Below are 70,703 nucleotides of genomic sequence, written 5' to 3'. Positions count from 1 at the left end.
TGAGATGGGTCTCCTCACCTATTAGTAATTTGTTTATTGATTTACAACGGAAAACTCATCTAGGGTCAAGGTGATTATTACATTAATTAATCTTGATTACGAAGATCATTACAGTACTTTTTAAGGATTGAGTGACTGGCATACTTGTCTCTATATTTAAAGGCTGAAACCCTAATGAAAATGAACGCAAGCCCTCCGCTCGAAGCTCGTTTCTTGTCCACTAAATGTCGGAAAAGAAAGTATTTCGTGTATCAAATTACCATCCCGATGTTGCCCGAGATGGGTCTCCTCACCTATTAGTAATTTGTTTATTGATTTACAACGGAAAACTCATCTAGGGTCAAGGTGATTATTACATTAATTAATCTTGATTACGAAGATCATTACTAGAGTACTTTTTAAGGATTGAGTGACTGGCATACTTGTCTCTATATTTAAAGGCTGAAACCCTAATGAAAATGAACGCAAGCCCTCCGCTCGAAGCTCGTTTCTTGTCCACTAAATGTCGGAAAAGAAAGTATTTCGTGTATCAAATTACCATCCTGATGTTGCCTGAGATGGGTCTCCTCACCTATTAGTAATTTGTTTATGGATTACAGGGTTTTCACATTTCATCAATTCGATATCTCACTTGGTTACAAGCTAATGTTATTGAGCTGGGCAAGTGTATAACAAAATTAATGTTATATTATTTAGCTAAACTTAGTTTGTTAAGGTGTGGCTTCTACCAGCTTGTATGTATAAATTTCCCACGTTTTTATAAATTGCTATCTAGCTAAATATCTGTTAATGACTTAGGTAAATTTTATCATGTATACATATATATGTATGTTTATTTGTATGTATATAAAGAAAATGTGCAAAACTTTATTAACTTGGCTTCATTTGGTTTTGGGACTTAGTTAATGTAATTTTGATTAATGTTCATTTGATTGACCAAAAACTTCATAATAAAGGAAATTTTTTTCTATAGAAATCATTTTTGAGAAAAATGGTTAATTTTCATTTGTTTGGTAATTTAAGAAAAATGATTTTTTTTTCTCGCTAAAAGAAAAAATCATTTTCCCCCAATCTAAGTTTTTTGCATCCAGTACAAGGAAAATATTTTTCATAAATTAATTTGTTTCTGTTATCCAAACACTAAAAAGTCAGAAAATAATTTTCCTTCAAATAAACGGACTCTAAATTTTAAATGTACACGAAAATGGAAAAGGGGAATGGAAATTAATTTTTTTTGTTTTTTTTTAATTGTCTCTGAACGGAAATAATGTAATCCGGTCAAAAAGACAATGGAATAAAGAATGCCACGCGTTGAACATCAATAAGCTATCCAGCCCACTAACGCGCACTAATCTTATAGTTAAGAGATGCATGTGAATACAAATGTTGACTTTGGTACCTCTGCTGTTTCCTTTTTCATCCAGTGAGCTTGTATGAATTTGAAGGACATTTATTGAATGTTATATCTACTCTGTCCCCTGTATTAAGTCTTATTTTGGCCCTGTTTCATTTTTTTTTTTGTTTTTTTTAGATTTGTTAATTACATCCAATGCTGAAGAAATACCATTTTATATGAGACTCATCAGGTCTCTTCTGCTATTTAGTGATCTTCAAGACGCATTGCAGCTTGAGTACTTATTTGGCGATATCGAATAATGGATATCCAATCATCTTTTAAAAGGAGAAAAGTGATGGCCAACTTGTATGCACAGAAAGGACTAGAGAACTACTGGTCAAAACTAAGGAATAGACAGTCACACCTTTTTGTCGAGAGTGATAAATGAACATAGTAAGACGTATACTCAAAAGAAGCAGACTTTAAGTAAGGATGATACCGTTCTTTCGTCGGCTTGTAATGTTCTTGTCTTATGTAGTGGCCATATGAATCTTCTGTTAGTTCTTAAATGAGTATTTCTTCAGGGGATAGTCTCATTTTTGTCGATCGTTTCATGAAATACTAATTTAATGTAACTGATAAGCATGCTTAGTTAATTACATCATCCCTTTGCTAATATGCAGGCATAGTTTAAAAGAGGTTTTGAATGCCCCAAATGTCATGAGTATGATAAAAGATACTAAAGCAGCTCAAGAGGTACGTAATACCGAGCAAAAAATTCCTTTATCGTTCATTTTCTATCTCAAAAATTTCTCTATTGAGTTCTTCATGAAAAAAAAGAAATGCATGGCCCTGATTACAAATTTTTCATTTTGTCCGTTTAATACAGGTCCAAGCTCTCAAGGATTTCTTCGACATGCTCTCAAATGTCAGGTTCTTTTCCTTTTAAAAAATTTCACATTCTCTCTTCATCTCTTTATTAATCGATGCCTTGTGATAAGCATTTGGAAAATGATAAAACAGGCATGCAAGATAATTAGTTGCTGACTGATTGGGCAAAAACCATAAAATAGTGTTTACTTGTCGGAACAGCTTAATCAAAGCCAGAATTGGATTAAGGTCAAAATAGGCAGTGCTAGCGTTTCTAAGGAGATGCTGAAACCGTGGTCTTCCATTTTGATGTATCATTATTGGAAATGATGTTTCAAAATTATCCCAATTTTGTGCAATAAGGCTTAGTTGAGTTTATTGTTAATCCTGTTGTCGCCTCTGTAGTTGCTGTTTTTTTTTTTTTTTTTTTTTTTGGTAATCCAGGGAACCCCGTCAGCCGTTCGTCACCTTACGGCGGTACATAGCCGCCAAGTAAACCCTGGAGTGATGCTAGCGGAGGACCCACCACCTCGACATCACGCAAGTAAACCCTGGAGTGATGCTAGCGGAGGACCCACCACCTCGACATCACGCTTAAGACGCCGATGCTTCCACTGGGTTTTGACCCTTGCACCTTTCCCCCAAGGTTCAAGGTCTTATCCAACTTCGCCACCAAGGCCGGTGGTATGTAGTTGCTGTTGTTGTAATTATAATTATCCATTATATAAAAAATATTTTTTAGGACGAGACCCGGGCATGCTATGGACCTAAGCATGTGGAGGTGGCCCATGATAGAATGGCTGTCCAGACACTCCTTATCACTGACGATCTCTTCAGGTCAGCCCCCAATATTTATGCCGACTGTAGCTGCTTGCCATGCGTCCAACATCCCATTGGAATTATGTGTTGTTGTCTTTTCCTCACTGACATTGTGTAGCAATTCACTCTTATGCGGATAGCTGTTTTCTTTCTCACAAGAGCTCGCTCAAAGCGTCTATGATAATATAATATAATACTAATAATAATAACAATACAATAGTAAATCATGCATGAAATATCTCTGGTTTTTCTTATATGGCTTTTGAATAAATCCAAACTGATAAATGTACACTGCAAATCCTTCATTTGGATCGTTTGCAATTACTTTAATATTTTCCATGCCCGTTTTCATAAAGTACAGAGAAATGAAAATTGCTTGCACCGGTTCTTGATCTCCCTATATCCGGTGAATGTGATTATGTTTTTAAGATGGATTAATTGCCCAGCTACTTTAGCTGCCTAGCGTGCAACTATAACTCCATTGTTAATTCGACTATTTATTCAAGTACTATTCAACAAGAACTTTTGGAACTTTTTGAGAGTGCACAGCCCTCTCTCCTGATTCCCTCCCAGTCCCATGTCCATTTCTATTTTGGTTTCCCTCTCTCTGATTTCTGTGTTCTAACAGTATGACTCATGCATATTTTTTTAAGCGATGCATTGGTCTATAACCCTAATCCTATATGCATGAAATCACTATACGTGATGTGATTAGTTTTTCCTGATGACATCTTGGGGTTGTCTCCAGAAATGCCGATGTAGCAACAAGGCGAAAGTATGTCAATTTGGTCAACTCAGTGAAGAATTCAGGAGGCACTGCTCATGTATTTTCATCCATGCATGTGTCGGGAGAACGTAAGCATCATTGATTTCCTTCTTTTGCACCATCTTTAATGCATGTTATCCATGCTTGGTTTTGTGAGTAATAATTGGAGCCTTTAAGCATTAGCTTATTGAGATAAAAGTACCTTTGGCACTAAATGGACAGATAAATGAGGATGATAAAGCTTTGGATTCTGCATATGTTATATTATGTTGGTATAGATAAAGCTTTTATAACTTTGAATAAACCGGCTTACAAACGTTTCTTCATGAACAGAACTGGCACAGTTGACTGGGATTGCCGCCATTCTTCGCTTCCCTCTACCTGACCTTGATGATATAGAGATGTGATCCTGTCGTTGCGATAAGCTCGGAGGAAGACACGACATAAGACAAGGAAGACGCAATTTGTGTACATATTCTCTGTGGTCAATTTCTGAGGGAAGACACAATAGAAGATGATTTTGTCAAATGTTCTAATTATGAACAGAATCATGTGTTTTATATCAAAGGATGTGGCTTATTGTGCCATTTGATGGTTGTGGCATTGGATGTCTGATTCTCTTGGATAAATCACGAGTTAATCGATAGTTTGCTGTAAATGTTTTACGATACGTTATCAGTCGAAATCCAAGGGCGATACATAAGATTGAGTCTTGGATGGTATTGTGCCATATGTAATGGCTGGGGCATTATATTTTTCCAAGAGTTCTTTGGGGGTTTTTTAAGTGCATATAGCTTTAGTGAAGAAATAGGCTCATGTGTAGCAGGCCCTCAAGTAAAACGGGAGGAGGATGGAATTCAAGTGAAAGGAAAAATGGAGCTAATTAAGAGCCATCACATTCCATTAAACATTCTCAAGATCCATCCTAAGAAACCAACTAGCGGAACTACCTATCATCAATCATTGTAGTCGCCATCAGTAGCGATCCGGTCCATGATCTTGGAGACCACCTCTGCAGACTCCCTCAACAGCTTGACGCTCCTGTTCAGCTTCTCACGCTTCGAAACCACCGCTGGCGCTTCCTCTAGCATTCTCTCTATACCGCCGCTGCCATTGGGCCCGATCAGCTCCCCCACTATCTCCAGCTCCATTTCCTTGTTAACCAAGTTCTGCACGCTAAACAGCAGATGCAGTGCCGTGGAGTCCACAAACCTCCTCAGCACTATCTTCCAGTATGCGGTCATTCTCATCTTCAGATCGAACGCCTGCTGAATCAGTTGCTTTCGATTCCGGAGATTGCCCACGTCAACCTCCCCAATCCCATGGAGGACAATGTTGCCAGGCTCAGACTCGTCGTTGATTGCCTCCATGAACATGTCTTGCTGGCTCATCAGCTTGTTCCACTCCAACATGTACTCCGGGCTACAAGTGTAGTCAGTGAGCTTCTCCGTGTCCAACATCTCCATCATCCTAATCATCGCCTTCTCCTTCATCTTGCTGATCAGATTGGACGCTGCTCTTCTCATCGAAAACTGAAGCTGAGGATAATTCTCCGAGTGTCGCATCAACACTCTGATCACAACGTCCTCGATGTAGTCCCATACAAGAACCACAAAACTCAGTGGCTTGCTCGATACCCGCTTCACCTTCTGCTGCAAGACGGTGATGAAGGCAGTGCGAGGGAGGAAGTTTGGGAGCCCGATCCCTTTGGCCTCTTCCAGGACCTCCATTTCCTCCAACAAGAAGTTAACCCTCGGGTCAATTTCATTGCAGTTTTGGAGCTCATCGGAGTAGTGGTTCAGCATCTCCACCAGCCTGGCAGCGCAGTGCATGTCCTTCTCCTCTGGGTACTCATCGAACTCGCCTCTCAGCAAGACTTTCCTCAACGACTCCTTCACCAACCCCATGATCTGCATGAAGGCCGTCATGGCCTCAGCGACCGAGGACAGATTCTTGGGCATCCTCTTAAGCTCGGCGACATTCGCGTTCAGCTTGTCATTGATCTTCCTGACGATCTCGGGCAAACATTTGGCCATAATGGTGGCTTGAATCTGCATCAGCTTTTGTGCCAAGACAGGCACACCAACGATGGACTTGTCAATCTTGCACAGCTGAGGGTGCACGTCGAACAGTTTCGCCTCTTCGAGCCTCGCTTCTTCGTAGGACTCGTCACCAATCCTATTCCTCACACAGACATAGCCGAGTCCTATATTGACATCATCGGCGGTCACCTTTTCGTGCAAGCCCTCCGGAGCTTTATCAGCCTTTGTGACGACGGCCAGAGTCCTCTTGCCGGTCTTGTCCACCATCTGCAACACAACAACAAATAATCTTATAGACTCGTTTGCTAGAGTTGTATAAATTAGTCGAGTTCTTAATCGATATGGAAGGAAAGCGTGGCTAGACAGTACTTACTTGTGACATCCTTATGGACTCGCAAGTGGAGAAGTCGACGGTCGCAGACAAGACATTGAGGATGATGCTTTCTTCAGGCCTAATGTATTCCATGATCATCTCCGAAACCTGCTCGTAAATGTTCTCGGGCTGACCGTGCACGGGCACTCTTGTGATTCCAGGCAAGTCGACCATGGTCAAGTCCGGGACGCCATACTTCTTGACGACCAGAGTCAGTGGGGTGTTCGATATGCCCTTCCCACGGCCCGCCATCTCCTCGGTGGCGGCATTAATAGCTTCCGAGATGTAGTCCTCGTCGGTGTGGACAACCTTGCTGTTGAACTCGAGGTAGAGCTCGGGCCGACCAGCGTAAGAGATGCCTTGGAGCCGCATAATGAGAGGGACGCGGGTGCAGATGCCCTGCCCCCGCGGCAAGCTGATGCCGGCGAGGGACTCCAGTACGCTCGACTTGCCAGAGGACTGGTCGCCGACAACAACGATGGTGGGGAGCTGGATGCCTTCCTTCATAACCATTAGGTTCCGCAGCCTGTCGACAGCGTCGAGAAGAGGGCGAATTCTGTCGTTGTAGGAGGCAGCAAGTGGCTGCGCGTGGGCGACTGACACGGTGAGGGCCAGGTCTGCGCCATCTTTGGCGGAGGGGTTGACGATGATCCTCGACTTAGAAGAAGTCTTCTTGCCGCCGCCAACCATTCTCTCTCTCTCTCTCTCTCTCTTTCTCTCTCTGTGGTGATGAGTGATGTGAGAATCGAATGCAAGACGTGCATGAGGGAGACGGGGAGCGGTGTGATTTATAGGGAGAATCGACGCAGGCATTTGAACGGACATCGTCGGCCAATTAGCTAATGGACAGAATACAATCATTAAAATTGCTGATAATGTATCAACTTTCTTCGATGGAGGCGTTTGGTCTTTCGATGCGAGGAAGACGAAAGAGCGACGACGGATTCGAAAAGAAGAGGAAGAAGAAGCGATGGCTATTCCTTCTTTGTCTTTAGTGTTTTCCGAGGACGAAATGATGACTGATGATCTCCATGATCGTCAGGCCTGGTTTTCTCTGGGCTCGATGCAGGGCCATCATGCAAGAAGACGAAGCGACCTACGCAAACTGCAAGCTTGCATGGACGGGAAGATAAGAGAAACTGCGTAGCATGTGTAAAACTACATGTGTGCGACAGGTTCATTTGCAACGGATGAAAATGGAAAACTCATCTAGGGTCAAAGTGATTATACACTAATTAATCTGGATTAAGAAGATTATTACTGGAATATGTCTTTAAGGATTGAGTGATTGACATACTTATTTCTACGATCAAATGTCGAAACCCTAACAAAAATGAGCGCAAGCATCTCGCCCTCGCTCGAAACTCATTCTTCGTCTGCTGAACATCGAAGGCTTAAAGTATTTCCTATGTTGATATACTGTCTTAATGTCGTCTGAGGTAAGATTTCCTCGCCTATTAGTAATTTGAGTGTGGATTAAAGGGCTTTAACTTTCCATCAATTTGATACCCAACTCAGTCATAAGTTAATGTTACTAGACTCAGCAAGTGTGTAACAAACTTAACTTTATGTTACATAGCTAAATTAGTTCGTTAGAAAAAGGTGTAGCTTCTACAGTTTTGTATGTATTATAAATGTCCTGCATTTATATAAAATGACACCTAGCTAAATATCATTGAATGATTTAGGTAAATTTTATCGTGTAGAGACACACACACATAAGGAAGTTGTGCAAAACTTTATTACCTTGGCTTCATTTGGTTTTGCCACCTAGCTAAATATCATTGAATGATTTAGGTAAATTTTATCGTGTATAGACACACACATATATAAGGAAACCGTGCAAAACTTTATTACCTTGGCTTCAGAAAATAATTTTCCTTCGAATAAACACACTTTAAATTTCAAATATATACAAAAATGGAAAAGGGGAATGGAAATTTAATTTTTTGTTTTGTTTTTTTATTGTCTCTGAACGGAAATAATGTAATCCGGTCAAAAAGACAATGGAATAAAGAGAGCCACGCGTTGAGCATCAATAAGCTATCCAGCCCACTAACGCGCACTAATCTTATATTTAAGGGGTGCTTGTAAATACAAATGTTGACTTTGGCACCTCTGCTGTCTCCTTTTTCTTTTCGTTCTTCATATATAAACTTATCTTTCCTTTTATTCCTGAAAGGAATTTACAAATCTTTTTCCTTTTTTTTTCTTATTTTTCATTACTTTTCAAATCTATTAATAGTAAATGCTTGTTGATTTTCGACTTATTATTTAAGCATAGAAGTGCACTTTTATTTTTTTTCTGTGAATTGATCATTAAATATACCGTTTACAAGTCTATTATATGAAATTCATATTTAGAATGAGAAATTGGGATATTGTGATATTATTGGCACATGGAACGATTGATCTTAACTTTGATGATACTTGATTAAATTTTAACAAAAAAGTTAATTTTTCAAAACAAAGATATTGATGTTGAAATAATGTGTTAACTGGAAAATGTGTTATACAGAAAATTTAGCTTTCATTAGGGAAAAAAAAGGGAGAGAGAGCCAGTATCAATCTCATATGGGCCTCTCGTACTTACAATTTATGTTTTTTTGATCATTTTCTTATATTTGTCCGATTCTTAACTTGTATGTTTTGTCTCGATGTCTTATATCCTTTTCCATATTTTATCAATTATATAATGATTTTTTGTCAGAATCAATTATATACTTGAACATGTACATATAATAATGTATATTTTTTTCCAAACTATTTGCATATTTTCTAAAGTAGATGAAACTTTATTTTCGTTCTATTTTGCATCTTTAGGTGATTTCATTTTTTTTTTAATCCTTCTCTAGAAATGTAAAGGCATTTTAATGTAAAGGCATTTTAATCTCTTTTTTTAAATAATTTTTTATTTCCTAAGATATATGCCCTTTTTCAAAAGAAATTTTGTCTCCTTCTTGTCTACGTAATCTTATAAATTTCTATACCCTTATCATGTCACCATCAATTTTGTGCCGTTGGAATATGCTTGTTGCTTATTCATCTTTCATCGGTTGGGCTAGACATGTGGACCCTATCTGACCTGCCAAATGACAACATTCATTTATAAATTTTGATACTTTCAGTTTATTAATTTCGTAAAATTTTTAAATGTTATGGGATATGATTGCACTCTCATGACTTCACAAGTATTAAAACTTGATTATACTTTTTGAAAGTTTTAAAACTTAATTATATTTTCATAACAAGTCTTAGAATTTTCAGCACATTTATCCCATATAAATATTAAATTAGTAAGGTAAAGTGATAACTAAGTTGATGAAACTTTCATCCATAAAAATCTCTTATTAATTGAATGAATCTATTCTTTCAACATTTTAAGGTCAAAATTATTAGAATTACACATTCTCTTCCGTTTCCACTTATTTTTCTTTTTATCGCACGCTTAATTGTGTGTTTTATTTGCTAGTAAGAATATTGGACATCTCTATTTTAATTTCATATGAATTACGAGTCTTTGATTAAATTCATCCACATCTCTCCAATAGGTTCCATTTAAAGAGCTAAAAAATAGAAGAAAATTCACAAAAGAGATACTTCCGTAATTGAAAAAACCCGATTTAATTGACAGATTTCGTCTACTAATCTCCAACTCTTCAACACTATATAAATCGAAAATTACTAGTAGAACTACCCAGTAACATGCAGTCATTCTCTAAACGATCTATAGTCCAAACAAAAAGAAAATTCATCTATTCATAGGAATTATGAAATTTTGACTTGAAATTAATGTTGTCATATGCAAAATGGCTCTGGCGTGTCCGCCGTTTGCCGGAGCAACCAACTGAGCTGAGCAACGGTGACCACCTTAAGACAGTGGAGCCACCTCCCGCGGCTCTTGCCCTTGCTTCTCCTTCCTCTCATCCGCTTCCTCTGTCACCTTTTGCCCTTACTCCAATGCCTGCTCGCTTCCCCTGCCTTTTTCCAATCCAGTTGTCGCTTTTCTTTTGCTCCATCGGACACCGACGATGGTGACTTCAACCTCCAGGGGTAACGGCGAGTTGATGGCGTTCGCTCATGACATCGCCCGCAGTGCGGGGATTGATGATGTGAACAAAGGGGCTGCGATGTCACTGGCTTGCCATGGTGCAATTACCCACTTAGGCTGTTAAAAATAGTTTCTTGATTCAGCTAAGCAGTGTGAACGTTTAAGGTCATCAAATTCGATCAAGAGAGAAACAAAAGGATTTTGAAATTGCGATATTTGCGTATTATGTCATCTTCCATAAGATCTCCAAGTTCATCTACGAATTTCATTAGTTCAATTTTACGATCTAGGACCCAAGGAGTATACTTTTATAACCAAGTTAAAACCCGGAATCATCTCGGCTTGCATTGATCGCTCTTTGCACCAGGTAAAATTTGAACTGTGTACTGGTGAAAGATTCGAATTTGACACCCAAAGATGAGATCAAAGCAATACTCTAAACACTCCTCAGCTGTCACATGGAGTATGAAAATTCAAGCCCAGGCTGAACTTCTAAACAAAGAACACCATAGCTGTCCATATTTGACTAAAGAAAACCAAGCAAACCATTCTTTTTTGGGATGAAGAAAAGGAGAAATTAAAACTTTAGCAATGGCAATGGCAATGGCGAAACGCAAAACCCAAAAACAAAGCAAAATGGAACGAGAAAGCCCGCAACCTTTCAACCATGAACATTGCCCATGAACTCAAAGCAAGCAGTACATCAAAACCTATCATCACCACCACCACCATCTCCTCCTCCTACTTCTTCTTAACTTTAGCTATGGACAACGAAAGCACGCAGACTACTCACTAATTTCGAAGTTGCACACTGTCATAGGCAAAAAGCCCTAGCCGCTGACCCAATTAGACCAGGTGTCGATGACGTCCCCATCGTCCATGACCAAATCCTCCGCCAACTGGTCCCCTGGGATCCGCGCGCCATCGTAGGTGAACCGCAGGGCACCGTACGGCAATCCCCTGCGAGAGCAGTAGTGCTTCATGAGGGCCCTGAGCGGCATGCTTCGGTCCAGCAGGTAGCACACGTCGTCCTCCCACTGGTTCTGCACGTAGAGGCGGATGGGGTGGTGCCCCCTGTCCTCGCTGCCCACAGACGCTAGGAACACCAACTTCATCTCCATTCTTGCAATGTCCATCGTTGAACACAGATTGAGGTGTCTCGTTTCTTTCTTCTGCTCTGCGCTCAGAAATTCAGTAAGATGTGTCATTGCGTTTGCCTGAGGAGGAAGTGCAAGTTTATTGCACCAACTATTTTCAAGTGACCATTCCATGCTAATTCTGCATAGAGAGCGGCTAGCATCACCTTCCACTGCATAATGATAGTGGAACGATGAAGTGCCAGCCACAAAATACTTTTTTAGACTTAGCTGATGGATAGAGTACAAGCATTAATTGCTGATGAAGTATCTAACTCTCTTCAATGGAGTCGTTTGGTGTTCCTTTTGTTTTTTGTTTTTTTTTTTGTTTGGAGTCGTTTGGTGTTTTGATGTGATGAACATGAAAGAGTAACGATGGAGGGGAAATGATCGTTTGGCCTAGTTTTCTCAAGGCTCGATGCATGCCATGAATGAAGACGAAGCGACCTATGCACACTGCAACCGCATGCATGTGTCACAGGCAGATCGATTGGGATCGCAACCGCGTGGCGACTCGGGCTATTTTGGATCACCCAAGCCAAGCCTTGCTCGATCAAACGCTCACTCGCTCGCACACCCAGATCGTAGAGAGAGAAAGTTTCTAGAGAGATGGGCTATGGAAAGAAATGAGCTTTGTATTGCTGAAATAGTTTGATGTATACAAATGAGGGGGAGGGCACCCCTTCTTATACTCGAGGCCCTCGGATTACATCCGTTGATTTAGAATTCAACCAGCGGACGAGATCGCACCGTCTTAACTACCAAAATAAATGCTAAATACTAGTTACCGACATAAATAGAGCTAGAAACTTCTAGAACTTGGCTGACGGTTACGCCCACCCATTGTAGAATTCAGGAAGGAGACTTGTAGAGAAGCCAAGTGAGCACGGGAGGTCCACCGCGGATGAGTCACGATCATCCTCCAGGAACCTCTTGGATCGGCACTCATTCGGCCCGTGACATTCTTCCCCACTCAATCGAGCGACGTACTCATCGCTCACAGCTTGAAAGGCAGCATGCTTGGTACGTGCATGGGCTTTGGCACGAGCTTTCTTATTTCGGCTTCATTTGGTGCGGACACTGATGAACGAGGGACCACATTCTTCTATGATTAGCTTAGACTTGGCACGCAGTTCCATCTTCGGCTTGGATGGAGCATGCGACGCGTACTCAACCTCGGGGAAGAGAGCTTGAATCGGCATGGCGTGTGTTGGAGTAGGATCCAACTCTACCTTTGGCTTTACCTTGGCCAGCTTGCTCAAGCGTTTCACGAACTTCAAGCTCTTGTTGAGGTGACGGATCGTGGCGATGGTCTTTGTGTCGACCACCCATTTGATCATGCGGATCATCGACGGGCATTTTGAGTCGAGGATTATGATGCACTTGGTCCTCATGTTGATCATGGCTCTCACGCTATTGAAGAATTGCATACCAAGAATGAGATTATAATCATCAAGAGGGACTACCTTGAATGACATCTTACCCTTCCATCCACCGATTTGGACATCCACGTCGGGAGTTGATCCAATGCCCTTGAGGCCTTTCGAGTTGATGGGCTTGAAGGAATTCCCGGTTGGCTCCACGTGAAGCTTTAGAGCTTTTGCCACTTCGGTCGACATGAACATGTTCAACGCACCCGTGTCGACCAAGGCGAAAAGCGTTCAGCCGCACACTTCAACCTCCACGAAGAACATGTCCGAGTTCGACGCAACTTCTTTTTCTTTGGTTGGTGATTGAGCTTGGACGGAGTTGATCATCTTCACACCTCCAAGTCGAATTTGTTGCCTCTCTTCTTTTGGCTCCTCCTCTTCTTTGATGGCAAGGAGGGCGTTGATTCGACCCTTCTTCGGGCACTTTTGGGTCCAATGTGGACCTTGGAAAATGAAGCAAGGACAAGGCGGGGGTTGATCGAACTTACTCGTGTAGTCCGTCGGTGGTCGACCCCTTTGGAAGGACAGCTTGGAAGTTCCTTCTCCCCGTGTTTTGGTTCTGCCGCCTTGATCATGCGCGCCTCGGGGAGTGCTTCTTGCTTCGTCCTAGGATCGATCCGACCTCCAATTTCTTGCTCGGTTCTTTGGTTCGGCTTTGGTGAGGTCGATGAGCGACTCGGCCACGCTTAGTGTTCTCGCGAGACTCGTCACATCCCTTCGTTTGAGCTCGAGTAGTGCCCATGGCTTCAACCCATCCATGAATGCTCTGAGAGCCTCCTCTTCGCTTAGGTTGCGAATTTGGAGTTTGAGCTCCGTGAACTCCTTCACGTACTCTCGGATTGCACCTCTTTGCTTGAGGCGATGGAGCTTGCTACGAGCTTCTTGTTGAGCAAACTTAGGGAAGAAATAGTCTCGGAACTCCCTTATGAAGTCATTCCATGTGTCCACGGGATTGGCACTGCGCCTAGTCTCATCACATCTATTGCGCCACCAAAGCATTGCAGTATTAGACAGGAACATCGAAGCAGTTCATACCTTGATCGACCCGTCGTGTATGTTGACGGCACCAAAGTATTGCTCCATGCTCCAGACAAAGTTATCCACCTCCTTGGTGGATCGTTCGCCTTTGAATTCTTTTGGTTTCGGCACCTCAAGTTTAGGCACTGCTTGGGTTGGCATTGCTCCATTGGCAATGCTTAGCTTACATAGGGCGAGCTCGGTCTTGAGCTCTTGGATCTCCGTCTTCATGGCTTCAACCTCGTCCCTACGCGGGCTTTCCTCCTCGATCACTTGGATGTGTTCCTTTAACACATCGATCGATGCTTCAAGGGCTTCGTCCTTGTCGTGCAACGGGGTCGTGGCTTCATTGAGGCCAATCGTGAAGTCTTCACGGAGTGAGGTCTCAACGTCCTTCATGGAGTGAGGTCTCAATGTCCATGATCCGGTCTCGCATATCATCAAGACCTTCCATGAGTTCGAGCATGGCACTCTAGACCTTCCCGATCTTCTCATCGAACGTAGCTACAGCATCCATCGAGGCATCTCTTTTCTTTTGTCAGCCGTGGGTCTCTTTGACTTGCACGGTCTCTCCATCCATGACAGCGTCTTGGCTCGACATTCTCTCGAACAGTTGGCGCTCCTCGATCTCTCGAAACAGAACTCTCATTTTCTCTGATACCACTTGTCATGGGCTGATCGATTGGGATTACGATCGCGCGACGACTAGGGCTATTTTGGATCACCCAAGCCAAGTTGACGACTAGGGCTATTTTGGATCACCCAAGCCAAGTCTTGCTCGATCGAACGCTCACTCGCTTGCACACCCGGATCGTAGAGAGAGAAAGTTTCTAGAGAGAGAGAGGTTCTAGAAAGAAAGGAGCTTTGTATTGCTGAAATAATTGGATGGATACAAATGAGGGGGAGGACACCCTTTCTTATACTCAAGGCTCTCGGATTACATCCATTGATTTAGAATTCAACCGGTGGACAAGATCGCACCGCCTCAACTACCAACATAAATGCTAACTACTAGCTACCCACATAAATAGAGCTAGAAACTTCTAGAACTTGGCGTATTGACGGTTATGCCCGCCCCTTGTAGAATTCGGGAAGGAGACTTGTGGGGAAGCCGAGTGAGCACAGGAGGTCCACCGCGGATGAGTCACGATCGTCCTCCAGGAACCTCTCGGGTCGGCACCCATTCAACTCGTGACACATGCATGGAAAAACACATGAGAGCTTGTCGAGGGTCATGGGTTTTATACACTAATTGATCTCGATTAAGAAGATTACAGTAAAAAGTACGTTTAAGGGATGAGTGATTGTGTGCCATTTCTATGTTTTTTTTTTGCCAAACATTTCTATGTTCAAAGGTCGAAACCGTAACGAGAATGAATGCAAGAAACTTGTACTCTGCTTGAAAGTCATTTGTCATCCGCTAAACATCGGAGGAAAAAGTATTTCGTGCATCGAATTACCATCACGATATTGTGTGAGGTAGGTCATCTTGCCTAAGTAACTTTAGTATGGATTAATGGGCCTATCAATGACATTCCATCGCTATAATACTTCACTCAGTCACAAGCTAGTGTTACCGAGCTTTGCAAGTATGTACCAGGCTTACTATTGTATTACAAATGTCTCTCGATGGCATAGAAAAAGTTTATCTGAATAAGTTACAAATCATATTCAGCGTTCACTGAAGTTATCAAGCAAGTTCTACATTTGGTAGAGTTAGATCAAGAGAGAAAAGAAAGGATTTTGAGATTGGGATATTTGTGTACCATGGTATATTCCGTAAGATCTCCAAGTTCATTTATGAATTTCGTTACTTTTCTTTTTAAGTCCACATGCGATGATTTTCTTCTACTTTTTATGATTCAGGATCCTGAACTAGGAGTTGGCTTGCCTCACCCCTGATGCTGAGTAACTTTAGGAATTGTGCACAGGGGAGAAGTATCCCTTTATAACCGTGTGAAAATCCTGAATTGTCTCCACTCGCGTTCATAGTAGTGAGTCAATTCCTTGCGCTCCGGACTAGGATCTGCCTCACCCTTGAGGCTGAGCAACTTTAGGAGTTGTGTGCGGGGAAGATGTATCCTTTTATAATCGTGTGACTGAATCGTCTCGATTTGCGTTGATAAAAGCGAGTAAATTCCTTGCGCTCTTTGTACCGGGTAAAATTTGAACTAAGGGATGAAAGATTCGAATTTGACACCAGGAGGTGAAATCAAGGAATAACCTGCACTCCCCTCAACTTTCCCGCGTAGTATGAAAATTCAAGCCCGGGCTCAAACTGGTTAACAAAGAACATCAACGCTGTCCATTTCTGATAGAAGAAAACGAAGCAAACCTTTCTGTCTTGGGATGAAGAAAATGAGAGATTAAAGCTCTAGCAATGGCAATGGCGAAACGCAAAACCCAGAAACGAAGCAAAATGACACGAGAAAGCTCGCAACTTTTCAACCATGAACATCGCCCATGAACTCAAAGCAAGCAGTACATCAAAACCTATCACCACCACCACCATCTCCTCCTCTTACTTTCTTCTTCTCATTAAAAATTCAGCTATAGACACAAAGGAAGCACGCAGACTGCACACACAACGCTCACTAATCCCTAATCTACACTGTCACAAGCCAAAAAAAAAAACTTAGCCCTAGCTGCAAGCACATTGGATCAGGCGTCAATGACATCCCCGTCATTCATGCGGAGATCCTCCACCGACTTGGCCTCCGGGATCTGCGCGCCATTGTAGGTGAATCGCATGGCGCCGTACGGCAATCCTCTGCAAACGCAGTAGTGCTTCATGAGGGTCCTGAGCTCCGCGCTGCGGTCCAGCAGGTAGCGCACGTCATCCTTCTTCTGATTCTGCACGTAGAGGCGGATGGGGTCGGGCAGGCTGTTTTGGTGGCCCACGTACGACAAGTACACCAGCTTCGTCTCCGTTCTTGCAATTTCCAATGATGAACACAGAGAGATCATCGAGTTGTCCTATTTCTTTCTTCTGCCCTGCGATCTGCCATTCATTAAGACATGTACTAGCTGATGCCGAGTGACCGTTCCATTCTAATTCTGCACAGGGAGCGGCTAGCATGACCATCCACTGGAATGACAATGCAATGGTGGAAGGCCAGCCACAGAATCCTTTTTATACATGCAGCCAATGGATAAAATACAATCATTAATTGCTGATGAAGTGTTTAACCCTCTAGACTATTCATGCTTAATGGAGAAAGAAAAAGGTTGGTTGCAACAAAGTAAGTACACGAGCACGCAAGAAAATGCAAGAAGACTCTCAAATATTGAAGAACCTTCTAGTACGAATGGGCAGCAGATCACGTGGGCATCAAATAGATAAAAGAAAAAGTAAACAAGTCAACAAAAGCTGAGGAGCTACATAATAGAAAAATACAGAAAAATGGAGAAGCAACTAGAAGTCCTCAAAGTCGGTTGTGTAAGGCGGTGACACACCTATAAATAGGAGTCGTGGGGTCAGTTCTAGGTTGTAGCAAAAAAAAAAAAATAGAAACACTCATTCCTCTATAATACAAACTCTCATAATAAAAGTTCTATTTTTTTACCCATACTCCCTTGCTTTTGTAGTCCACTTATATCCACCCATATTTCACACATACACACTTGCACACACGCATGCTTCCACAAAAACATCCAACAGTGGTATCAGAGTCACGTCTTTGGTTGGTATTGGGCATTTGTCCTACCTACCAACTCCTAAAACTACCCTTTCCAAATACCCACTAACTAAACCATGGCCAACTCTACCTCATCCTCATTTTCCATCCCCATTTTTTATGGGAACAACTATGACTTTTGGAGCATAAAAATGACTATATTCTTGATGGCCCAAGACTTATGGGACATCGTGGAAAAAGGTTGTGAGGCTCCGCCAAAATGTGCAAGTGTTTCGAAGGATCAACTATAAAAGGATGCAAAGGCGCTATATGTTATCCAGCAAGCACTCTCGGAAACCGTATTTCCAAGAATTTTTGGAGCGAGGATTGCAAAAGAGGCTTGGGATATACTACGAGAAGAATTTCAAGGACCGGAAAAGGCACACACGCGCGCGCTTCCGCAAAAACTTCCTACAGTGGCGTTGCAATATCAAAAAATACAGAAAAATGGAGAAGCAACTAGAAGTCCTCAAAGTCGGCTGTGTAAGGCAGTGACACGCCTATAAATAGGAGTCGTGGGGTCGGTTCTAGGCTGTAGCAAAAAAAAAAAAACTAAAAACACTCCTTCCTTTGTAATACAAACTCTCATAATAAAAGTTATGTTTTTTTACCCATACTCCATTGCCTTTGTAGTCCACTTATATCCACCCATATTTCACACATACACACTTGCACACACGCATGCTTATGCAAAAACATCCAACAGGCCTAGATTTCGAGATCCACTCGGAGGCAGGTGTGCGCACATTCTTCGTTTGCTTGGCTGTTGCGAGCTGAGGAGACTTCATCCGGTGATTCAGCTTCACTTCTGAAGGCTAAGGTCGCATGGGCCTAGTACGTTGAACCTCCACGCGGTGTCTTCAATGGAGATCTTTTTCTTCAACGCTCAATCATCCTAGCTGGCTGTGAAGGTCTGTCTGTTTCGTTTCTTCTGGTTTGGTTCGTTTCTGTTGAACCTTGTTGCTAGGCAAGGAGGGTTGGCTTTGTCTCTTGCATCCCAAGTCGTTGTTAAAGCTTAGGCCGGATAAGCTCCCTCTTGTGATGGCTTCTCTTTGGTTATGATCGGGCTGTAGTACAGGTGTTTGTCAAAATGTCTTCATTTGTGATTGAGACTGAAAACAACACGTCCGAACCTAGACTTGCGACTGCTTCTTCTAAGGGACCTCTAACACCATTCCATGGTGCTGGCTCATCTCCAAATCTACCAGGAGTGGGTGTAATAGCCATGTCTGGCCAAGCTGGAGTGAAGAACAAGTAGTAGATCCTGCTAGAACCTCATGTTCGCCCCAATTGCTCTAGAGGCCGGTCTAGAGGCCGGAGCCACAGACGCTCTTCTTCCAAGCATCCACAAGCCCCTCTGTAACAACTAGCGACAAAATAGAACACTCCTGCTCGTACATGAGTGAATGTGGCCCGTCTTGCGGCTAAAGGCTCGGAGCTGTCCTTTATTCCTCCTCCTACAGTTGTTGATGGTAAAGCTGTTCTTAATTTGACTGATGAGGTTCTTGAAGCAGTAGACCCGAAGTGGCATCAATGCGTAGTTGGTTTTTGGTTGGGAGAAGAAAGCTACCGTTCGGTTTGTTGGAGCATTCTCTAAAACAGGCGTGGGGGTCCAAGCTTGTGGAAATCCTCGCCAATGACTAAGGGTTCCTTTTCTTCCATATCCCAGACCCGGTGTTTTGACAAAAGATACTTGAGGATGGACCGATCACGGTGGCTAGGGTGCCGCTCATTCTCTGTTAATGGCAACCACTCATGGACCTTAAGAGGGAGAACCAATCATCGGTCCTAATTTGGATCTGTTTGAGGAATTTACCTTTTGATTGCTGGACGGTGCCAGTTATAAGTGCAATAGCAAATGTGGTGGGTAGACCACTTTATGTGGACAAACGAACGAACCAAATGAAAATGGTCTCGTTCACAAGAATTCGTGTGGAGATCAAGACTAACCAACCGCATTGCAGGATAGCAGAAGTGGTATTGAAAGGAATTTTTCACTCAATTACAATTGAATACGAGTGGTTGCCGGCTGAGTGCCCAGAGTATGATACGTTTGGCCATAATTGCCGAGCCCCTCCTCGTGTGCAAAACAATGCTAGTCGGAATAGAACTCAGTGGCGGCTGACCAAACCTTCTCTGGCCGTTCCTGCTCTTTTGGTGGCCCACAACCTTGCACCGGTCTTGAAAGATTTGGTGCCACAGCAAGATGTGCCCGCTCCTGTTCCCCCACATCCGCAACCTTCACTGGACGTTCTTACTCCTTCGATGGCCCCAAACCCCACTCCAGTTGCTACAAATTCAGATCATCAGTGAGCCTTGGCCATTACGGTGAAGCTCATCCCTGATCCATTTGGTGTAGAATCAAAGGCTGCTCTTGAACAGCCTTGGAAACATGTGGAGAAAAAGAAGAAGAACTCAGTCTCCAATAATGGAGCTTCGTCCTCACGCCCGAACTTGGATGTGGTTGAAGACGCCTCTTGGCCAAAGTCTCCTGTTGTAGAGAAGGTCCCGCCACCCGGGTATATTCGGAAGTCGCAAAGGGGGTCTAGTGCTCCCTTAAAGGTGGCTCTTTCACTTGTAGTTGATTCTCTGCCCAAACAAAACCCCTCCTTAAGCCTCGACCATGGCGCGGAGTCGAAAGTTGCAGGCACTTTTGATTGCTCGGATGAGGATGATATTGTCTCTCCCGGCTCATCAAGCTCGTCCCCGAAAGCACCAAGAGCGGCCTCTACGAAGGTGGAAACCATCAAGGAGAGACTTCTTGTTTTAGCCCTAGATCCGGGCCTAGAGGGGAAGACTGGAGCACTGGTAAATCCTCGCCGGAAGCCTCCTAAGCAGAGGTAGGCTCTTTTGCCTCCTTATTTCTTATTGCTTAGTAGTAGTTGGCTTATATATGTATTTTGGTTTCTAGAATGTTAGGGGTCTTATGGACCATTTGAGGAGAGCTGAGATTAGGAAGTTCGCTCATACTAACAGCCTTTGTATAGTCGTATTACTAGAGACCAAAGTGCCGGAGTATCTTTTTCGATCCTTTTCTGCTGGACTTTTGACGGGATCAAATGGTTTGCCAATTATGACTCATCTCCTAAGGGAAGGATTTGGCTTGGATGGGATCCTTCACTGGTTGAATTCGAAGTCATTTTTTCTAACGATCAAGCGATCCATGGTTGGGTTTTGCTCCTTTCGTCGTGTTTATGTTGTTGCACTTTAGTGATTTATGCTGCGCGTTCATTTGTTTTTCGGACACCTTTGTGAGAGGACCTGGTTAGAATGAGTTGCTGCGTCCAGGACATGGCAATGATGGTGGCTGGGGATTTCAATGCCATAAGAGACCCTTCTGATAGGATTGGGAGCTCGGATACTTGGCTTCCCTCCTTTGACGAATTCAACCAGTGTTTGACTCGGGTTGAACTTCAGGATCTAAGGTATGTAGGACTTCGCTTCACTTGGTTTACTTCCTCAGGGACTAATCGCAAGGCCAGGAAAATTGATTAGGTGTTGGTCAATGCTAAATGGAGCTTATGATTCTCTTACTCGAAAGCGACTTTTCGACCCTTGGAATCTCTGATCTTTCTCCTATGGTGGTCAAAGTGATACAATCAGCTTATCGAAGGAAGCCATTATTTGATTTTTGAATAGAGCACCATTCCTTTCAGGATATTGTCTTACAAGTTTGGGATACCCCGATTGAAGGGGTTCCTATGTACAGGCTGGTAAGTAGATTAAAGCTCCTGAAAAGCCGGCTCAAGCAACTTAATAGGGATTCATTCTCCAACATCTCGGAGAGGATTGCCGAATCCAGAAATGCCTTTATGTTAGCCCGGTTCGATTTGCAGCAAGACCCAACTAGTGAGTGCTAGCGGAGCTAGAGAGGACCCATCTAAAGAACTTTGAGGAGTTGAGAAGTCAAGATGAATCTTTCTTCAGACAAAAATCCAGAATTAGATGACTCGAGAATGGTGATAGGAATACCAAGTACTTTCACCACTACGTCAATTCAAGACAACTGAGGAATATGATTCTTTCCGTTCTTGATAGAAATGGCAACTTGGTCTCTGAACCAAGTCTTCTGCAAGACACCTTCGTCTCACTTTCAGGAGTTATTCACATCACGTTCCTCTACTTCAACCCCAACATTAATGGAAGCGCATCAAGTTATTCAATACCCACTCATAGAAGATCAGGTTAGTTTTCTCTCTTGACCCTATTTAGATAGAGAAATCCAAGATACTCTATTTTCCCTAGCCCGTGAGAAGGCTCCTGGGCCAGACGGGTTTGGGGTAGAATTTTTCAAGAGCAATTGGGACCTAGTAGGACCTTCGGTCATTGAAGTTATCAAGGACTTCTTTGTCACGGGAAGACTTTGTAGGGAGATTAATAACACCATCCTTGTGTTGATCCATAAAGTGCCTAATGCGATCTCGGTGAATGATTATAGACCTATTGCTTGCTGCAATACGATATACAAATGTATTACTAAGGTTTTAGCTAATCGCGTGTCCGTAGTACTTCATGATACCATTAGCCCCTCGCAAAATGCATTTGTGATGGGCCGGCGCATCCGGGGTAATATTCTTCTTGCCCATGAATTATTTGCTTGTTTCCACCTTCAGCCTTACCTACTAAATGTGTTGTGAAGGTGGATTTCCAAAAGGCCTGTGATATCGTGGACTAGGACTTTCTAGAATTGGTTTTGCGCGCATTTCGATTCCCGAACCACCTCATTCATCTTATTATGATTTGTGTGCGCACTACCGAGTTTTATATTTCCTTGAATGTAGAACTCCATGGTTTCTTCCCTAGTGGGCGTGGACTTCGACAAAGGAATCCCATGTCTCCTTACCTCTTCACTTTGGTTATGGAAGTTTTTTCTGAGATCCTTACTGCGCGTGCTGCGCATCCTGCTTTCAAGTTCTTCTGGAGATGTAAGGCTACAAGACTATCTCATCTTTTCTTTGTGGATGATGTCTTTCTTTTTTGTCGAGCGGAGTTGGAATGGATTTATCTTTTGAAGGATGGTCTGAATACCTTTTTGGCATGGAGTGGACTCAAGCCGAACAAACAACAAAAGTGAGATCTTTCTCTCAGGTGGTTCGAAGGAGCTATAAAAGGAGATTATGGAAGCCCTTGGTTTTGTTGAAGAAAAGTTGCCGGTACGTTACTTGGGAGTTCCTATCATATCCTCGAGGCTTGGCAGGGCAGATTGTGTGTCCTTAGTTGATCGCATAACATTCAGGGTCCAATCCTAGACTCACCGTTTTCTATCCTTTGCTGGAAGGGTCCAGTTAATAAGATCAGTTCTTCATGCGATATAGGCTTATTGGGCGAGTGTCTTCACCATTCCTTTTGCAGTTCTAGATCGCATCGAACATATACTCAAACAGTTTCTATGGAAGGGCCCCAACCTGGGGAAGGGTGGAGCCAAAGTATCCTAGGATGATGTGTGCATCCTAAAGGACGAGGGAGGACTTGGTATTCGCAAGTTAAGAGATTGCAACAAGACAGCAATGCTCAAGTACATTTAGATCCTATTTACTGATAAGGAGTCCTTATGGTGCAAGTGGATCCATTCAACATTCCTGAAAATAAAGAGTTTCTGGGTGGTTAGGGTTCCCACCTTCTGCTCTTGGGCTTGGAAGAAAATCCTACACCTAAGATCTGAGTTTCAATTCTACTTCCGATGGAGGATTGGTGATGACCAATCTGTCTCCCTTTGGTTTGACCACTGGCATCTTAGAGGTTCATTACACCTCCATTGCTCAGATGAGATGATTTTAAACTTTGGCTTATCCAAAGATGCCACGGTAGTTGATCTTTTCTTACCAGCGGGACAGGCTTTCAGGACGGTGATTAAATCTTGGGAGCAGCCCCTTCCCCTCCTTTCAACGGCACCGGACCATTTTATTTGGAGTGATACCCCTTCTGGTCTCTTCTCGGTTGCCTTCGCCTGGCATGTTATCAGGAAAAGGAAGAATAGAGTTAATTGGGCATCATTCATCTGGAATAAGGCTATCACCCCAAGATATCAATTTGATCTCTGGCTTATTATAAAGAATCATCTTCCCATCCAAGCACTGCTTATGTCATATGGCAAAATTGGGAGTGAGGTTTGTGCTTTTTGCAAATTGACACCAGACTCCTTTGGTCATCTCTACTTCGAGTATTGCATCACTGCTAGCACGGCTTTCTTTTGGGCGTCAAGACGCAACCTCCCTTGGCGGAATATGACTTGGTCCGAGAACTTGCAGTGGGCAATGACATTCCTCTCCAATAAGGACTTCTATCGATCCATTGGCCGGTTTTCGTTTGGTGCTCTATGCCATCTTATTTGGAAGTACAGGAATGACATGCTCTGGTGAAAGATAAAGCCTTAACGTTCAGAAACGTTGAAGATAATCCGAGAAACAGAAGGCTCTAGTGTAACTGGGAGATAGATCCTTGTATTTTTTTTCTCCTACTCATGCGATTCCCTAGTATTCCTTCGAGTTCTTTTTGGACGGCTTGAGGATGGATTGAGGTCTTTTGTTTGGCTATCTCGCTGGGTTGGTCGCTCATCGTCTTCAACGGAGGTGCTTGACTTGGCGGTCTTCTTTTCCTTCTTTCCTAGCTTGTTGTTGGTTGGTTTAGTTGAGTTTTGGAGTCCTTTTGGCCTTGCGTGGTCTTCTCCTTAGCCTGTTGTTTAGGCTTCTCCTTGCTTTAGCCTGCTCTTGCGGTTCCTTTTACATCCGGCACCCTTTCACTCGCCTCGACTTGTTGTCGTGCTGAGTGTAAGTTTTGTGGCGCCGGATCTTGTGTAAATGTTGGCTCAAAGCTCTATAGATTATTATTTCTGATAAAAAAAAATGATGACTGATGATGTCCATGATTATTTGGCCTAGTTTTCTTAGGGCTCGATGCATAGCCATGCACGAAGACGATTTCAACTCCCTTGTAGAGTTGAGGCTTTTTCTTTTAAAACATTTTTATGAGATGCTATCTAGCTAAGCATCAATTAATAATTTTGGTATTTTTATATTGTGTAAACATATTTATAAATTTGGAAAAGGGGTTGGAAAAGATTAAACTGCGTGAGACTCAATTACCTTGACTTCATTTGGGTTTTGGTAGTTAGTTGATATAATTTTGATTAGAATTAGAATTCGATAAAACATGGAAAAGTGAAAGAGAAATGAAAATTTTATCATATTATTATGTTTTTAGTTGTTTTTTAGAGAAAAAGAATGTAACTCTACTCAAAAAAAAAAAAAAGAGAAGAGAAAAGACAATGGAATGAGGAAATCAATAGGAAAAGGAAAGATCTTTGAAAACACTAAAGTAGTGTTTTATCAATCATATACTTAAGTAAACCTTTTGTTTTATGGAAAAGAAAATGATTTTAACTCCCTCGTACAATTAAGGCTTTTTCTAACATTTTTTATGAGACGATATATCTAGCTAAGTCATCACTAAATAATTTTGGTGAATTTATATTATGCAAACATATTTATAAATTTGGAAAGGGGGTTGGAAAGGATGAAACTGCGTGAAACTTTATTACCTTGACTTCATTTGGCTTTGGTACTTAGTTGATGTAATTTTGACTAGAATTAGAAATCGATAAAACATGGAAGAAGTGCAATAGAAATGAAGAATTTGTCATATTGTGTTGTTTTTAGTTGTTTTTGAGAGAAAAAGAAAGTAATCTAGTCAAAAAGAGAAGAGAAAAGACAATGGAATGAGAAAATGAATAGGAATAAGAAAAATCTTTGAAAACATTAAAGTAATATTTCATCAATCATATACTTATGTAAACAGTTTGTTTTATGGAAAAAAAATTATTTTAACTCTCTTGTACAGTTGAGGCTTTTTTTTTTAACATTTTTATGAGATGATATATCTAGCTATCATTGAACAATTTTGTTGAATTTATATTATGTAAGCATATTTATAAAATTGAAAAAGGGGTTGGAAAAGATGAAACTACGTGGAACTTTATTACCTGGACGTCATTTGGCTTTGGTACTTAGTTTATGTAATTTTGACTAGAGTTATATATCAATAAAACATGGAAAAAGTGCAATAGAAATGAAGAATTTGTCATATTATTTTGTTTTTAGTTGTTTTCGAGAGAAATGGAATGTAATTTAGTCAAAATCATAATTTTGCCCATGATCAACTTATTTGGATCACCTACTTCTCCCAATATGATTTGGGATCCTTCTCTTTCGGGATGCATCAAATTGAATACGTATAGAGTATCTAAAGAAAATCTTGAACTTGTAAGGGTTGAGGGATTATTTTGAAATGAAGAGGATGACTAGCTTGGTCATCTTTACAAGCAGAACTAGAGGCACTAATGTTGAAACTTATTATCACAAAGCAACAAGATTTTCATAAACTTATTATTGAGATGAACTCCAAAATTATTACGGCCCATTTTTTGAGAAGACAATTGACTTGCTAATATTGATATTTTTGTCAATATTGGTGAAGTGATGCACGTTCTACTTGTAGCCTCCTAGAGAATTATCTTATATTTTGCTTAGTGATAAAGTTGGAATTGTAGATTTTATATGTTAATTTTTCTTTGTTTTGCACCTTATATTCACCAAAAAGAGAGAGAGAGAGAGAGAGAAGCGAAAAGAAAATGGAATGAGGAAATGAGAAATCTTTGAAAACGCTATTAGGGTTTTATCAATCATGTACTCGAACATGTAAAAATCAATATTATTTAACCAATATATTATTTTTTTCAAAACTACTTGCATACTATCTATAGTAGGTGCAACTTTATTTTCGTTCTACTTTTCATCTTCGGTGGATTCTATAATTTTATTATCTTCTATATTCTTTAACCTCTATCAAAGGCATTTCAATCTCCTTTATAATTTTTTTTGTTCATCTACTTCATAAAATATACATCCCTTTTTTAACGTTGTCACATTCAACAAGGTGGGGTCCGCCGTTTTGCCCCCAAAAACGGCGGCGCGGCGTATAAACCCCCAACCCCATCGCGTCTGCTCTCTTCGCCGCCGGAGCAGCGATGGCGACCGCGTCGCGACTGTGGAGCCACCTCCGCCGCTCCCGCCCTCGCTTCTCCTCCCTCTCCGCCGCTCCCTCTCTCTCCCCTTGTCCTCACTCCCGCGCTCATCCTCGCTCCGGCCCCTGCCCGCTCCCTCCGCCTCTCCTCCGGCCCGGCCGTCGATTTTCTTCTTCCGCTCCGTGGGGGCGCCGACGACGGCGACGGCGACGGCGATTTCGGCTTCCGGGGCCCGGCGAGTCGGCGGCGTTCGTCCCCGACGTCGCGCGCGGCGCCGGGATCGACGACGTGATCGAAGCGGCCGCGAGCGGCGCGGAGGAGTCGATTCTTCCCGTCAAAGCCTTGATCTCTCTCCTCGATGGTTATCACGACGTCACTGGCTTGCCTTGGTATGATTACTGTTCCTGACCGAGATACGCGAGTAGTTATGTAGGTGTCAGTCGAATTCACAGGTTGAGTTTTTTTTTTTTTTTAATTTTTTATCATGTTGTTGGGTTGGATTTTTGGCAGGTGGGTCGTGATCGCTTCCTCCACCTTGGCGTTGAGGGCGGCGCTCTTCCCCGTGCTCGTTTTGCAGCTGAAGAAGATGAAGAGAATTTCCGAGCTGTTTCCGAAATGTGAGCTCTTTTCCTCTCTCTTCTACAGTTTTTCATTTCGCTGGAATTGAGTTTTGAGGAATGGTTTGCGCCACGGCTTGCATTGCCTCTGCAAATGAGTCTGTTAACTAGTGGCGGCAATGGTGGTGTCGTCGACGTGATGTCTGTGTATGGGAAGGATAGCCCAATTTGTTTATTTTTTGTTCCCCTGCGGTGTTAACTCTGATGAGAGTTTGTCGCCTTTCAATGCGAATTGGCTGTTTTAATTTCTTCTAGACTTTCAATTGCATATTTGAAGTGCCTCCGCCCCTGCCACCGCCTTTCTCAGGAAGGAGTTATATCAATCAGATTTCACTCTTCCAGAGGGAGAGAAAAGCAAGTGGGTGCCCTTCGCTTTTATGGTTCCTTGCATACCTTTCTGTCCAGGTCATTCTCTCATCTCTACTTAGTGGAAGAGTTATTAGTTTCGTTTGATCTTTCCTTTTCACCCTTAAGTACACGTAGAAGAACAAAGTTCTCCTTTTTCCTTTGCTAGTAGTTGGCTTGGCTGAGCTTCGTTTAACGAAACAGAATTGTTGGTGAAGTAGACCGATTCAGATTAAGGCATAAAGGGAAGGAAGAGAAGGCGAATTATGTATTTGCAGCCTAGTTGGACATACAGTCAGATAACTTTACCAAATAATACAGATGCTTCCACAAAGATTGTTCAATGTCATTTTGGTAAAGAAGACTAATGAAGGCTGAGGCCCTCAATATGCCCTGATCCTAAAGCTTTTTCTTCTCTTTATCTGGGATGAAGATAATCTATTTGAGACCATCTGTATTCAGCTGGCTAGACTAGTCTAGATGGCACAAACAACAGTAGCGGGAAGAAACGCTTAAGAGATGCTTTTCCATAAATGTAATAATTCAGCACTTAAAAAAAAAGTAGAGGCTACAGCTCACAGGAAGACATGTTCTTTTGCTAAGAAAGACGCCTTTTCATTTTTTCCATGACAGAGAAAGATATGCCTGAGTATAATTCTGGCAGCACTTTTTCATCAGAAGATGGGCTATAAATCAATGGCTGTTTAACTATATGTAATATGCTTCAGAGAGAGATTTGACCCCTTGATGTTTTGCCACCTAAATGGGTTAATAAAGCATCTGGCATGTGCAATTTAAGAGGAGGATGAGAAGAAGTCCAGTCGGAAATGTTAATCAGTTCCATATTTTGCATTGTTGATTATTCTTGTGTTTATTTTTCTTATTTAAACATCATCTTCATCTGCAGGTCCCATTTTTTCTCCTATGGATGACTAGTATACGGAGGATGTCTCTTGACCATCATCCTGGATTTGATTGTGTAAGGCATCCCGAATGCCCATATATGCCTAGATGATTGTTACTTTGCTAGTTGTTAAGTAGCGCTGCTGTTGGCTGTATCATTTTCACGGTGACTACATGTATTGTTTCAGTCGAAGTCGTTAATGGAGCTGGAAAGCTATTTGCCTTCAAAATGATATCCTCTGTGGTGTTTAGACTGTTGAAAATCCGGTAACTACAATTCTTATGGGAGCTGTAAATATTATTGAACAGTTGTGAAGCACTGCAGTGGTGCTAGTTGAGTGCTCTCAAGTACAATAAATTTGTAAGGGAAGATATTTAAGATGAATCAAACTGAATATAGCTTAATAGGGGAAATGATTGGATGTTTCAACAATACAGTCCAGGCAGGAGTAGTGTAAGTGCTTGTGTTGAGACTGTGTGTAATTTGACATGTTGAAATATCCTTCCTTTCCTCACAATGTGAATTCATCGTACTATTTCGCCTAATAGTACTATGGATGTATTGTTATTTTTCTTGTTTCAATTGCTGGAGTTGTCATTTTTTTCTTTGTTCTTATGGAGGTTAGGCATTTAGCCAACGGAATTCAAGATTTTCATATTCTTCTCCTTTCTTACATAAAAAAGTCCTATTGCACGTGCAAATCTTGGAACACATGGACGACATTTGTTGTAGTGCATGTATTCATTCTGGTGATAATCGAATTGTTTCATTTTCATTTGGAGTTTAGTATATGTTCTTCTGGAAACTTTTGTAGGGCGGAATCTTATGGTTCCAGAATTTATCTGAACTTCCTCACGGCACCTTGGGCCACATACTTCCCCTGGTGATTGCTGGTCTGCATTTTATGAATGTGCAGGTATAAATAGTTATTGAACCCCCGTTTATGGACTTATGTAGATTGAGCTACTCTTATCTTGCCACATGATCTTTCTATGTCAAAATTACTTCCAAATCTACTGGTTAGAAATTATAAGATTTTGTAATACTATTTTCATGTATTGTGGTCCTTGTGATAAATTTTTCCAAAAGTTTGGTATTTTTGCGTGTGAAGCTGTTCAATGGTTGAACATTTGTTACATATTTATTAAAGTTTCCATTTGTTTTGACTGAGCTGCTAGGGTAAGTTTCATGATCTACAATGTTCACTATACTGGAAACGCCTAGCTTAATTTATTGTCCATATGAGAACAGTAAACATGGTGGCAAATAAACACAGATCAGTTAGTGCATGGTGGATTTGATAAGACTGTTAATCGCACTGACAATTATGTCTGTTTTTTTGTTTGTCATTGTTGTCAAGATCCATAATAATTCTTATTGTGGTATCTTCATGAGAACAGGTATCTTTTTCCAGGAGAGAGGTTCGCGAAGTTAGTGGTGTGTTCGGCTTATTAGCAAAGGTAAGTTGATAAAAGTGGGCTAAGGATATTATTGGAGATTCAAGCTGTTAAAGTTTTTCAGCTTCTCACTGATATTATTGTCATATATTCAACTGTCCACTTGAGTCGTTTGTTCTTCTTATTCACTTTTTACAATATAATTCATCCATTTATTGGTCCCCCGTTCTTTATTGCAGATCTATAAATACTATCTGTATCTTATGTCAGCCCCAATCCTGTATATTGGTCACTGTATTCCTCAGGTAATGCGATATCTCTTGCCTTGTTAGTCATCATGGCTTTGTTCACTCATGGAGTTAATGGGTTGTTTTCCTCTTTTGGTATTTCTTTTAGAGAGATGAGCATGCACATCGTACTCTCATTTTTCTTTCAGCCAGTACATTTAACCGCATATGTGATAATTTAATCTGGTTCTCTATGCACATTGTACTCTCTTTTTGCCTTTTGGCCAGTACTTACAATCCTCATATGTGACGACTTAAACTGGTTCTCTAATATGAGGATGATCAGCTTTGGCTGCTTTGAGGAAGCAATCAGAGTTACAACTACATCCGGAGGTTATCAAGAGCAGTTGATATCGTTGCATGAGACCAAAAAGGCAATTTGGAAAGATTGCAATGTGTTAAAACCCGCTGATTCTCATTAGGACAAGCTGATATATGTGGTGGCTACAGAACTTTGTCATAAGACTTTGATAATGTTAATCAATGATCTTCATAGTATCTAATTGTTTTAAAAGCTACATTCAACTTTCTATTTCTAGTGCTGGGGAATTTGACTTTATGTGAGACAATAAATGAAATCAGCACTTTTTAACTCTCTGAACCTCTTCCCCGAATGTGTTGAAGCTCATCCATGCAAAATGTTTAAGGCAAGCTTTTGAATTTGGTAGTCATGTTGGCTGTGTTTGATGGCATGATAGCAGAAGATGCTATCCAGTTTAGGGTCTGCATTTTATTGGGCTTTATAAATTTTTATTATGACTTTTGAAGCCCATTGATGTTGATAATGCATTCTTTAATTTGCAGGGTAGTTTAGTCTACTGGGTGACCAATGCTTCAGTGACTCTTTTTCAGGTCTGCCACTACTTTATTTTTAATTTTTGAAGGACCATATAGATACATGAAGTTCAGCATCCATACGGACAATGCTTCTTATGGGAATTGTCCCTATTTAGACTAGACCATCCACATGTCAATCTATGGGGTTGTTTTGATCTCTTTTCTTACTTTGTGAGATTAAGAAATAAATAGTTGTGATGCTAATATCTGATTTTAGCATCCTTGGTTGGGTGATTGATGATGATTATTAGAGGAAATAGTTACGAGGAAAAATATGACCAGTTTCTAAAAGTTTAGGATAACTAGTGAATTCGACATCACTAGAAAAATAGAAGGTGGTCTAAACTTAAAAGTGTTCTTAAAAGATGCTTGTCCGCTAGGTCTTCCAGTATTAATTGATGTTACTTTGAAGACCTTGAGTGGGTCTTGTGGAGTACCAGTGAAAATAGATAAACTTTCTTTTTTTGCTCAAATTGAAAGTGCTAAAAGTTAAATAGGAGTCAAAAGGGTTATATATGCTAGTCTATCAGTCATATACATTTGAAAGATAATGATGCTTGGGAGTGAATTCTTTCTTTCCAATGATTTTTCACAGCAAACTTGCTGCTTGGTTACTGAGGAACTTGTTTCTTGTCAATTTTCTGCTATAGTTCGCCTCTTGCAAAGGCTTTCTTTCTCTGAGGAAATCAGAAGCAGCTTTTGCAACTTCTTCACCTATACGCACCTTCATTTATAAATTATACAATTAGGTTCCTGCACCCTTAACGAATGACTATTGTCAAGTTCCTTGTCTGATACCTTGCAAAACTTTGAATACTTGGACCTATTCCAGCAAATAGCTCTCAAGCATCCAGCTGTTCGTTCAAAGTTGGGTTTGCTGGTGGAGGACATCTCTAAAAGTGCTGCCAAACCTGAAGAGATGGCGACATCTCACCCTCCCTCAGATTCCTCAATGGAACAGAGTGAAGTTCCTGTGCAAAACTTATCACCTAGACAACTGCATTCTGTGAGTGTTTCAGAGTTGAAAACAAAATTTCTTTGGTTGTGAAAAATTGCACTCTCAATCCTATTTAGGTTTCCTAATTTGATTTCTTGACAGCTTTCAGTCGTGCTAATTGCTAAGGGCCAAATCTATCAAGCTATTCCTTTGCTTGAGTAAGTTGTGAATTTTCTTTTCACATACTGTCTATAGAAGCGCTAACGATTGATTCTTATCATAGATTGGCACTTGAGAAAGATCCGGAATGTGTAAGTGCAATGATTGGGTTGGGGCAGGCTTTATTGCAAGATGAAGAGCCAGCAGAGGCTGCTGAGCATTTAGAGCGTGCTATTTCCAAGGTAAAGAAATTAGGCTTTATAATTTTATTTCATATAACCTAGTTTCAGTTTAACTGTGGAGGATTAGGGTTGGCTAACGAAGAGAGGATTCATGGATAATGACATTTTAAAATTTGTTTTTGAACTTGTTTCATTTGTTAAACTCTGGTTTCTTGTCCTTGAGCAATAAGCAAGATGGTTCAACTAGGCAATATAATTCTGCTCTTATGCTGCGTAACTCTCCTGGTTCAGATTTTTGTTGCTCATTATCTTACGGAAGCTGAGTATACAGATCTTTTGGTTGGCGCATCCCAGTGGGCTGGTTTTGCTTATTTAAAGCAGGTGAGGCTCAATGAGGTGGTCTTAGTCCATGTAGTTTACTCATAAATTTGTGTTTCAGTTGTTTTTCAGAAGAAAATTCATGAGACTGTATTTTGACATAGTGATTTATTAACTGCACAACTGGGTCAATATGAACTTAATACCTTTTGGTCTATTAATCTGCATTTGTGTCTGGATGTTCCAGGGCAAGAAAGATGAAGCGCTTCGCCACTTGGAAAGAATTCCTTTGCTGAAAGAACCGGATGAACCAAAGAGCAAAGAGATTTATTACGATGGGTTGGTCCTGCTAGCAGTGTATGGTTTCCATTCTTCGTTGCTGTAATTCCATAAATCATCGCCTCCAGAGGCTTTCAAAGCCATTGTATCTTGATGGTGAATTTAACCCGAACATCACCAATTCATTAAGTTGGTTGCCTGTTGCAGTTGTTTGTCCATCGAAGGTCGGAAGGCTGAAGCTGCTAAGCATCTGCGTTTAGCTGTTGCTTATGATTCTTCTCACAAGTATTTATTGGAAAGTTTGGAGAAAGATGATGACAACTTAATTAATGATCTCGTTAACAGCAGAAGAGCAGACTACTGATCAACTTCTTACAGGACTTGGCCATTGTCCTGTTCGTTTTCTGCATGGTTTTACTCTCACCGGAGTGGCGATTTTGGTTAGAACACTTGCCACTTTTTTAGGCCTTCATTTCTTCACAATGCCTTTCTCACATTTGATTACAATAATCCATTGTTATGTCATAAGGCAATTTTATTAGAACGGCGCATCGCATAATTGTTTCTGTACATTAGGATGGCATATGAATGCCTTGAATGTATACGATTCATCACTTGTTTGTAAGATCTGTTTAGTCTTCGGCGATACATTATGACATTTCATGTAAGTTATATGTATTTGACTGATTACTTGGTAATAGACTTAGAAGCCTTCGACATGTTGCTGCTCATACCGATATCGATGAAATTAGTATTTCGCGGCAATATGATGTAGGCTGCCGAGATTGAATTCAAAAGATTTTGTCAATTACACAAGGTAAAAAACGTATGGCATCTCATCTATGCTCACAATATCAACGCAAGGAAAATCAGGAAATGGGCCGTGAAAATTATAAAGATTGTCCATCTTTAACCTTAAATGTTTGGTGCAGATCTTTCATTTTCAATTGCTCATCTAATTAGTATAATTTCAACGATTAAAGGAAGCAATGAATGTTGTACTTTAATTATCGGATGAGTAATTCTGGTTGGATATGTTTCAAATTACATTTTTACTATCTAGTTACTGGGTATTAGTCTATTAGATATCGCCATCACTGTATTAAACCTAATGAAAATGCATTAGCCCTGTCTATTAGGTTTTAGAATATGCCATAGATATTCTACATGCTTGATTAGTAGAAAATAGATTATTTGCCGGAAAGGCAATTCGGATCCAACTTCAGTAGGTAAGAGTAGGTAAGGGCCTATTTGTTGACATTCCTATTTTTTTGTTTTTTTGTTCCTTTATTCCTCAGAACAAAAAAAAAATAAATTCATTTGATAACGTCAATTAATTTTTCTAATTTTAGAAATAGAAAAGTAGCCAATGCATAATTTTGGAACAGAAACAAGAAGAAGAAAATAACTTCTTGTTCTCGGGAATAATTTCTAAAAATAAGTCATTTTTATTCTTTTCTTCTTATTTCTTGCCACCCCTTGCCCTGGCCGTTTGTCGCACCCCAATCGACCCCCATTGGCCGCTTAGAAGAAAAAAAAAAAAAAAAAAAAATTATGAAAGAAATTAAAAAAATACGTTACAAAAAAAATTGTGGGTCATACAAAAAAACATTCCTATTTTTTCTATTCAAAGAATAAAAATTTTGTATAGTTATTAAACACATTTTTTTATTCAAATTATTTCAAGAAATAAAAATAGAAAAAGATTATTTCTGAAAAGAAATTATTTTCTGGAATAGAACTCATATAAACGGTTGGGCATTTTCTTGAGCCTCAAATTGACAATTTTTTTGGAAATCACTAGCTTTACTATGAAGATAAATTCGCAAGCAACTATTTCCCTGTTTTACATTTGTCATTAACGTACAAATAAAACTTCTCTCGATTAGTCATCCACGGAAACCTTTTTTTTCTCCCTATTCCATGCGTGAAGCACCTTTTGCATCATTTGAAGACAAGAAAATTGGAGAATTTGCTCCTTTACTTTTGTCCCATTGGATAGAATCAATCCCAAAACCTCCCGGGGAAGGACAAGAACATTTCGTTCGGCCCGGTCCGTGTCGGACCGACCGACCGACCGACCGAGCTCTTGCTGCCTCGACTCAACGCCCGGAAAAAAAGCTGCGATTTTTAATCGGTCGCGCACCATGCATTTTGTTTCTTCACGTTATAAACGAGGCGAAAAACGAAGCCCACTGCTGGTTTCGTGCTTCCGCTCTTGCTCCACGACTTCCTTGAATTTTCATATCGGTCTCTCTTCTGATCAAAAGCGGTCGCTCCGTTTCTTCGATGCGCTTCGCTTTTCCGGGTCCCGATTTCCCTTTCCTTCTTCATCTCCTCGTTCCCCACATTCTTTGGTCGATTTTGACGACCCGAAATTTTCCTGATTCCACTCTAGATGCGAATCCTTTTCTGGGTCTTGACTTTCCACCGTAACCGTATTCTGGGTCATCTTCAAAATCTGAAATTTTGTCTCCTTTCTCCCGAATCCTGAATTCGGTCGAAAACCATGATTTCCATGTCGGGTTCTCGGTTGCTACCTCTTGGTTTGTCCAGTAATTCTCCCCGACGTGTTGGGTTTTCCGTTCCGAGGAAAAGTGGTCTGGATTCGCGTTGCAGTGAGCAGAGGAATGTGGTCTGTGGGTGTATGGCCCCTCCCACGAACCTGAGGAGCGATGGAGTTTCGGTAACCAGGCACAATGTAATACCCCTTTTAATTTCCTTGTTGATGGCTTCCTGTTGGAATTTGTATATGTTTGTCTTGTAGATTTATGTTAATTTATTGCTTATGCTCCTGTTTCTTGTACTAATTTCTTTGATGGGATGGCTTATGCTCCTTTCATTTTGTGATTAATGCTTATATTAGGTGGCGTAATCCCGGTCTTGATCTTGGCAATCATCTGTTGATTGTATACGAGTTTTTGGTTATGGCAAGCTGCTCTCTCTTTGGTCAGTTCAGCTTTTTAGGATCAGCCTATTTGAGGATTAGGTTCCAAATTTGTCTACTGCATACTGTTAGGCGAGTCTGTCCTAGTGTGTTCTGTACCCGGATTGGTCAAATAAATCAGTTGATCTCCTCGTTTTAAACTGTTACCATATGCTCTGTATCGGAACTTTCTCAGCACTATAATTTCTAAGTTGATGTTGGCCTGCCATCTACTGTAGGGGTCTTGCAATTTGATGATTTAGTTTTGTGTACATCTGCTATAATTCTTTGTATTCTGTTGTTATTTTCACAATATCTCTGGAACATACCACGTATTAAGGTTGCTTACTGGGTTCATCTTTGTAGGATCCATCAAAAGTAGGGAACTTCAGCATAGTCCGGGAGCACAAGGATGATTCAGATGTCCTCATTGAGTGTAGAGATGTGCACAAGTCATTCGGGAGAAGCATATATTGAAGGGTCTGAGCTTTAAGGTGATTGTCTGTATTTCGTGAATCACATATCCATGCATGTTTTATGATTAGCCTGTAGCTTGTTTTCATTAACTAGATTTATTAATTCGCAAAGAAGCCTGGAGATAAAGCCCTTCTATTGCCAATTACAATAACTTTGTAACAATTGAGCTTTTGCAAAGAGACTATTGCTTGGACTCACTGCTAATTATGCAGACTCGTGTACTTATCAAATGCGTAAATTTCTTAACCCCCTCCATTCCATAGGCAATTTAATTAGCTACTTGGTCAACATACATTGCTTTTCCCTCAGGAAGGTAACATCATTCCTAGCTCTCTTTTAGCATGTGTGAGTAGTTCAGGCAATGTTGATCAATACTCCAGAGATTTTCCATTTATACTGTAACAGGACTGATAAAATTTTCCTCCAAGCTTCCAAATTTCATCTGACTAGAGCTCTGCTGAGAATTCTACTCCATTTCAATTTAAATTTTCCACAACTCTTGGAAGACTTGCTCTCTGACTGAGTCTGATCCTGTAAAACATCATTCAAGTGGTCTTCCTTTTCTTAATTTTCTTGATTGTTTCTGAACTTTTGATCCACTTTATGATCTGTTGCAAGGTGTTTCATGCCTTTGTATAGTTGTGGGTGGAATGACTCCAGTCTATGCCGATTGTTTTTTTGCAGCGACCTTCCAGTTTCCAGCAATTGAAAACTTTCCATTGCAAAAGCGAAGTCCTGCCAAAATCCACATATCTCGATCATTTCTTCTGTCAATATGTTTTGATCTGCTTATAGTAGTCATCCAAACCAGAGAATCATTTACTAAATCTGGAAATAAAGCAGAGACTTCAGAATGATTGTCACTGATTGAACTCTCAGGAGATGATTTTTCCAGCTTTGCGATACCTTACTGAAATTTTTAACCAGTTAATGTGGGATTATAATATCTCTACTTGATGAACCAACTCTCATATACTGTCATTTCTTAGACATTCACAATTCCCATGTGATTCAGCCTCTTTAAAAATCGAATGACAATGTGGATGTTGAGACGCCTTTTCTAATAAGCCTTTTTGAATATAGATTAGATACGGCGAAGCTATTGGAATAATTGGTCCTTCCGGCACTGGGAAATCTACAGTTTTGAAAATTATTGCAGGACTGCTTGCCCCAGACAAGGTAATTAACTGTTACCAGTATTCTTCTTGTTCTTGCTAACATGCTTTTACTGTGAATACTTTTGAGCTGTATGCCTACATATCTTGCTTATCAGCTATCTTATGTATTGAGATAAGTAGGGAGAAGTTTTCATTCGAGGAAGGAAGCGAATCGGTCTCATCAGTGACGAGGAGATATCTGGTCTGCGAATAGGATTGGTAGGTCCCACCCCTGCCCCCCCCCCCTAACAAAAGTAAAACAAATTGCAGTACTTGTCTAATCATTGAACAAAGCCACCGTTTCTTCTCCTTTTCTGCAGGTATTTCAAAGTGCAGCACTTTTTGATTCCCTCACCGTTCGGGAAAATGTTGGTTTTCTCTTGTAAGAGACACTACTAATTAATCTATGACATAAGCTTTAGTCAATTTTCCCTTCAGAGTTTTGAGTTGCTTTTGCAGAGAAAATTGTTGACCGCTTCAGTGATTTCTCACAGATATGAAAATTCCAACATGCATGAAGATAAAATTACCGAGCTTGTGACGGAAACCTTGGCTGCTGTTGGATTGAAGGTATTCTGAGCTGAGAGTTTTTAGTCTGCATGTCTGAGTTCAGATGGGTGGAGAAATATCATTTATGATCTTAAAATATAATGGACATAACTTGACCAGATGTCAAAAAGGGCTGTAACAATATGTGGCCTGAAACCTGGGATAAATCTCTTCTCACGTTGCTATCCAGGGTCATATATGACTTACCCTATTTTGGGATTGTGTTGATGCTATAGTGTAAGTTAACAAATGTAATAAGAGGCTAATGGAATAAGTTCAGTTAAAATTTACTATTTAAGGTTGCAGTCTGTTTTTATGGCTAACAACTTACTTGCAGTTGATGTGAAGTGGAGAAGAATGAAACAGTGAACTTATTAGAGTGTTATTCAATGGTGTATTTCAGGGAGTTGAGGATCGAATGCCCTCTGAATTGTCTGGAGGGATGAAGAAACGTGTTGCTTTAGCTCGGTCTATTATTTTTGATACCACAAAGGATTCAATAGAGCCAGAGGTATTGCATGCTCTTCCTGCTTAATCTTCTTTTGGAATTTTTCTGCAAGTGCTTGCAGATGTGGCATGATTCAATGATAAACTAGATTTTCAGACATCTTCATTTTCCCAGCACTTGGAGTTTGTGTCTTCAAATTTGCAAATCAAAGGGTAATTGAGGCAGTCAAGGCTGCAAAAGAGGGCCTATGTACCTTTAGGTTTATGTGATAATGTCACATCTTTATGAGTGGAGAATATGATCTTGCCTTGGTATTCATTGATGGTTTTCATTGATTAAAAGAGAGATGATTTAGTCACTGCCACTTGTTTTTGGTCCTTGGCTTCTGAAAAGGTCCTTTTGGAAGTTTCAGTTTGTGACTTTTCATGAGCAAGTCTTTGTAGTGTTCTATTTTTATGAAAGCTCCGTTGAAAAGTGGCTATTTTTCGTTGCACTTGCTTGTGCTTTATTGTCTTAGGCAAAACTTTGATTATCCTGAGGAAACAAAATCTAAGAATCTTAGTCCGACGTGTATTCACTGCACTTTTGAGGTTTGAAAGAGGAAGAAATTACAATATAGCAAGGAAAACGTTCAAGTCTACAACACAAGTAATGATTTTTAAAATGTCTGTTCTTCCATTCTCAGTTCTTTCTCAATTATCAGTTTGACACTTAAAACATGTAAAACATAAATATTCTGCAAGGGAAGATATCGGGTCTAAACCTTCACCTTCTTCCTGATTTGCTGTCTATTAAAGGTAATCTTGTATGATGAACCAACGGCTGGGCTTGATCCTATTGCTTCCACTGTGGTTGAAGATCTTATCCGATCTGTGCATACGAAAGGTGAAGATGCACTTGCAAAGCCTGGGAAGATAGCGTCATATGTTGTTGTTACTCATCAGCACAGCACCATCCAAAGAGCTGTCGATAGGTTCTTACTTTCTCTGGAACTGTTCTCATCATTCCAGTGTTTTTGTTGTCATTTTTCATTTTGCTTGAGAGTTTATGAATAAGAGTACATTTACATGTTCAGGTTGATATTTCTTTATGAGGGAAAGGTAGTCTGGGAAGGAATGACTCATGAGTTTACGTCTTCGGCAAATCCAATTGTCCGGCAGGTAATCATCATAGCTTCCCCTTTAAACCTTTTGTTTCACTCATTGAGTTACTTCGTTCGTCATTGTGTATGGAGCTCACCCCGTATAAACTTCTCTACAATATTGGTGCATTCGTGATGTACCTAGTAATCTGTAAAGTTTTGCATATAAACTGTTCCACAGAGAAGTGACTTTTAGAGGGTTTGTTTACACAACCCGGCAACATTTGAATGACGTTGGCAAGACGTTTGAGTTATCCCTGGTTTGGTTATTGTAGTCTAAGTTTCCTTTTCCTTTATAATGATTGATTATTTCACATTAAAGATGGTTTTTGCCCTTTCTTTCTTCGGTGTGAACAGTTTGCTTCAGGAAGCTTGGACGGTCCAATTAAATACTAGTGTCTGATGTATACAAAAATAGTCACGGTCTCAAGATTCTTTGAAGAGGCGGGTCGAGCGGATAGCAGACTGGTCGGGCCACCTGATGTGCTGGCATGCGCAACACGATTAACTTACATTCTAGGGGCTAACGGAAGTTGCATTGCTTTGCGGACATTACCAAGATGGGTTGGGATAAGCTAATAATACCTTCACCACAGAGGCATCAGGTTGGTTGTTCATCTGATAATTCGATTTCTAATAGCAGAATCGAGATCGTCATGTCGAATTTTAATTTCTAATGTTTTGGACATTTAAGATTTGACTCCAGAAGTAGCATTTTTTGGACTGGACCAAGTTTACTGTATTGTATTTACTCTGTACCATGTCAAATGAGAAGCAACTCTCAAAGAAAATTGGTTCAGCAGAAAGCAACTCCCAAGAGAACTGATGGTTTACCTCCTCTCAAAAGTCCCTATCTCGTGAAACGCGTGCTTGAAGGTGCGTGAGTGCAATCTGATGCTGCGTTTGTCAATGAAATATGTTTGTCAACTCGTTTCAGAAAGCGATGTAAAAGATTGAGGTAGGAAAGTCTTTTCTAAATTGTGGATTTTCCGTAAAACAATTGCACTCTAAATGGACTCCTAACTATCGTTAAAACTCTCAAATTGGGGTTTTATGTGTGGCAAAAAGATCTAATCTGGTCCTCTTAACATACCCTTATCAAATTAATTTTCGTATAAAAGAAATTTCAAATTGGTGTCCATGATCTAAATTTTCCCTTAGATAATGAGGGTGCTTCAACAAACGTGGATTCTTCATATTGGATTTTCGACTTTTTATGTTAGATCTATCTTGTAGTCATCTGTAACGTTTGTTGATATGTATGTGTTTTAATGAAATATTGGACAAAATGTTAATGGAGGATAGATCTGGATTAAAGGTCCCAATTTGGATTTCTTTTTGCGAAATGGAAAATTATTTGGGATAAGTGCTATGAGAGTACCGATTTGAAATTATTATGAAATAAAAATTAGTGTGAGGTAAATGTGCTGTTGGGTATGAGTTAGGGAATTTTTTTTTTTTTAATGGTCATAATCCTTAAACAAAAGACTTGCTCAATGGCAAACTATTTGTTTAGTCGTCGTTTTTACGGTATTTGGAATTACGACCGCATATTAGGACCCACATATTTTTCGTGGCGGTTGGTCTAATCGACGGCAATCGTCATGATGGTGGCTGTCTTAGTCACGGTCATTGCCTCAATCTAAGCTGCGCCGGCCCTTCTCTTCTCCTCCATGGGCTGTGCCTGGCCAGGTACGAAAATGAATCGGCCGGCCAGGCAGCCAAACTTAACTTAGACCATCAAAAGAGTCCCCGGTGACAATCACAACGACGGCGGCCGGAGAGACATGACCACCGCAAATTAAAGAAATGTCTAAAGATTTATTTTTCGGGGTCAATTTTTTCTTCTTTTTTTCAATCCTAATTGGCTTGGCATAAATTCATCTATTCCCCGGTGCTCGGATAAAAGCAAAATTCAATGCTATTGGGTCCCTTATTTAGCTTAAGCCCTTCTAGATATCTCTTTTGGGCACGTCTTGGGCCTTTATATATGCAGCTACTTCTGTTTCTCAAGCCCGTTAGTTTAGTCCCACTAATAACTTTGGGTCTTTGTGCCTAAGTTCATCATCGTTAGAAAAACAATAAGAGAAGGAGAAGATTATGGCTAGGTTGTCTTGGAGTTTTTCTTCCATGTTCAATGTTATCTTTGATTTTTTTTTTCTTTTGGCTCAATTCGATTCTTGAATTTTTAAAAATTCATTTAATATAGTCATTCCGTTAAAAAAATTAACACCATTAGCTGACGTGGTCACAATTTTCATTAAATTAATGTTAGATTTGCTATGCAGGAGTTCATGGCCTACATGTGGCTTATATGTTTTTGGCCAACTGGAAAGGAAATAGAGATTTGTTGACTTAGTAAGATGATGCGGCAATTCATATCATTATCTTGCCTCAGTAAATGCTGACGTGATAGTCTATGTCAAAATCTCTCTCTCTCTCCATTTTGGTCCAAAAGAAAAGGCCAAAAAGATTTACGAACTTGAAAAAACGTCATATGATAATTCAAATTATTATTGTGCCCCATTAAATGATGCGGCAGTCCACAAGAAAAAATATGTGACATGGAGGTAAGCATTATAGAAGGACTATCTTTTTATAAAATTCAATGATAATTTATATTAAGAAAAATTGTCTAAAAAGTCTTAAACCTATTGTTTGATCATCGATTCAGTCCTAACTTCTTAAATTTGACTAATTCTATTATGAACATTTTTATGATTTTCTAGTATAATTCATTTGGCCAATTTAAGCAGCAAATTGCTAACATGACCGTCCAATCAATGCTAGCCGTCTTACGTGGCATGGTCAGCGATTGACATGCATGATTTTAAATGGTGTCGTTTTGCAATTTTTCATTAAGTCTTTATTTTTCTCCTTTCCATTTTTTTTTTATCTTTTTTGATCTTTTTTCTCTTTTTCCTATTCTTTGCTTATATTGTTTTCTTCCACCGATCACTAGCTTGCAAGCCTTCGCCCATATTTGGGCAAGGGCCATAATGCCCTCGTCGGCTTTTTTCTAAGAAGATGAACAATGACAAAAAGGAAAAGAAAAAGGAAAATAATTGAAAAGAACCAAACAATTTTATAAAATTTCTCAAAAAAAAAAAAAAATCATTTTGAGTAGAATTGAACTTGTTAAATTGCCGATTGTGTCGCGTAGGATGGCTAAAACTGACTGGACCACTACATCAGTGATATTTGGCCTAAATTGGCTGAGTGAACTACATTGAAAAATTGTTAGAATGTTTAAGATTACATTTGCCAAATTGAAAAGTTTAGTGATTGCATTTGCAGCTTTAAAATAGGTTTATGGCTTTTTAGACAGTTTTTCATCAATATCATTACCCAAAAAAGAATTCCAAGCTATGTAAAAAATTGTTCGTTCACTCTCGTTTTGTATGCATGTGCCAAAATTATTTTGGGGGTGACGCTAGCCTTACTGCTTGTTATCATAAATCGTCCTAGGGCACACTATACTATTCTACTGAGGGTAAAGCGTTTTCAACTAGCATATAGATTGATCCTCCTATCCCACAACTTATCCCTTTGGACTCTATTAGTTCTTCTACTCTGTCTCCTCCCTTGCAAGTGTATCGGTGGTGAAAGCAATCTATGGCTCCACTAGTCTCTAGCTCTTCCATGTGCTCTGTCCAATCTCCCTTTTTATATCTTGGTTCGGACCATCTTTTGGAAAAAATTGCAAAGGTACTTGTTCTTGTACACAAAAATACTCTTCCACTTATCCTATCAAGTGTTATGTGTCTCTCTTTCAACTTCCTTTTCCATTACATGATTTTGTTCTATCATTACATATTTACACAATTCCTACCTCTACCAATGAGGCCTTGTCTTCCCTTGAGTGGAAGAGAGTTATGAATGTGGAAATGAAAGCTTTGGTGTCCCACCATACGTGGTGTTTGGTTGATCTTCTTCCTAGGAAAGATGTGGTGAAGTGTTAGTGGGTGTACACTATCAAGTACAACATGGATGGCTTAGTTGAGTGTCTTAAGGCCTGACTTGTTGCTAAAAGTTTGACTCAAACTTAAGGGGTGGACTATTTTTGAGACATTTTTTCTTGTGGCACGTATCAATTAGATGTGAAAAATGCTTTTCTTTATGGTGTTTTGTTTAAGGAAGTATATGTGGAGCAATCTTCTGAGTACATTGCTTAGGGGAAGAATCATAGTAAAGTACATCGATTGCCTAAGGCCATTTTATGGGTGGTTTGAGAAATGCAGTTAAGTGATTTCTATATGTGGTCTCTACAAGTGTTATTTTGATCATTTTGTTTTTGTTTGTAGGGAGGAGTAGGGGGTGGTCATTCTTGTTGTATATGTAGATGATATAATTGTGTCTAGCAGTGATGTGATCGGCATTTCTAAGGTCAAGTGTTATGTGTCTCTCTTTTATCTTCCTTCCCTATTGTTGGGAATTACTGATCCCCGAAAAACCGGATTCGACACTAAATCGAACCCCTAAATCAATGCGGAAGACGAAGCCCGGGAAAACATGTATCACCGATCGTAAAGCACACCACGGATTCGAGCGTACCTTGTTAGCCACAGATTAGACACCGATGCTGAAGAAGAGGAAGAAAATCTGGCCCTATTCGATCCGATGGCGCCTTGAAGGGAAGAAAAATGCCTACTGTTTTCCTTTTTCTTTTTGGAGAGAGAATGCGCGGGAGAGGAGAAGACGTACGTAAATTCTACCAAGAGGTGTCTTCTCTCTCTCTCTCCTCCCTTTTATACCTTCCCCCTCCACGGGCCCTATTCCCGTGGGCCGGGCCTTTTTGGGCCCAGCATGGGCGGACGGGCCAACTTAGGCCCATCACTAATTAAAACCATCACCTATGACATGATTTTGTTCTCTCATTACATACTTACACAATTCCTACCTCTACCATTGAGGCTTTGTCTCACATTGAGTGGAAGAGAGCTATAAGTGTAGAAATGGAAGCTCTGATGTCCTGCCAGACGTGATCTTTTGTCGATCTTTCTCCCAAGAAAGATGTGGTGAAGTATTAATGGGTGCACACTATCAAGTACAACCTGGATAGCTCAATTGAGCATCTTAAGGCCCAACTAGTTGTTAGAGGTTTTACTCAAGCTTATGGAGTGGACTATTTTGAGCCATGCTTATTTATTTATTTATCTATTTTTATGGTGGATATGAAAAATGCTTTTATTTATGGTGATTTGTTTGAGAAAATATATATGGACCAACCTCCTGGGGTATATTGCTGTGGGGGAGAATCAAAGTAAAGTATGCCGACTACATAAGGCCATTCATGGATGGTCTGAGAAATGGACTTCAGTGATTTCTAAGTGTAGTTTCCACAAGTATTTTTCTAATCATCCTATTATTGTTTGCAAGGAGTTGGGGGAGTTCATTCTTGTTATTTATGTTGATGATATAATTGTCTCTAGCAATGATGTGACTAGCATTTCTAAGGTCAAGTCTTTTGTATAGCAACGATTTCAAATTAAAGACTAGAGCTCTTAGGTATTTTCTGGGTATTGAAGTTTTACGAAGTGGAAAAGGTGTTAATTTGTCTCAACAAAAGTATGTTCTTAATCTTTTGTCTAAGATCGGTACACTAGCTTCCAACCTAGTTGATACTCTTGTGGATCCAAATCAAAAGTTTGGAGTTGATGATGGAGATGATATTGAAGCTAAGCATCACTATCAGCATCTAGTTAGGAAACCAATTTATATTACTATTACATGTCCCAATATTTCCTTTATTGTTCGTCTAGTGAGTTAGTTTATGGATTCATCAAAGAAGCCTCATTGGGATGCCGTTTGTTGCATTCTTTGGTACCTTAAAGGCCCTCCTAGCAAGGGACTGATTTATAAATTGAATGGTTCTTCTACTCTGCTTGGCTATTTTGATGCTAATTGGCTTGGGTTATCGTGTGATTGATGCTCTATGACTAGGTAATGCATTTTTGTTGGTGGTAATTTGGTTACTTGGAAAAGCAAGAAACAAATTGCCACTGCCAATGCTATGGCACATACTGTGGTTGTTGTGGTTGAAATCCCTTATCCAAGAACTTGAATTTTTTATTAATCAACTTATTGATATAATGTGTGATAACTAGGCAACTATTTATATTTTTAGGAATCTTGTTTTTCATGGGTAAAGTAAGCATATAGAAATTTACTGTCACTTTATTCATGATACTGTGAAGTGGAAGTTGGTTGTTACTCCTTATGTTGCCTCTAGAGAGAAGTTTACAAATATGTTCACTAAAGCCTTTTTTTGTCCTACTTTTGTTGCTGGTTGTTCCAAGTAGGGCATTGGTGACCTGTATGCTCCAACTTGAGGGAAAGTGTTATGTTACTTGGGTGGAGTCGGTTTTATTTCTTTTTACATACGTAAAGGCATTATGGTCATGTATAATTTATATTCAATATAAACATATTGCGATAGGTATAGGGCTTCAATAACATAGAAACCAAGAGCTTCTTATTGGCTTTTAAGATATGTTTCTTTCTCTCTTCTTTTCCTCTCTATTTTTCCTCTCTTCCTTCTTCCCTCTTGGCTAATTACTGCAAGTTCTCTAATCAGCTTCGTGGCACTTTTGCAAATATTTGTGAAGTTGATTAATGTGCTTTACTTGCATCGAGGTATTTAGATTCTTTCCATATTCTGACAATTTATTTATTGCTTTTGTTTATTGAGTGTTAATTTTAATAGTTGTGCATCCACATGAACACTCGTTTGCATGTTAGTGGATATGTTTAAATTCAATCCAAGCTGCTTGTTGAATTATTTATGAAAATAAAGAAAAATTTTACTGAAATGGCGTTACTTTAATCTAGCGTAATCAAGTCCTAGAACCTTTGAAATATCTTGTTTGTAGAAGTAAAGTATTCTCATACTTTAATTGGCTTTCTATGCTAATTGATTTTAATTAAATGATTTGTATGTTAAATTGATTAAATCGAGTATCAAGTTAAAATTGGTAAAGCTTAAGAGAGTTTGTACGAAGTCTTTGAGCTTATTAATCCATTAGCTTTTCTCTTTGGGAAGGTTGAGATAGGACTGTGGCAATAACACAAAAGTAAATGTGCAAGAACTTACTATCATTAGCTCATTGAAAAGTCATTATTGAAAAATTTCATTGACTTACAATAAAATGATTGCATTTGGGGTGGATTACAACCTAAAAAGCCGTAAAAGTATTTTCAAGTTTGTTTAACTATTCTGAACAATGATAAGTTCAATTTTATGAACAAAATCAACTAAAGGTACGACATATTTGAAGTATATCATGACCTACTATGTTCTGTTCTATGAAAATATATTACGAGAATTTTTGTTGATTTAAGACAATATAAATGCAATTATAAGACGTTATGATCTCAAATATCACGAGTATTTCATATTTTCGCAAACAGAAAAATGATTATATTCACGAAGAGTTACAATCTCAAGAACCATGAAACTATTTTCAGTTCTCCCTAGCTCTTGTTAACCATGATATAAGTTCAAATCAACTGGCGGAAAAAAGTAATGATTGATTGATCAATACTCGGACATCAATTGATCTACTCTGAGAGACAAAAAGAAACCATGGTACAAACTTGGAAAATTACCAAAATGGTTAATATCACAAAAGACCCCAAATTAGTATATCAATAACAAATTTATCAAAAATAATTTTTTTGACCACAAAAAACTTTAAATTGATATACATGAAACAAATTTACCTTTTGTTAATTTTTGTTAAATGTTATTGTTAAATTACTGAGTTAAATGACATGGGGCTAATTGACGGGTATACCAGTATGTGGTTTTACTCTTTGTTTATTGTAGGTGTACTAGTTTGTGATTTTTATTTTATTTTATGATATAATCAATTTAATATAAACTAATGGATGGTAAGTTAGTAAAAAATGTACCAACTTGGGGTTTTTTGTGATAAAAAAAATAATTTAGGATAAATTTGCCATATGTGCATTGGTTTAAAATTTTTCATGATCAAAAAATTAATTTTGGATAAGTTTGTTACAAGTGTACTAGTTTAGTTTTTTTTTTTTTTTAACTATTATAAAAAAAGTCTTACCCACCTTGCGGTGGACGAGATAGTTTGCGCTTCGCCCCTCAACCGATAGGGAAAGGGTTCGAAACTTCTCGCCCCCATTGCATGACTCACCTGCGGCCCATAGGAGGTGGGTCCCTATGGGTCGCCCCTGGTTTATGCCGCCGGTTTTCGGCTGTATGGCGATTCCCGGGTCACAAAAAAAAAAAAAGTCCTCAACCTATTGTAATTGTGCCTATTTAGTGCTGATTTTTTTTTTTTTATTTACCAATTGAATCCTAAACCTCTTACATTTATGCCAATTTAATCCATTCATCCAATTTTAGCTGGCCGATGCTAACATGGACGTCGCTATCTTACATGGTGTGACCAACGTTAACGTGAACACTTCTTAATAACATTTTAATATTTTTTTATTCTTCTTTAATTTTTCCCTTATTTTTTCTCTCCCTTTTTTTTTTTTGTCTTCCCTTCATCTTCATCCTCTAGCTAGTCACCAAAACTTGGTGATTGGCCAAAGGCGAGGGACGGGGAGGTCACAACCCTGCTCACCGCTAGCAAGGGTATCTCACCATCGTTGACCTCGCCTAGCCAATCAAGGCTCACCCGACTAGAGATATTATCATCCCTTGTTGATTCCTAGATCTCAGCAACGTTTGAGCACATCACCTCACCAATTCCATCTATGATTTCGTTTTTGATATCTACACCCAACTCTTAAACTCGCTCAACTCTTTCCAAGAGCGAGTTTCTCATCTTTGGTCCCTCTTTTCACGGAGCCCATGTTCCTCAAAGTTCGAAATGTCTAACCCAATTCGTCAAAGGTGCAACCTTTATGTGTATTTTTTTTTGTTAAAGGACACTGTGGTTGAGGTCGACCTTACCATGGTTAGGCGAGGCTTGCCAATATTGGACCTCGCCAGGCCCTCACCTTCAGTAGGTCCTCGAGGACCGATGCTTGGCTAGAGGAAAAATGAAGAAAAAAATAAAATCAAAAAATCAAAATAATACTAAAATATTATTAAAATTGTTCACATCAGTGATAGCCTCATCATGTAGGACGATTAGCGTCCATATTAGTGCCGATAAGCCAAAATTGGTCGGATTGACTAAGTTGGCACAGATACAAAAAAGATTTAGGACTCAATTAGTAAAAAAAAAGTTTGTGACTAAAATGATAAAGATTATAATAGGTTATGGACTTTTTTTTTTTTATAATTCTTTCGGTACAAACCAAATAAGATGTGTTCATTGAAAAGTCATTACGAAAATTTTCATTGACAAATGACAAAATGAACATAATTATGACGTGTTGTGATTTTATACATCACGATGGTCTCTCCAAAAGTAATCGGTGACTAGTGCTTAATCCGTATGGAGACATTGATTCAATTACATTGCGCTGACCTTGATTTCTAATGACTAATTTCCGTAATTAGGTGAAGTTCTTGAAATCTAACATAGAAACAGCTCAAATCCTCATCGTTTTTAATTATTTTATATTTTTATTAGTATTTATATTGGATTAACATTTTTGTTCAAAAGTTTTTATCTTCTTGAGCCGGAAGTGCCAAAGCGTCAAAGAAAAATATTCGAAAGAGAAGAAAAAGCGTCCGAGGAAAGGCGCAGGAATCGAACTTACCCGTCCGAACAAAACGCACGAATCTCTAGATTTAAAAGTGACAAAACAAATTAAAAACGAAAAAAGTATGCTTTCCTAAAAGCATCGTTTCTACCAAAACCTTTAAATAATCTAGTAAAATAATTATAAACAGATCAAATAATTGAAGCTAATTTATTAAAAATAAGATTTGACGGCATGCGTCATTCAATTAAAGCTAAAGACAACGCACATTTGCCGGTAAAGAGGATTTTGTTTTGTTTTTGGTCGGAGGTCCAAAGAAGATTGGGATTGAGAAAAATAATGTGGCAACCAGCTGGATTTGATTAACAAGATGTCGAAGACTACTCAATATTTTCTCGTTGAGGACTAGAGAGATATGTGGAACTCCTTGCTTCTGATAATTTCATTGATATAGTCTCCTGATGCCAAGAAAATATAATATGTACGGTCTCAATCAAAATGCTGAATATAATCGATCTAATCTGATTTTTTTTATTTTTCTTATAGGCAATCAATGCTACCTAAAGAAGAACAAATCGATTATGTTCCGCGCCCCTCGAACGGAAGGAAAAGATTGAGAACATCGAACTCAATCTTCAGAACAGTGATTCCTCGTCATAACTACATTGACTTTTCCTGTTTTTCATTCGTTTTTTCTATTTATTAGAGTGCTTATGTATATAATTTTACGGAATCTAAATTTATATAAATTTATTACCGTAGAAAAATATATGCACCAAAGATAACGTTGAAAAACTTCAATAAAAATGGCATTGATAGCTAAAGAAACAATGAGAAACCTGCCATATAATTAGAAGTTATCAATCTCGTTTGCATAAAAAAATGCGCAGATGAAGTCATTTTTTCGACAACAAGAGATGATGCTTGTATTGTAATACATTAGACAAGTTGGATCACAAAGATGAAGAAGATACATTCTAATTAGGTTCATCAAATGAGTGGATAGGGTAAAAAATGATCAAACCTAAATTAACCCATTTTATACATAATACAAATTTTATGGCTCATACTCGACCCGATTCATACCCTGCCCATACCTAACCCAACCTGGAATCTATATTTAGAAATATTTCTCCTTCAATTGTTGTATTTGAAGAATGGACGGTTTTTGACCAACAAATTAAAAAGATTGGACTGCTTTGTGGACCGGCTCTACATTTAATTTGGGTTGAAACTATGCTACTAAATACCCACTAACACCCATAAAACCCATTTATGCCCATATTTTGAGTTTAAGGTGACCAATATATGAGCCTATTTAAGTAGAGTGGCGCTATTTCCACCCCTTATGTTTTCTCTTTATTTTCAGATTTTACTTTCATAAAAATTAGTTTTGTTGAAAAGAGAAATCTCTAGCTATTTTCTACATTGTTAAGAAAATTTATGGATCAATTGTCCAGTAAAATCTAGAAAAAATTTAAAGAAAATGAGTTTTTAACACGTGTTTATAAACTTTTACATTTTTGTTGTGCATATCTTCATAAAATCTTTTTTATGAGTTCTCTTTTATAAACATATACATATTATGGGATGACTGGATGGAATCATGAAAGAAACCTTCTTAAAGCTTTTCCAAGACAAAATTGTGGTTACATTCCATTCATAAAACTTCAAAAGATGGAATCTAATTATATTAAGGCTTTGCATAAAATAAGATTTTTTTTTTTTTGTGATACCCTTGAAATTTCATTATTTTGGATTAACAAAAATTAAAATCATTGGCAAGTGTTTATGAACAATATCAAGATGCCTTATCATGCATAACTTTTTCATGTCAATGTTTTTAATGTTTATCTAAACACTTGTATAATGTCTTACATATTCCGTGTCAAAGCATCTCGTCAATAGTAATGGAAAAAAGAAGAAGACAAATTCTTTGATATAATAAATATAGAGACTCAATATATATTTTGGATTAAAAAATTAAGAAATAAAAAATTCAGCAAGAAAGTAAGTTTTAAAATAGGATGGACGAAAAATAGATAAGTTGTTATAAGAGTAATGACGTAGAAGAGACTAATTTTTATTTTCTAAATAGCACTAAGTTCAAATTTGACGAAAAACAAGCATGTGGCATTTTTAATTATGACAATTAGGTTCTACATAGAAATAGAAAAACTACAAAAAGAAGGAAAATAAATAAATTTGGAGGAAACAAAAAATTGTGGAGCCACCCCTATAATATTATATTTTTAGTGAAAATGGAGGTGTATTTAATTATACATGAATGAAAATAGCGCCGCCTTGAGTTAACATATGGATTTGTGACCCATTCTTCAATCCTAATGAATAGTGATCATGTTGTTTTCTGTTTTCCTTCCATGCATGCACGAATTTTGCAGTGAATTCAATAACAAAACGAGATTGATGAAACTGAATAGTCATCCCACAATTTGATTTGTCATTAGAATAGTGATATGTATAAAAAAGACGACTTATTGTGATTCTCGAAGAATCGAAACCTTTCAAGTGTACGCATTAGAAAAAGATCATGAGCAATTGAAATCAAGACCACGAAGGTAAAATTTCACCCCCCCGAGCAAAACGTCAAATTCAAGTCTTTCCTTTCTATCTAGATCTTGAGAATTCATTTTTCATTTTACGCTCAATTTCTTTCACAAAAAATACTACATTTCTGAAAAATACTGTTCACAAAGTCATTTTCTATATATATATATCATTTGGTGTTTAATTGAAATCTAAAAACGAATCAAACATGTACTTGTTACTGTTTAAAAAGGAAAATCTAATTTGATGTTTCTAAACACGCATACTACTTGGGTGTTAGTGACTTGAGCATAAGTAGTTGGGGGAATACACGCAAACACTAGGATCCCAAGTCTAGTCTTAACGGACTCAACCCGAGCAAGGCCACTTGGGTCCCAAACAAGAGCATTGGCATTGATATTGCATCCACCGAAGTCGAAATCGAGAAGAAAATGCCCATGCACGACTTCTTAGTGCCTAGGCCTAAATCCACAAAGCTAGGGCTCGGGTATACAAAGGCCAAGCGTGAGAGTCGGGATCCCTAGTGTAAGCTCCGGGGTCCTTGGCCTTAGTCTAGATGGATTTGGGTTCAAACACTGGACATAGACACAAGAATCTCGAGGCCGACCTTTATGGACCTAGGCATAGGTGCTGAGGCCTCGAGCCTCGCCTCATCTACCTAGGCTTGGATGTGGAGGATCCAAGCATGTGACGGCATTGATGTCCTAGGCCTAGTTTTGATAGACTGAAGCATCGGCGTTGGAGACTTGGGTGCTAGCATTGAGGTTGTGGGCTCGGGTGCTAAAGGCTCAATCCTAAATGTTGGGGACCCAAGAATGAGTGTTAGGCTTTGCATGCCTAAATGCACAATTTCTAGTCAAATTATTGATATTTAATTATATATTTGGAAAATGATTTCCGATCTTTAAAAAAGAAAATTATTATTTTTGAATTCAAATATAAATTTTCCTTTGACTCTTTTGACTCATTTTCTTAAACGATCCAAATGTCAAGAAATAAAAAAAAAATTCTCAAAAAATGTTTGCTAGGCAAAATGAGTCTTCTTTTATGAAAAATAAATGATTTTGAAATTTTTTTTTTTCTAAAAATGATTACTTGTATCACTTACAAAAATGAATGAATGAAAATTTTTAGATATAAATCGTTGTTGATCATGAAAACATTTTTCATTAATTAATTATTTCAAGCAATACAAGTTATTATTTTTAGAAAATATTTTTCAAATCATTCATTTTTTGTTAAATAAATGAAGCCTAAATCTCTCTTGAAATCTCAACCACAACATAGAAAATGAACTTAGTAATAGCTATTTTCTAAAAATTGACTGCAGCATTCAAGTTGATATATCATAAGATAATTTATCTTTCTCTTCCAAGTGATATGAAGGAGTTGGAAAAATTAGTACTTATCAATTCAATTCTCAACGATATATCCTTTTTCGAAATTCTAATCCACCATCTATCGTTCTCACAATGTTCGAAATTGAAAGATCACCGTAAACATGGAAATGGTTAGCCTACGAGATATCCGACGTCATGAAAAGAAATAAAATTCAAGCTTGAATCATTTTTTTAGGTGAAATCAGATATTTGCTTTATCAAATTTTTTTGTTCTCAATGCAAACTGCAAAAAAGCTGATTAAAGAGGCAACCCCAAAAAAAAACAAAAAAAACAAAACAAAAACAAAGAGGTAACAACCGGAAAGAGTTTACCGAAAGTCTATTTCCGTTGTTAAAATTAAAACTTTCCCCGTAAGCTCGTTTGGTCAAAGAACCGAACGGTAAAAATTTTAACAGAAAAGCAAAAATAAATAAATAAAAGGAAACCGTAACTTTCGGTATGGAAATTTGCATTGAGCTAGCCCCTAAGCCTAGGTTTGAAAGGCTTGGAAAAGGTAGCGTGGAAATGGGCATAGAATAATTGTACCTTTTCTCCAACCTATGAGCGGTTTGCACATCACTCCATCACGAGGGATAAAAAGATACCTTAAATTTCTCTTTCCTTTCAATTTATTTATCTTTTCAAACAGCTCAATCGACAAATATTCACCTTTTCTCCAACTTCAATTGATACTCTTCCTATCTAACCAAAAAAAAAAAAAAAAATTCATACACCTCCAGACAAGTTCAAGAAAAATCGTTTCTTCACCTAGTATATTTTTTTACTTAAATTTTCTCGGCCTCCTCCATTTTTCATCCAAAGAAGTTGGACAACTGAAATGACTCGATCTACTTTTGATGATGATTTTCGTGTCACATTGCATCATGCCAAGACAAAGAATAATATTAAATGCATTTAAATTCAAATTTAAATTTAAAACAAATAGGTTTATATCACCATTTATAATAATTTGTTGTTACATTAAGTTAATGTATAATGAGAGTCCAAATCTAAATCTATTTACATATTAATTTACATCAACATTCATTAATAATTAATGATTTATGTGTCAATTGTAACATATATCACACTACATCAAATGTCCGAGATGGACTTCTCTAGTACAATTCATGGTTGTGCCACAATAGATACACTGAACGACAACATTATTTTATTAAGGATATGAAGGCTTCTTTGTATATGCTATACTTTTAAAAAAAATTTGCTCAATTAAATCCCGCAATGTTAGCACTTTAACTTTTCTTTATCCCATAAGATCTGAAAATTTATAATTTTTAGTACGTGAATTGGCATGCAGTTTTTTCATAATTTTATAAAATTCAAATAATATCGACAATTTTGACAGTCAAGTATAAAGTTGACTTTTGTACAAAAAAGAATTTTTCCATTGGTGCTCATAAAGTAAGCTGATAAAATACCTTTTGTCATCCGCTGAACCAAACCCCTCCATAAAATATTAATATAAACAACTTCTTGGAGAAGGTATTTTTATTTTTATTTTTTTGGTGAAAACTTCTCGGAGAAGTTGTTTCTCACCTCCAGCTCTATAAAATGAAACCATAGCTAGCCATCTTCTTTATTTCACCGATCAAACTCATACAAAAAAGAAGAAGCAGAAGAAGAAGAAGAAAACAAAATTTCGAGAGGCTGCAAACAATGGGTGACGACCGAGCTCTTGTCCGCCGGGAACCCGAACCCCAACCCCTGTCGGTGGCCCACGCACAGCCACTCGCCGCCTCCTACAACGACCGGATCCGCCCCTTGCTCGACGCGGTCGACAAGCTCCGAAACCTCATGGTCATGAAGGAGGGCATCCAGCTCCCCACCATCGTCGTCGTTGGCGACCAGTCCTCCGGCAAGTCGAGCGTCCTCGAGTCCCTTGCTGGCATCAGCCTACCGCGCGGGCAGGGCATCTGCACGCGCGTGCCCCTTATCATGCGGCTCCAAGGCCGGCGTCAAGACGAAAGCACCAAGCTCCAACTTGAGTTCAACAACAAGATCGTGGACGTGTATGAGGACCACATCTCCGATGCCATTGTCGCTGCAACTGACGAGATCGCCGGCTCTGGTAAGGCCATATCGAATACCCCGCTGACTCTGGTCGTCAAGAAAGATGGCGTCCCGGACTTGACCATGGTCGATCTGCCCGGAATCACGAGAGTGCCCGTGCACGGCCAGCCTGAGAACATTTATGAGCAGATCTCCGCGATGATAATGGAGTACATAACGCCTGAGGAGAGCATCATCCTCAACGTCGTGTCTGCGACCGTCGACTTCTCCACTTGCGAGTCCATAAGGATGTCGCAGGTAAGTATATTCTAGCCACACTTGTCTCCCGTATCAATTAAAAACTCGAATGCCATATCTGTTTCAACGTTTCAGATGGTGGACAAGACCGGCAAGAGGACTCTGGCTGTCGTCACGAAGGCTGATAAAGCTCCGGAGGGCTTGCAGGAGAAGGTAACAGCTGATGATGTTAATATAGGGCTTGGTTACGTGTGTGTCAGGAACCGGATCGGTGAAGAGTCCTACGAAGAAGCGAGGCTCGAAGAGGCGAAGCTGTTCGACACACACCCCCAGCTGTGCCAAATTAACAAGTCCATCGTTGGTGTGCCTGTCCTGGCAAAAAATCTGGTGCAGATTCAGGCCAATATTATGGCCAAGTGCTTGCCAGGTATCGTCAAGAAGATCAATGACAAGCTGAATGCGAACGTTTCCGAGCTTAATAGGATGCCCAAGAATCTGTCCTCGGTCGCTGAGGCTGTGGCGGCCTTCATGCAGATCATGGGGTCGGCAAAGGAGTCGCTGAGGAAAGTCCTGCTGAGAGGCGAGTTCGATGAGTACCCGGACGAGAAGCCCATGCACTGCACAGCCCGGCTGATGGGGATGCTGAACCAATATTACGATGAGCTGCGAAACTGCCCCGAGAACGATCCACGGACTAACTTCTTGTTGGAGGAACTGGAGGTCTTGGAAGAGGCCGAAGGGATCGGACTCCCAAACTTTCTCGCTCGCACTGCCTTTCTCACCCTTTTGCAGCGGAAGGTGAAGGCCATATCGAGCAAGCCACCGAGTTTCGGCGTTCGTGCTTGGGACTACATTGAGGGGGTTGTAATTCAGGAGTTGATGCGGCAATCGGAGAATTATCCTCAGCTGCAGTCGTGGATAAGAAGAGCAGCGTCCAATCTAATTAACAAGATGAGGGAGCAGACGACGGCTAAGATGAAGGAGATCGTTGAAATGGAGAAGCTCACTAGCTACACTTGCAACCCTGAATACCTGTTGGAGTGGAACAAGCTGATGGCCCAGCAGAACCTGTTCATGCAGGTGATCAACGACGAGTATAGGTCCACAACCATGGTCCTCGAGGGGATCGGGCAGGTCGACGTGCGCCATCTGAGGAATCACAAGCAGCTGGTTCAGCAGGCGTTCGATCTGAAGATGCGGATGACCGCGTACTGGAAGATTGTGCTGAGGAGGTTTGTCGACTCGATGGCCCTGCATCTGCCGTTCAGCGTGCACAACTTGGTGAACGAGGAGATGGAGAAGGATATTGTGGGCGAGCTGATCAGGCCCAATGGCAGCAGCAACATCGAGAGGATGTTGGAGGAAGCGCCGTCGGTGGCGGTGAAGCGTGAGAAGCTGAACAATAGCGTCAAGCTCTTGAGGGAGTCTGCGAAGGTGGTGGCCAGAATCATGGATCGGATTGCTATAGATGGCGACTACAGTGATTAGTTAATGGCGTTGTTCTGGTGGCCGTTTATTTTCCTTTCTTGTGTGTTCTTCTACTGAACTTAATTAAGGTGTTTTTCGTTTGAGTGTGTTAATGTTGCTGTTCTAGGAATCATCTTTCCAAATGATGTTTCTTCTTGCTCTTTGTATGTCTGAAAATGGGTTTTTGATGGACTTGCGATGGTTCTGTCCATGTTGTGGACACGAGTTGCGAGTTACAGCTTGAGCAGAGTCAGGATAAGTCAGAAGAAACGTGCGAGTGATGCGCCAATCCAACCCTCCAACCCAAGGAGAAAATATTGGGTGGTCCAGGCCGTGTCAGCATGGTCTCCGACCACTCACGCAGTGCCACGTGGAAGCATGGGCCCACTTGATTCTTTTGCCTTCTTCCTCTCTCCTCTCCTTCCCTCCGATCCCCAGCCTTCTCTTCTTAGCCTGCACGCTTACTCTGCAATGCATTTATCACGGCATGGAAGAAGGAAAGAGAAGCAGACAATTTTCGTTCCTCTCCGGCAGCTGCGAACCCCATTTCTTTCTCCTCACGAATGGTTCAAAATTTTGAATCCCAAATTCTCTTTGCGCTCCTTACTGCTCCGCCGTGCATCAAAGCCACCCAATAGTTTCTCCCAACCCACAGTCAATTTACATGGCACTGTCGGAAAATGATGTTGATTGACATTCCTGAGATGGCGCCCAGACAATGCGATGCCAACTTTCCAGTTGGTCGATGTGGATTAAATAAAATAAATTATGATACAAGGAAATGATATGTGTTCCATTCTAATAGTACTTGTGCCAGTAGCGTATTCACACAACCTACGACAAAATGAACATAGTATTACGTGTTATGACCTCGAATCCTATGAGATTATTTCAAATTTCTTGCCTAACAATCATAAACCGTGATATTTACAAGCAACTTGACTACCAAAATAGGAATCAATGACTAATACTAGGACATTGGTTCACAAACTCCTGATGTTGAACCTCACCAAAAAAAAAAAAAAAAAAACTCCCGACGTTGCTATGCTACAGTTGACATAATTTGCGTATAACAAAATTATGTGTTAGGACTTGTTACGATTAATTCACTGAAAAATCATAACGAAAAATGTTAGACTTACAACAAAATGATTGCAATTACCATGTATCACAAACCTAAAAAAGCACAAGTGTATTTTATATTTGTCCCACTCTCTCATGAACCACAATTGAGTTCAAAATAATCGAGTACTGTTGACGTCTAATATTTTATAATAAATAAAATAAAATATTTAGTTTTGAAAATCTTTGTTATTGAAAATATATCTTCATTTCAAAATTCAAAAATTAATTATTGTGTAATTTTGAAAATATTTTTTATGCGATTAAGTAATTGAATGAAAAAACTTTGAGTTATCCTCTCTAAATAAAGGATGCGGGGCTTCTCTCGGTTTTCGGGAGGTAAAAAAATTCAACAAAAAAGAGAGAAAAGCTTTCGGTGTTCTTTTCTAGGAAAAAGAAAAGTCAGCAAAGAAACAGCGGAAAGAACAAGACAGAGGAAGAGGGAAATGACGTGAGAGAGACGTGAGGAGAGAGGGTACAGTGAGAGGTGAGAGAAGCTGACATGAAGTGACGTTCATCTTCTCCGCGAGGGCCCCCGACGCGCCGGCCCTGCGCTCGCACCGTTCACTGCGCCGGCACCGCCTCCGCCAGCCGCGACCGCGCTTCCGCCGCCGCGCGTCCGCCACAGCCGCTTCACCGGTCTCCCCACGAAGCTCTCGCCGCGACGACCTGACGCTGCGCCTCGCTCGCCGACGCTCCCTGCAACCCGCCGATCCGGCTACTGCCGCTCCGCCAGCCACCACCTGCCCCCCCGCGGCTCCGCCTCACCGCCGTTTGCCCGCAGCAGCTGACGAAACCCCCTCGCCGGTGACCTCTACCCGCGACGACCCGATGCCGCGCCTCAGCGACTCGCGACCCAACGACATTCGCGCCCTTGCCGCTCCTCGACGCTTCGCCGGTCTCCCCACGAAGCTCTCCGCGATCGCCCAGAACCCGACGCCGTTGCTCCCTCCGCAGCAGCCTGGACCAGTCTCAGTAGCCCGACGCCCCTGCACCCGACGTTGCTGCTCCTCTGCTCGCTTTGGACTTGTTGAGCTGCACGCCCGAACAGAGCCACCTGCTGCCTCCCTGTTTTGCTGCAGGTCCGGTTACTGCCCGAACCTCGCCGGAGCTCCGACGGATAGCCCCTGTTCCGAACGGCGACCCATCGCCAAATCACCTTTGCAGCTCGGCCACCACGGCTTCCTCGCCATTCCTCAAGTCAACCGTGAGTTAGACTAGGTAAATTTTAGACTTTTGGTTTCATAGTTTTTTTTCCATACGGCTGCTGCTGGAAGTATTTTATTCTAACTTGATTTGTTTGATTTATTTTTATCATTATCTGATTAGGAAATTTGTCATCTTAAGTCATAATAATAAAAAATATTGAGCCGCGAGATGTCGTATTAAATTTTTAATTATTTTGACTTTTCATGACAAATTCATAAATTACTTTGTATCATTGAGATAATATGTCATTGAGTTACATTGATGAATTTTCAATAGGACATATATTTTCGTGTGTTATCGTTATTTGCTCATCACATATTATGCATCATATATCATATCTAGGATTTAGGTATTTAGGTCCATACACATTTCATGTTTAAATCAACGCATTTTAATTTTTAAGATTCATATAGAATTAGGATAATTTTCCTTTAATAAAACCAAAACACAAAAAGGAACAAAAAATGTTATTTAGGTTATATAGATTTTATAATGTGCACACCACATGTTGCGCTTTAGTTAGTGGGTCATAGGTTAATGTTTTAATATTCCCGTCGTGTAGTTTTTTTTTTTTTTTTAAGCCAAAGATTAGTATTGCATCATTATGTTGTTTTTAAGTCATGTTAAAAAGAAGAAAACACAAAGGTCATTTACTTAGTTAATAGGCTAGTTCATAATTAATCCCATTTTATGTCATCATTGTTTAGTGTAGGTTGCATATATGTATTAAAAAAAATCATTTAAAAATCATAAAAAGAACATATATATATATATAGAATTGTCATGTCATCCATCCCATATCATGTAGCACATGCAATATTTAGGATTATATAAATTAGATTATATATATTGTAATGATTTAAATTATGTCATATTAATTGCATCTCACATGTCATTAAAGTAAAAATTATGCATATTAAATTTTAAATTTAAATTGCATATAATTAACATTTTTCTTTAAAAAAAGTCGGGCATCATGTCATTTAGAAATCATGTTTAGGGCATGCATTTTTAAAGAGTAAAAACTGTAATAAGATTTTAGTTAATAATTTCTTACAATTTATTACTTCGGTTTATTGAATGTTATTTTGTTGATTGCGCACTCGCATCACCACCTTTTACATGTTAGTAGCTTAGGTTAAAATTGATCAATACTGCCTCCAAAATATTTTTGAAATTAAAATGAAAAGGTACCGAAATGGCATTAGATTTTTTTAGCGTAATCATGTCCCTGAACCTATTGAATTTCTGGTTTGCAAAAGTAAAGTATTCTCCCATACTTTACTTGGGTTTCTAATAAACCATAATTAGTTAGTGTTGGCTCCAAATTGAATATAATTGCATGTTTAAATGAGTTAATTTCTTAGTATCAAGTTGCGATTGGTTGGGAAGGTCCGTGCCAAGTCTTTGGACTTAGTAATCCAACAGCCTTCTTTGAGTAATTCACCCACGGAAAGGTCGTGATAGGTGGAAAAAAGTAGGAATCACTAAGGGGGCCGCATGAGAACATTTCTGTTCCAGAAATAATTTTTGGAACATAAATGAATTTTTCTATTTCTATTTCTAGACGAGTTTTACGAGGAAAAAATCTGTTTGATAACAATACAAAATTTCTGTTTTAGAAATAGAAATTCATTTGATAACTGAATAAAATTTCTATTTCTTATTTTTTTTTTTTTTTGGACCCTTCCAAAAAACGTTGCAAAAGATATCAAACAAATTTCTATTCGTTTGATAACAATACATGTCAATAACAACGTTGCAAACTTGGACATTACTCGATCAAGCTTCTCCTCGTTATATAGTCATGAACCCTTCCACCTTCTCGCGTGGCTCCCAGTTGCAAGCACGCGGAAAGAGCACCAATAACCGTTACTTCATTAGGCTTCAAGCCTTCCTCTTTCATCCTCTTATACAAAGATATAGCCTCGGTGGGTCGATGGCCCCGAGCTAGCTTGAAATCAACGCGTTCCACGAGGCAATATCTCTCACGGGCATTTCATCGAACACCTTCTCCGCAGAATCAAGATCGCCACCCTTCGCATACACGTCGAGCGAGTCGTCCGCAGCGCACGTACGCACGGAACCCGAAACGCACCACTTGGGAGTGCAGCTGCATCGCCTCGGAGATCGCGGGCGCGCGCGCAAGCCTTCAAGGTGAAGGAGCAAGAGAGCGCGTCAGCCTGCGGGAGCCGCGCGGCATGGAGCGTGCAAGAGACGGCGCCGGCGGGCTCGGGGCTGCAGGCGTGCCCCGAGGATGGCGTTGAAGTCGTTCATGGAGGGCGAGAGGATGCGGTGGAAAACGGGTCGCAAAAAGAGGTCACGGAAGGCGGGATGCGCGAGCTTGACGAGCCTCGTGCGGGCGTTGGTCGGCCCCAGGCGGCCGGTGACCGGCGGATGGGCTTGGAGCCGCTTGATGCGGGAGAGGGAGGTGCATTTCGAAGAAGCGACTCCAACGAGTGCATGCCTTGCCCGTGTGAGCTTGCTCAAAAACCATGCCTTGCCCGCCGCCGCAGGGGAACGAGTGGCGGGGGTGTAGGCGCGAGATCTGTTGCCGAGGGGTGCTTGGACAACAAGCGGGGACAGTGGGTCGCGGCGAGGGGGTGGATTCTCGAGCAGATGTGGATGAGCAAGAGGAGAGCGAGAGCGCGTCAATGGAGGAGACGATTCGAGCGTCCAATGGAGAAGACGATGTCTCGAGGAGATGAGGAGAGGTGGAGGAGACGATGTCTCGAGGAGATGAGCAGAGGCGGAGGAGAGGCGGAGGAGACGATGTCTCCAGGAGGCAGAGAAGAGGAGGCAGAGACGTATGAGGGAGAACCGAGTGAAATTAGGGTTTTTAGGGGGAGAAATTAGAAATTGATTTCTCCTCCATTTCTATTTCTTGAATAAAAACCTATTCCAGAAATAGAAAATTTGAGTAACGTTATCAAACAAGTTTGTTCCAAATTGGTGCAGAACAGAAAAATCATTTCTGGAACAGAAATAATTTTTATCATGCACCCTCTAAGTAGTCTGATACTTGGACATGTCAACTGATCTTTAAGAGCAAATCTATTTTAATGACAAATATAAACTATGGTGTGATAGAATGACATATGTGATGACCCACTATAACTTGTTCACTGAAAAACTATAACAAATATTTTTATTAACTTATGCGAAAATGAACTCAATTACAACTTATTACAATCTAAAATATCATGAGAGTTTTTTTAATTTTCTCAATTGCTCGAACATCGGTTCATCAGTCTCTTGACGTTGAATTTATTGTTCTACAACTTAAATGGAGTTGTTGACACCTAAATTGATCGATCTCTGAGAGACAAAAATAAGTTGTGGTACAAACTAAATAAGATGTGTTACAACTTGTTAATTGAAAAGTCATTATGAAAATTTTCATTGACAAATGACAAAATAAACATAATTACGACGTATTACAATCTTATACATCACGAGTCTCTCCAAAAGTACTCTGTGACTAGTGCTTAATCCAAAGAAGACATTGATTCAATTACATCATGCGGACTCTGATGTCCAGTGACAAATTCCGTATTTTGGCGAACTTCTTGAAATCTAAAAAGTATAGAACCTGCCCAAATCCTCATAATTTGTAATTATTTGTAATTATTATTTATTTATTTTTCGTAAACTCTATTCTACATTGAATTAATATTATTGTTCAAAAGTTTTTATCTTTAAGAGCCGTAAGTCCCAAAGCGTCAAAGAAAAAAAATTCAAAAGAGAAGAAAAAGCGACCAAGAAAAAGTGCATGAATCGAACTTACCCATCCGAACAAAACGCACGCATCCCTAGGTGTAAAAGTGACACAAAACAAATTAAAAACGATAAAGTATGCTATTTTAAAAGCATCATTTCTAGCAAAACCCTTGAAGAATATAGTAAAATAATTATAAAAAGATAAAATAATTGATGCTAATTATTAAAAATAAGATTAGACGGCACGCATGATTCAATTAAAGCTAAAAGACAACCCGCATTTGCCAGTAAAGAGAAGTTTTTTTTTTTTTTTTTTTGGTCGGAGGTCCAAAGAAGTTGACAATAATGTTATAACGATTAGCAAGTAAAGTAAATTTGTCTGACGTGAAGGTCGAGGACTACTCAATATTTATTTTTATTTATTAAAGGAGTGCTCGTGTATATTATTATTACGTCAAACCTAAAGTTATTTCTATTTCTTTCTTTTGAAAAATATGCACACCAAAGATAACGTGGAAAAACTTCAATAACAATGGCAATGATGAAGCTAATGAAACAAGAGAAACCTGCCACATAATTAGAAGTTATCAATCTTTTTGGCGTCAAACAATGCGCAGATGAAGTCATTTTGGCGGGAGATTAATGCTGATTTATGAGTACAATAAACGAATTGGATCAAAACGATGAAGACGATACATCCTAATGAACAGCCATCGTTTTGTTTTCTGTTTTCCTTCCATGCATGCACGAATTTTGCGGGGATGCAGTGTAGAAATTTTCTTTGAACTAGCCCTTATCGAAAATTTGAATAAATTTTTCATTGGTAAATTTTTAAATGATATAAGCGTTCATTTTGAAAAAATATTTTTTAAATCATTTATTTTCTGTGAAATACTTAAAAGACGTCGTGTGGAAATAGGCGGACAATAATTGTACCATTTCTAGAACTTTTGAGCGGTTTACACACCCTTCCATCATGAGGGATAAAAGAGCCTTAAATCTCTATTTCCTTTCCTTTCCTTTCAATTTATTTATCTTTTCAAATAACTTAATCAACAATTCTTCACCTTTTCTCCAACCTCAATTTATATTCTTCCTCTCTAACCAAAAAAAAAAAAAAAAAAAAAAATTAATTCTCATACCTCCAAACAATTTCAAGAGGAATCGTTTCTTCACCTCATATTTTTTCACCAAAATTTTCTCCACCTCCGTTTTTATCCAAAGAAGTTAGGCAATTGAAATGACTCGGTCACTTGGGATGATGATTTCCATGTCAAATTGCATCGTGCCAAGAAAAAGAATACTAATAACTGAATTTAAGTTTAAATCTAAATTTAAAACATATAGGTAATATCATTGTTTACAATAATTTGTCAAATTATTTGCAACATTAAGTTTATGTATAATATCATCAATAGAGTCCAAATCTAAATCTATTTAAATATTCAATTAATCCACCTATATTAAAAGATTTAAATCAATGATCTTTGTGTCAATTGCGACACATTAGCTATATCGCACTACACTATATATCTGAAATTGACTTTTCTAATACAATTCTCGCGTGTACACAATAAATATATTGAACGATGACATTGTTCTATTAAAGATATGAAGGTGTGTTTGTATGTATCGCTACTTTTTAGTGTTTGCTTTTTGCTTAAAATCTCACGATAGATGTACTTTCACTTTTATTTATCCCATAAGATCTGAATTTTTCACAACATATAATCTTTAGAATGTGAATTCGTATGCAATTTTTTTATAAATTTATAAAATTCAAATAATATTTACAATTTTGACAGGAAAGTAAAAAGTTATTTTAAATTTTTGTATGACTATAAACAAGCATGCCCTCGATCTCTTAAAAAAAAAACACACACACACAAATATTGTTATGACTTCGAACCCAAATTTTTTTTACCCATTGGTGCTTATAAAGTAAGTTTATAAAATACTTTTTGTCGTCCACTAAACCAAACCCCTCCATAAGATATTAAGCAACTTCTCGCAGAAGTTATTTATCTCCTTCTTCTCTATAAAACGAAACCATAACTTCTCATATTTTATCTTGCCGATCAAACTCATACAAAGAAAAGAACAAAATTTCGATAGGCTGCAAACAATGAGTGACGACCGAGCTCTCGTCGGCCGTGAACCCGAACCCGAACCCCTGCTGGTTGCCCATGTGCCCCACTCGCCGCCTCCTATAACAACCGGATCCGCCCCCTGCTCGACGCGGTCGACAAGCTCCGAAACCTCGAGGTCATGAAGGAGGGCATCCCGCTCCCCACCATCGTCATCGTAGGCGACCAGTCCTCCGGCAAGTCGAGCGTCCTTGAGTCCCTCGCCGGCATCAGCCTGCCGCGTGGGGATGGCATCTGCACGCGCGTCCCCCTTATCATGCGGCTCCAAGGCCGGCGTCCCGCCGACAGTCCTGAGCTCCACCTCGAGTTCAACGGCAAAATTGTAAAGGTCGACGAGGAGGACCATGTCTCTGACGCCATAGTCTCCGCCACTGACGAGATCGCTGGCTCCAGCAAGGGCATATCGAATGCCCCGCTGACTTTGGTCGTCGAGAAAGATGGCGTCCCGGACTTGACCATGATCGATTTGCCGGGAATCATGAGAGTGCCTGTGCACGGCCAGCCCGAGAACATCTCCGAGCAGATCTTGGCGATGATAATGGAGTACATCAGGCCTGAGGAGAGCATCATCCTAAATGTCGTGTCCGCGACCATCGACTTCCCCGTTTGTGAGTCCATAAGGATGTCGCAAGTAAGTGTACTTTAGCCACACTTGTCTTCCATATCCATTAAAAACCCGAATGATTTATACAGCTTTACCAAACGAGTCTTATACATTATTTGTTTTTGCGTTGCAGATGGAGAACCAGACCGGCAAGAGGACTCTGGCCGTCGTCACAAAGGCCGATAAAGCTCCAGAGGGCTTGCTCGAGAAGGTGACGGCCAATGATGTCAATATAGGACTTGGCTATATCTGCGTCAGAAACAGGATTGGTGACGAGTCCTAGGAAGAAGCAAGGCTCGAAGAGGCGAAACTGTTCGAGACGCACCCTCTGCTATGCAAGATTGACAAGTCCTTGTTGGTGTGCCTGTCTTGGCACAAAAGCTGACGCAGATTCAAGCCACCATTATGGCCCAGTGTTTGCCCGAGATCGTCAGGAGCATCAATGACAAGCTGAACGCCAAAGTCGCCGAGCTTGAGAGGATGCCCAAGAAACTGTCCTCGCTCAAGGAGGCTGTGATGGCCTTTGTGCAGATCATGGGGTCGGCGAAGGAGTCGCTGAGGAAAGTCCTGCTGGGAAGCGAGTTCGATGAGTACCCAGATGACAAGGACATGCACTGCACGACCAGGCTGGTGGAGATGCTCAACCACTACGCCGATGAGCTCCGTACCGAGGACAAGCCGTGGACTAACTTCTTATTGGACGAAATTGAAGTCTTGAAAGAGGCCAAAGGGCTTTTCTCACCCTTTTGCAGCGGAAGTTAGAGGGAATATTGAGCAAGCAGCCGAGTGTGTTTGGGACTACATCGAGGCAGTCGTGATTCGGGTCTTGATGCGACACTCAGAGAATTATCGGCAACTGCAGTCACTGACGAGAAGAGCAGCGTCTAATCTGATCAGAAAGATGAAGGAGAAGACGATGAATAAGATGATGAAGATTCTTGAAATAGAGAAGCTCACAGACTACACTTGCAACCCTGAGTACCTGTTGCAGCGGAACATGTTGATGACCCAGCGGGGCAGGTTTATGGAGGCGATCCATCAGGGTTATCCTACCGAGATTGTCCTCCAGGGGATCGGGACTGTCTACCTGGTCTATCTGAGGGAACACAAGCAGCTGGTTCGGGAGGTGTTCGATCTGAGGATGAGGATGACCGTGTACTGGAAATTGTGGTGAGCAGGTTTGTGGATTCGATGGCGCTGCATCTGCGGTTCAGCGTGCACAACTTGGTGAACAAGGAGATGGAGAAGGAGATTGGGGGCGAGCTGATCGGGCCCAATGACAGCGGCCGCATCAATAGGATGCTGGAGGAAGTGCCGGAGGTGGCGGCAAAGCGCGAGGAGCTGAACAGGAGTGTCGAGCTGTTGAGGGAGTCTGCAGAGGTGGTGGCCAAGATAATGGACCGGATTGTAATGGTAACTATAATAACTAACTAATTTTGTTGTTCTAGTGGATTATTTTTATTTTAATATTTTTATGAGTGCGTTCCTGTTTGTTTAGGTGGTTTTGCGTTGTATACAACTGGACTTCAATTAGCTTCTAATGACTAGGTGTTTTTCCTAGGAGGGGGAAATCACCTCTTCTCAATAGTTGTTTGATGGCACCTAAACTCTTAATTACCTTGCATCGTCATTTATTGCATAATAAAATGTAGTGATGGGTTGGCAACACCAAAGAACAGATGAGACACGATGCCCATTTGTGTGAAAGGCGGTGGGTCAATTTCAATGACAGCGCAGAGTAGACCAATCCTAATGACAATGCCACTTAGAAGTGAAAATGTAGCAAAGAGCTTACATATCTCTGTTGACACCAAAAAATGCCTAAGTATTCGACGACGACTTGTCATTATAGGCTAGCTAAAGGGACGACAGAGGCACAAAATTGCTAAGTATTGGGAGCTGTTAGTCGACAAAAAAAGGTTGTTCGACAGGAAAACTTGGATTGAGCTAATGGGAATATTAGTGAAGATGGTTGTATTGAAACAGGGAGTCGGCGATGAGGACAAACTCAGTTGATTAAAGACATACACATGATATAATTGTTAAGGAAGTGGCAACCATATAATTATCAAGTAGTGGAGCTGATTGTCAAAGAAGTAACCATCAAAGAAGAGGAGGCGATGTAATCCTCAATGGAATGGAGCAGGAACAGATATAATAGTCAAGTAGTGGAGTCGACGACTTCAAGAGTAAAACGTCTGTGAATAAGGATCACTAAATTTTATGAGACACATAGAGCATGTTTAATTTTAGCAACTACCGATCCACACTTTCAAGGTGTTTCGTCATTTGGAGCGACACAACTTCAAACGACATAACAAAATTGAACATAGTCAGCGAAGTGACAAAAAATCGAATAGAAGGAAATGCTTGACTTCAGAAGGAGAGAGCGACAAAATCCCCAATCTAGGCCGGGCTCGCATGGGCTTTATCTTGATATTTGTATGAATTTAGCGTCTAAATTGAAGATCAAATTGCATGATGATGACATGTTATGACCTAATAGGACTTGTTCTTTGAAGAGCTATTGCAAAATATCTGACCTACGGAAGATGAACACGATTATGACATGTTATGACCTTAAAATACTGTGAGAGCATTTCAAATTTCCCTAACAACCATGAACCGCAATATTCAAAAACAAGTGGACTGCCAAAATAGGAATTGATAATCGATACTTGGACATCGGTTCATTAGACTCTTGAGATCAAATTTATTCTTTTCAAATTGAATCAAATCATGATAAGACAAAATTAGATGTGTCACGACTTGTTACAACCAGTTCATTGGAAAGTCAATATGAAACATTTCATCGACTCACGACAAGATGATTGCAAATTACAACATGTTATGACCAAAAAAACCATAAGGGTATTTTCAAGTTTGTCCAATTTTCGTGAACCATGATGATTGCATGTTGGTGGGGTGGAAAAGGTAGGAACTGAGGCGATACTTGGACGGATTGATCGACTGATTTGTTTTGAGAAAATCTCAACAACAAGGATTATTTGTGATATGACATAGATAATATAAATAAAGTGGACGACCAAAATAGGAATTGGTGACCGATGCTTGGACATCAGTTTGACAGTCTCTTAAGGTATATTGTTATACAACTAAAATGAACTGTGATACGACAATATCAAATGTATTATGATTTGCTATGACTAGCTTATTGGAAAATTAATACGAATGATTGCAATTATGACGTATTATGACCTAAAAAACCACAGGGGTATTTTTTAATTTGTCCAACTTGGGTGGATAAAAGGTAGGAACCAGTGAATATTAGACTTATAGACTGATTTTTTAGACAAAATCCATTATTTCGTGACAAAAATAAACAATGTCTTGACAAAATGAGATGTGTTACAACTTATTGTCCGTGCATTGAAAAACTACTAGGAGAATTTTCATTGACTTATGACAAGATGAATAGAATAATAAGGTGTTACAATCTTATATATCATGAGAGTATCTCAAATTTTCGCAACCGTCATGGAACCATGCAAGTGGTCAACCAATATAGGAATCGACCATCAATATTTGGATATCGGTCGATCGGTCACTTGAGGTCAAGTTTATTATGCCACTACCAAAATGAATTATGGTGCGCAAAAATTTGATGTGTCACGACTTGTCACAATTATTTCTAAAATAAGGTTCTAAAGACATATTTCACTGACTGATGAGACAATGACTCCAGTTGCAACAGCAAAAATCAAAAATGTTTTCACATTTCCCCGAACTGTCATAAACACCGGTTCAAATCAATTGAGTAGAAAAAAAGTATGACTAGGTCGACCAATATTACTCATCAAATGATTGATCCCCAAAAGACAAAAATAGACTGCAGTACTACAACATAAGATGTGTTAAGACATGATCATCAAAAAGTTATGATGAAAATTTTGATCAAATATTTGATAAAAAGAACAAAATTACGATGTGTTACTACCTCAAAAAACCTCAGAGTTTCTCAAAATTTCTCCAGTTATCATGAACCACAGTAATTCCAAAGTTAGTATGCGATCAAAATAGGGATCGGTGGCTTATTCTTGGTATGCACGAAGACATGGATTCAATTACAAAGCATTGCGACCTTGATCTCAAAATGACTAATTTCCATATTTAGGTCACGTTCTTGAAATCTAACAAGTATGAAAATCAACCCAAATCCTCATTGCTTCTAATTATTTCTTGATATCTTAATTTAAAAAAAAAAAACTCTACAATAATGGGTCAGAAGTCTTTCGTTTTAATCTTTTTTTTTTCAAGAGCCTAAAGTACCAAAGCGTCAAATGAAAAAAAAAAGAGAGTAGGAAAATAATAAGTCCAGCAGCAAAGTGAAGGTGCACTCACGAAAGCCAAAGAAGTCGAATCTCCTTGCTTTTGAAAAAGAAAATGTACGGTCTCACAAGTCCAGTCGCAGGGGAGAGGAGCCTGTCCAAGAGGGCTGAATGTAATAATCAATTTGATGTGATCTTCTTCTTTTATTATTTTCTTCCCTGCTAATTGGTAACCAATGTCTTTAACCGATTTGTCGGCTTAATATCCTGATAAAAAAAAAAGTGAAAGGAAAAGATTCGAGGGAATTGAGCATAATCTTCTGGGTTCACAATATTGCAGATGAAATTATATTGTCTTCGAGGACAAGGTCGAGTGGTTGGCTGGCAGCAAACCACTGCTAATACCATATTACATTAGGTAATTTGTATCACAAAGATGAAAAAAGAATGACACATCCTCATGAATCGTAGTCATATCTTTTCTTTTTTTTTACCCATACATGCATACAATTTCAATAAGTGCGACATAGAAATATTAAGCCTATCAGATAGGTGAATCGGGTTAGATTATTGATCCAAACTAAACTAACTTGTTTATTTCACGTCGATTTACTTTTACATTGAGCTACTTCATGTTTAGAAGGCTTGGAAAAGGTGGGGAGAGGATTAGAATTGGTGTGGAAATTGGGGGAGACGATAATTGGACCTTTTCTTCAATATGAAACATAACTCCATTATGAGGAGCAAAACTGTCTTGATGAATGTCTTTTCCTTTCAATTTTTTATACAATCTT

At 39.7% G+C, this 70,703-nt stretch overlaps 6 protein-coding genes across 7 annotated transcripts; 5 read left to right on the top strand and 1 right to left on the bottom strand.

The window, feature by feature from the left end:
- The first annotated feature begins 1,642 nt into the window (after positions 1–1,642).
- Positions 1,643–4,372, top strand: LOC104426701 (protein PELOTA 1-like). Its single transcript, XM_039306314.1, has 5 exons — positions 1,643–2,092; positions 2,226–2,264; positions 2,949–3,043; positions 3,774–3,880; positions 4,125–4,372. Exons 1-5 carry the CDS (start codon positions 2,057–2,059, stop codon positions 4,196–4,198), a joined length of 351 nt encoding a protein of 116 aa, XP_039162248.1. The 5' UTR covers positions 1,643–2,056; the 3' UTR covers positions 4,199–4,372.
- A 375-nt stretch (positions 4,373–4,747) lies between these two features.
- On the bottom strand, positions 4,748–14,335 carry LOC120290587 (dynamin-related protein 4C-like). Its single transcript, XM_039306898.1, has 3 exons — positions 13,988–14,335; positions 6,207–6,788; positions 4,748–6,100 (listed from the first exon to the last, which is right to left on the bottom strand). The coding sequence occupies exons 1-3, from the start codon at positions 14,333–14,335 to the stop codon at positions 4,748–4,750; spliced, it is 2,283 nt and encodes a 760-aa protein (XP_039162832.1).
- Positions 14,336–26,503: 12,168 nt separating this feature from the next.
- Positions 26,504–33,529, top strand: LOC104426709 (ALBINO3-like protein 2, chloroplastic). 2 transcript variants are annotated; one of them, XR_005548686.1, is made up of 14 exons: positions 26,504–26,925; positions 27,047–27,153; positions 27,431–27,558; positions 28,406–28,477; positions 29,217–29,318; positions 29,803–29,862; positions 30,039–30,104; positions 30,891–30,938; positions 31,756–31,929; positions 32,023–32,078; positions 32,144–32,261; positions 32,533–32,582; positions 32,767–32,876; positions 33,006–33,037. XR_005548686.1 is itself a non-coding variant. In XM_010039846.3 (14 exons), exons 1-14 carry the CDS (start codon positions 26,540–26,542, stop codon positions 33,160–33,162), a joined length of 1,674 nt encoding a protein of 557 aa, XP_010038148.2. In that variant the 5' UTR covers positions 26,504–26,539; the 3' UTR covers positions 33,163–33,529. The 2 variants fall into 2 exon arrangements, 1 of the variants encoding a protein (XP_010038148.2); XM_010039846.3 differs by having other exon boundaries at positions 32,493–32,582; positions 33,006–33,529.
- A 1,264-nt stretch (positions 33,530–34,793) lies between these two features.
- LOC104426721 (protein TRIGALACTOSYLDIACYLGLYCEROL 3, chloroplastic) lies at positions 34,794–40,306 on the top strand. The gene is given in 11 exon segments (XM_010039867.3): positions 34,794–35,499; positions 36,091–36,184; positions 36,187–36,218; positions 37,285–37,380; positions 37,500–37,577; positions 37,679–37,740; positions 37,853–37,928; positions 38,311–38,418; positions 39,153–39,328; positions 39,431–39,515; positions 39,854–40,306. Coding segments are annotated over 11 exon segments (1,038 nt in total). The 5' UTR covers positions 34,794–35,307; the 3' UTR covers positions 39,893–40,306.
- A 14,372-nt stretch (positions 40,307–54,678) lies between these two features.
- On the top strand, positions 54,679–57,010 carry LOC104426731 (dynamin-related protein 4C). The gene is made up of 2 exons (XM_010039879.3): positions 54,679–55,411; positions 55,487–57,010. Exons 1-2 carry the CDS (start codon positions 54,761–54,763, stop codon positions 56,837–56,839), a joined length of 2,004 nt encoding a protein of 667 aa, XP_010038181.2. The 5' UTR covers positions 54,679–54,760; the 3' UTR covers positions 56,840–57,010.
- A 1,761-nt stretch (positions 57,011–58,771) lies between these two features.
- On the top strand, positions 58,772–67,150 carry LOC104426740 (dynamin-related protein 4C). Its single transcript, XM_039306897.1, is given in 8 exon segments — positions 58,772–59,022; positions 61,171–61,956; positions 65,032–65,647; positions 65,754–65,967; positions 65,970–66,347; positions 66,350–66,388; positions 66,391–66,783; positions 66,786–67,150. Coding segments are annotated over 8 exon segments (2,946 nt in total). The 3' UTR covers positions 67,055–67,150.
- The last annotated feature ends 3,553 nt before the right edge of the window (positions 67,151–70,703 follow it).

Source organism: Eucalyptus grandis, chromosome 2, assembly GCF_016545825.1.
Source record: "Eucalyptus grandis isolate ANBG69807.140 chromosome 2, ASM1654582v1, whole genome shotgun sequence".
Lineage (NCBI taxonomy): Eukaryota > Viridiplantae > Streptophyta > Magnoliopsida > Myrtales > Myrtaceae > Eucalyptus > Eucalyptus grandis.
Note: the sequence above shows the minus strand (reverse complement) of the source record. Positions and strands in the feature narration are given on the sequence as shown.

Excerpts from the sequence above, each read along its gene's own strand:
- LOC104426701 (XM_039306314.1), top strand. The coding sequence starts at position 2,057 with ATGAGTATGATAAAAGATACTAAAGCAGCTCAAGAG. Across the intron at positions 2,265-2,948 it reads TCTTCGACATGCTCTCAAAT|GACGAGACCCGGGCATGCTA; the intron begins GTCAGGTTCTTT and ends AATATTTTTTAG. Across the intron at positions 3,881-4,124 it reads CATGCATGTGTCGGGAGAAC|AACTGGCACAGTTGACTGGG; the intron begins GTAAGCATCATT and ends CTTCATGAACAG.
- LOC120290587 (XM_039306898.1), bottom strand. The coding sequence starts at position 14,335 with ATGAGAAGATCGGGAAGGTCTAGAGTGCCATGCTCGAACTCATGGAAG. Across the intron at positions 6,789-13,987 it reads GAGCAATGCCAACCCAAGCA|CCACTTGCTGCCTCCTACAA; the intron begins GTGCCTAAACTT and ends GCCCACGCGCAG. Across the intron at positions 6,101-6,206 it reads AGTCCATAAGGATGTCACAA|ATGGTGGACAAGACCGGCAA; the intron begins GTAAGTACTGTC and ends GTTGTGTTGCAG.
- LOC104426709 (XM_010039846.3), top strand. The coding sequence starts at position 26,540 with ATGGCGACCGCGTCGCGACTGTGGAGCCACCTCCGCCGCTCCCGCCCT. Across the intron at positions 28,478-29,216 it reads ATCATCCTGGATTTGATTGT|GGCGGAATCTTATGGTTCCA; the intron begins GTAAGGCATCCC and ends AAACTTTTGTAG. Across the intron at positions 29,319-29,802 it reads TGCATTTTATGAATGTGCAG|GTATCTTTTTCCAGGAGAGA; the intron begins GTATAAATAGTT and ends TCATGAGAACAG.
- LOC104426731 (XM_010039879.3), top strand. The coding sequence starts at position 54,761 with ATGGGTGACGACCGAGCTCTTGTCCGCCGGGAACCCGAACCCCAACCC. Across the intron at positions 55,412-55,486 it reads AGTCCATAAGGATGTCGCAG|ATGGTGGACAAGACCGGCAA; the intron begins GTAAGTATATTC and ends TCAACGTTTCAG.